Source organism: Panicum virgatum, chromosome 4K (assembly GCF_016808335.1).
Source record: "Panicum virgatum strain AP13 chromosome 4K, P.virgatum_v5, whole genome shotgun sequence".
Taxonomy (NCBI): Eukaryota; Viridiplantae; Streptophyta; class Magnoliopsida; order Poales; family Poaceae; genus Panicum; species Panicum virgatum.
Window position 1 is genome coordinate 6569033 of NC_053139.1, and position 60292 is coordinate 6629324.

The 60292-nt window shown below is 47.7% G+C and overlaps 6 protein-coding genes, 1 long non-coding RNA gene and 1 pseudogene across 9 annotated transcripts; 1 reads left to right on the plus strand and 7 right to left on the minus strand.

Moving 5' to 3' along the window:
• The first annotated feature begins 484 nt into the window (after positions 1-484).
• LOC120701823 lies at positions 485-1649 on the plus strand (annotated as a pseudogene).
• Positions 1650-3426: 1777 nt separating this feature from the next.
• Positions 3427-8994, minus strand: LOC120702825 (exocyst complex component EXO70A1-like). Of its 3 annotated transcripts, none has more exons than XM_039986787.1 (3): positions 7093-8994; positions 5842-6864; positions 3427-3852 (listed from the first exon to the last, which is right to left on the minus strand). In XM_039986787.1, the coding sequence occupies exon 1, from the start codon at positions 8902-8904 to the stop codon at positions 7372-7374; it is 1533 nt and encodes a 510-aa protein (XP_039842721.1). In that variant the 5' UTR covers positions 8905-8994; the 3' UTR covers positions 3427-3852; positions 5842-6864; positions 7093-7371. The 3 variants fall into 3 exon arrangements, with proteins under 3 accessions (XP_039842721.1, XP_039842720.1, XP_039842719.1); XM_039986786.1 differs by having other exon boundaries at positions 3427-3855; XM_039986785.1 differs by lacking the exon at positions 3427-3852 and having other exon boundaries at positions 5476-6864.
• A 2641-nt stretch (positions 8995-11635) lies between these two features.
• On the minus strand, positions 11636-14354 carry LOC120702826. The gene is made up of 3 exons (XR_005686545.1): positions 14329-14354; positions 13844-13967; positions 11636-13376 (listed from the first exon to the last, which is right to left on the minus strand). It is a non-coding gene; the product is annotated as an uncharacterized LOC120702826 (long non-coding RNA).
• Positions 14355-28272: 13918 nt separating this feature from the next.
• LOC120702827 lies at positions 28273-29707 on the minus strand. Its single transcript, XM_039986789.1, has one exon. The coding sequence runs from the start codon at positions 29665-29667 to the stop codon at positions 28720-28722; it is 948 nt and encodes a 315-aa protein (XP_039842723.1). The 5' UTR covers positions 29668-29707; the 3' UTR covers positions 28273-28719.
• Positions 29708-30746: 1039 nt separating this feature from the next.
• On the minus strand, positions 30747-33427 carry LOC120702829. The gene is made up of 8 exons (XM_039986791.1): positions 33084-33427; positions 32165-32248; positions 31996-32030; positions 31791-31902; positions 31575-31663; positions 31331-31439; positions 31112-31252; positions 30747-31018 (listed from the first exon to the last, which is right to left on the minus strand). Exons 1-8 carry the CDS (start codon positions 33354-33356, stop codon positions 30941-30943), a joined length of 921 nt encoding a protein of 306 aa, XP_039842725.1. The 5' UTR covers positions 33357-33427; the 3' UTR covers positions 30747-30940.
• Positions 33428-33712: 285 nt separating this feature from the next.
• Positions 33713-48997, minus strand: LOC120702828 (CHD3-type chromatin-remodeling factor PICKLE-like). The gene is made up of 31 exons (XM_039986790.1): positions 48454-48997; positions 47266-47400; positions 47031-47179; positions 46793-46954; positions 46057-46268; positions 45865-45960; positions 45646-45782; positions 45342-45557; positions 45109-45216; positions 44339-44389; positions 43350-43449; positions 42949-43091; positions 42766-42869; positions 41863-42001; positions 41599-41768; positions 41455-41521; positions 41228-41353; positions 41013-41113; positions 40468-40546; positions 39187-39378; positions 37798-37942; positions 37602-37704; positions 37119-37193; positions 36213-36274; positions 36061-36137; positions 35625-35755; positions 35274-35403; positions 35049-35186; positions 34559-34688; positions 34290-34354; positions 33713-34191 (listed from the first exon to the last, which is right to left on the minus strand). Exons 1-31 carry the CDS (start codon positions 48610-48612, stop codon positions 33961-33963), a joined length of 3933 nt encoding a protein of 1310 aa, XP_039842724.1. The 5' UTR covers positions 48613-48997; the 3' UTR covers positions 33713-33960.
• Positions 48998-53014: 4017 nt separating this feature from the next.
• On the minus strand, positions 53015-55501 carry LOC120702830 (replication termination factor 2-like). The gene is made up of 2 exons (XM_039986792.1): positions 54292-55501; positions 53015-53417 (listed from the first exon to the last, which is right to left on the minus strand). Exon 1 carries the CDS (start codon positions 55369-55371, stop codon positions 54319-54321), a length of 1053 nt encoding a protein of 350 aa, XP_039842726.1. The 5' UTR covers positions 55372-55501; the 3' UTR covers positions 53015-53417; positions 54292-54318.
• A 948-nt stretch (positions 55502-56449) lies between these two features.
• Positions 56450-59390, minus strand: LOC120702831 (bHLH transcription factor RHL1-like). The gene is made up of 7 exons (XM_039986793.1): positions 58896-59390; positions 58709-58780; positions 58447-58617; positions 58078-58143; positions 57369-57434; positions 57156-57224; positions 56450-57056 (listed from the first exon to the last, which is right to left on the minus strand). The coding sequence occupies exons 1-7, from the start codon at positions 59319-59321 to the stop codon at positions 56613-56615; spliced, it is 1314 nt and encodes a 437-aa protein (XP_039842727.1). The 5' UTR covers positions 59322-59390; the 3' UTR covers positions 56450-56612.
• Between the last annotated feature and the right edge of the window lie 902 nt (positions 59391-60292).

The following is a 60292-nucleotide window of genomic DNA, read 5'->3' on the forward strand; positions in this document are numbered from 1 at the left end:
TAATGGTACCCGACAATACTGTAGCATATTTCGTTGTCACTTGACAAATAATGTCCAATCATAGACTAATTAGGCTTAAAAGATTCATCTCGTGCTAATCAGTTAAACTATATAATTAGTTATTTTTTTAAATACATTTAATGCTCCATGCATGTGTCCAAAGATTCGATGTGACGGGAATTTTTTGGAAACTAAACAGGGCCGAAACAGAGTTACATAACTTGTTCTATAGCTTTGCTGCATCAGAAATTCAGAATTCACAAAGCAGAGACGACCAGAGCTCGGATTGTGCAGGATTGCCTGGGTTGAATTCAGAAACATGCAATGCAAGTGTCCAAATATAATACGAGCCATTGTTCATCGTTCGCGTGCTGGTTTCGACACGTCGTGCATATTAATACTGACCGGATTAAATCCTAGGTAACAATCTCCAGGAAAAAAAAGCGAAATTTATTTTGGGTGGAGGATTAGATTTGTTCTCGTGATGGCCTCCGGCGGCTGGTCCTCCCTTCCGGCCGATCTCCTCAGAGAGGTCTCTGGGCTGCTGCCCGCCAACGCCGACCACCTCCGCATCCACCAGGTCTGCACCCACTGGCGAGCTTCCAGCCCTCCTCCACCAGCGTACAGCCCATGGGTCCTTGCCGGCACCGCGTGGTGGTGCGGGCTGGTGCCGATCCGTGACGTCTCCCTCCGCCTCCCTCGCCGCGGCGCGCCGAGGCTGGACGCCGGCGATCCTCCGGCCGGCCTCCCGTACTGCTGCGGCACGTCCTTCGGCTGGCTCGCCCTGGTCGACGACCAAAGGTTCCCGACGCGGCTCGTGCTGTGGGATCCGATCTCCAACGCCCAGATCCCCCTCCCGTGCCAGAGCCCTCTCACCCGGGTCTTCCTCTCCGGCGACCCGCTCACGTCGCCGAGCTGGGCCGCCATTGCTACCCAGCCGAAGGGCCTGCTAGGGCAGACGGCGCTCGTCTGGCGCCCCGGAGACGCCGCCTGGACCATGATGTACGAGGACGGCACCGTACGAGATCGAGGCCATGACATTCCACGACGGGAAAGCCTACTACATCGACCGCGAGATGAACATTATCATCTGCGATCTTGGCACCGGAACCGATGGTGATCTTCCCCCAAAGATCACTCGGATCCACCATGTCCAGCCCGTGGTGAACAGCCTCTGCAGGTGCGACACGGTATTTCACCAAGTGAGTGGCGTCCATCTGGTCACCTGCAATGGTGACCTGTTGCTCGTGGTGCTCCGCAAGCGGGGAAGCAGCCACCTAGCGTGGGCTGAAGTCTACAGGCCGGAGTGGACCTCCTGTGAGAGTGGCTGCCCGGGCGTGTTGCTACGCGAGAGGGTGATGGACCTTGGTGACTACTCGCTGTTCTTGGGCGCCAGTGGTCACACGTTTGCTCTCTCTGCAAAGGAGTTCCCCGCCATCAAGCGGAATTGTATCTACTACACGGGTAGAGCCTATTATGACGACAAATTGTGTTGGATATCCGTGTTCAATTTGAAATTACCCAGAATTTTGGAAAAAGTTTGTTACCCGGAGCCGGGGGAGGTCAAACAAGGCGAAGCCAACTGGTGGAGGTCGTATGCCTGGTTTTGTCCAAGGGCGGCTAGGGCACCCTTCCACAAGCAGCAGTGAGCTTGAAGATTGTCGTTGTTAGTAATAACCTCTCTGTTAGATGCACTTTATGGGCTCACTTAAATTTCCTTATGAAATTATTGTGGTAGCTTTAATGCATGTATTTTTTTTAGTTTATACATAATGCAGGAAGTTTCATATGAAATTTTTTAGTACATTGAAACTTAAAAGATATAATTTAGGGGCCACAACTGCTAAAAGTGCTTATCTTTGGTCTATCTCATCTATTCATATTCTAACTCATATAGATACTATGTATTCTTTATCTTCTCATCTCCCGTTCATAGGTGTTCTTTCCCTTACAACTCAACATGTGTTACATTCCTACATACACGTGGAACGCATGTGACACACATCATACCATATACTTGCATTGAGTTAATGTTTTTCCATGTTAGGTATTGAAGAATGTAAGTAATCTAGAAACATATAATGTCATAGGAGAAAAAGATTAGATGCAGATTTAGGATCACTACTACAGAATAGGCCTTTGTTCCAGGCCATTTGTCCCGGTTGCCTTTGGGCCCGGGACAATAGGTGACTTTTGTCCCGGGTCCAAAGGCTAGCCGGGCCGGCGGGGGAGACAGGGGTCTTTTGTCCCGGTTGGAGGTACCAACCCGGACAAAAGGTCCCCCTTTTGTCCCGGTTGGTGGCTCCACCCGGGACAAAAGGCCCAACCCTTTTATCCCGGTTGGTAACACCAACCCGGACAAAAGGGTGACCTTTTTATCCCGGTTGGTGGTACCAACCCGGACAAAAGGACCCTTTTTGTCCCGGTTGGTGTTACCAACCCGGACAAAAGGCCCCTCCACGTGATAGTTCAAAAGAGAGTTATTCTTTACTGAGTCACATGTACTATTTAGGTGAGTTGGTAAGGAAGCCATGCACTAGGCAATAGGTCTTAGGTTCGAATCCCGCAGGGCGCAAAGATTTTTTAGCGCGAGGGACCTTTTGTCCCGGTTCTACCACCCAGGACAAAAGCCTCCAGGGCTTTTGTCCCGGCGGCCGAATCCCGGTTCCAAAACCGGGACAAATAGCCCTTTGGAACCGGGACAAATGGCCCGATCTGTAGTAGTGGATGTTACTTTAGATAATCTTTGTAGTTGCATAGGTGGGTGGTAATTTGTACTAAGAGTTAAGCTGTTACTTTTAAGTTATTTTCAAAATAGCTAAGGTGTGTAATTTAGATATAGTTTTAGATATTTAGGGGATATCTTCAACTATAACCTCTTTAAAATAAAATACTAGACCAGTAAAAAAATTGATGGCCACATGCATGTTTTGTTCCTCATGATAATTTACATAATTTTTTTTGTAGCGTGTCTTATGATGATCAATGTGGAATCTTCAGAAGAAGCCTCTTACTATTAATTCAAGATGCTTTGCCATTGGACAAGAATCCTATGGTAGCTGAGTATATCTATCAAAATAAGGTAGCTACCCAGAGTCGAGGAGTTCGATTGTGGTGTGGTGGTGAATACTGTAGCAGGATTGCTATATTTTTAGGTGTGGAGACGCTAAAACATTTTTTTTTCTGTGGGTCGACTTGTGGCCAGGGGTGGTAACGGGCCGGGCCCTTTTGCTTCCTTCACAAATTAATTTGAGCCCTAATCAATTTTAGCTCAAAAATGAATATAATTTTAGCCCTGCCCTTATCCAGCCCTATCCTTAAATTTGCTAGGCTAAATTGGAGGGCCCTTTACCACCCCTAGTTGTGGCACGCACGCGCGCTATGGAGTGGTGAGCACCAGCCTCACGGTCAACGTGCCTCAGAGCATCTCCAAGAGCTCTTCTATTATGTTATGTAAATTTGGTGATTATACCCTCTTTGCAAAAAAAGAAAACCATCTAATTCTATGGGGAATCCAAGAGACTAGGTAAAACATGATTTGCTATATTCAAAACTGGTTCCACGTCATCCTATTTCATCCGATCGTTTTCCTTTCCATGCCCAACCCCGTGCCCATCGCAACGCCGCCGCCGCGATCCCGCGACGCTGCCACTGCGATCCCTCCGCGAAGGCACCATCGCATGTCGCCGCCGGCGCCTTCACGTTGAAGCTGCGACGCCCTCATCGCGTCCACGCGAACGGCAACGACGATCGACACCGCACCCATCGCGCCGCCGCAATCCTTCCTGTACGCCGCAAAGGCACCATCCCTGTCGCCGCCTGCACGTGGACGATCGGCGACACAGCGACCACCTGCTGCAGGACGTTCTATCAAATCGAATTCAGGTACGTGATGACTACCATATAGCGCCTTCAATCCATACTGCATTATTGAAGCCGTTTTTTGATGAGCCATGTTTTGAATGCAGACTGAAATCTTGCGTGGTTGATTGGGTATTAGACAACAACATCCTAGACTATGGATTCAGATGATGAATAAGTTTCTGAATTTCTACTATAATAATTCTGAGTAAAGTTGCCTCTCCTTTTGCATTAGAAAACTAAAGGGAATTATCAGTAAGGATCAGACTCTACCATAGTTTAATGCTGCAAATGGTACCTGCTACATGAGAATCAAATTATAAAACTAGGGTGGCCCAAATCTCTCCACCTACATTACCGAATCTGATCTCACTATCCTGACAACTATAAATAAAGGGAAATTGGTCTGGGGCACATCCCCAAATAGTAATTTTGTGCACAGCACACTCCATTCTTTGAAATTGTGCACAGCACATTTCATTCTTTGATTTTTGTCTCCAACAAACCACAGCACATAAAATGTCTTCTTTGCCCTTGCAAAAACCGGACCCACCCGTCAGCTCTCTCCCTCTCCCCGTCAGCAAGGCCGGCGCGCGCTCAAGGCCGGCGGCGGCGCCTCCAAGGCCGATGTGGCTGCAGCAGGCCGTCGGGGCAGGCACGGGCGGCATGGCGGCACGGGCGCCTGAGCTCCGGCGTCACGGTCCAGCGCGTGCTTAGCGGCGCGCGGCGAGGCAGGCGAGGTGCTCGACGAGGCAGCCCCCGACGGACTCCGGCAAGCTGCAGGGCCGCGCCGCCCTTCCTCTGCTCCCTCTCCCCGTGAGGCGCGCCGGCCTTGGAGCTCGCCGGGGTAGCGGGTGGGGCGGGGGCAGCAGGTGGACCGACAGCGCCCCCCTCCATCCTCTCCCTCGCCGGCGGCGGACGGCCGCTCGGGGCGTCGGCAGAGCTCGGCGCGGCGTGCAGGGGCCCCGCGAGCTCCTCGCCCTCCCCGGCCTGCAGGCCCCCTGTCCGCGGCGCCGGCGAGCGCATGGCCACGAGCGCCTCGCCCCTCCGCTCCCTCGCGCGCTGGCCACCGGAGCTGCAGCTTGCGCGCAGTGGCCGGTGGCGTGGATCCGCCTCCTCCCGGTCCTTCCCCTTCCCATGGCGGATCCGCGGGCGGCGGCAGTGGACGGAGCCGCCTCGGCTGCTCCGCCGCGCCCGGAGCAGGGGCAGCCCGGTGGCGCGGGCAGCAGCAGCTCCGCCCCGCCGGCGGCTCCTTCGGCGCCGAGCTCGGCGCGGATCCGCCCCGGGCTCGAGCTCCCCGGCGATGCGTCGCGGCTCGGATCCGGTGGCCAGAGATCAGGGAGTGTGTTGACGGGGAGAGGGAGAGAGATGACGGGTGGGCCCGGTTTTTGCAAGGGGAAAGAAGACCTTTTATATGCTGCGGTGTGTTAGAGACAAAAATCAAAGAATGGAGTGTGCTGTGCACAAAATCACCATTTGGGGATGTGCCACAGACCAATTTCCCATAAATAAATGGTTCAATAAGGAAAAAAAACCTATGATATGCCTACAATCTTTTGTTATGCAGCAAACATGAGATTGACCGACCATGATTCTAATTATAAGCTGTCTAGATGAACTTAAACAATATGATTTTTATTTCAAACCAACAGAATTCAATCACCCTATTCCTATGCACCTGCACTCGAACCTTGCTGTTCAAAACTTGAAGTCTGAACCAGAGCCAAGAAAAATTGCTACTCATCTAGACCAATCACCACCTAGTAAACCCAGGGGCATCAACAATTCCTCATCTCAGGAAACCATAGGACTACTGAATTTTAAGCCTAAGCTACCAGATTCTAAATCGAAGTACATAAATACCAGATTCATCCTGGCGGAATACAGCAAAAGGAACATCAACAATTCCTCATCTCATTGAATCGTAGCATCAGAAATTTGACATCTAGGTGAACCATACCACCAGAAATCGAATCTTACCAAGGTTCATGTCGTCCGCGAACTCCGTTCCGTCACCACCTCTGGCCTCCGGATCCTCAAATCCTTGCACGACCTGTCGGCCAGGAAATGACCACGCAGCGAGGCGGAAGCCAGCTTCTCCGGTCGGCAAGGCACGGGGACGCAGCGGCAGGGACATGGCGAGGCCGGCGGCTCCAAGACTGGGGAACAAGGCGATGCCGATTTGGTCTTGTTTGGTCGCTCGGCACAGCAGCGGAAGAGGTCAAGAGGAGCCGCAAGGTTCGGATGGCGCCGTAGGAAGAGGGTAGGGGGGCGCAGGGCTGGGAAGGCGCCGACGGCAGAGGGCAGGGGGGCGCAGGGCTGGGAAGGCGCCGGCGGCAGAGGGCAGAGATCACCGCAGGCTCGGATGGATGGAGCGCGCAGAGAAGAAGGCACCAGGCGCAGGGGCGGGCAAATCCGCGCGGGAACAAGGGTAGCGCGCGCGCGCGGAAGGGGGCAGCGCGCGGGAGCGGCCAAATCCGCGCGAGAATGGCGCGGGAGAGCTGCAGCGGCGGAGCGGGATCCAGAGCAGAGGTAGGGGCTCTCCTTTCCTTCTTCCTTCTCCCTCCTCTCATTTCTTCTTCTTCCTCAAAATTTTATCTTTCCTTCTCCTTCCTCCACAAAATTTGTAGACGGGGTTTGGGGGGCTTCCATGGGAGCAAGGTGGTGGGGGGGGGGGGGTTTGAGCACCCCTGCACCCCCTGGCTCCGCCACTGGAGAGCTGGATGGCGAGCGCTCGGCGCAGTCCATCTTTGCCCAGCGGTGCCTGCAGGATTCAAGATGAGATAGAAAATGACAGTCCATCTTTGCCCAGCGGTGCCTGCAGGATTCAAGATGAGATAGAAAATGAGGAAGATACAATTTCTGTTGGATATGGACTTTTGTCTCTCTTTTGTTTTTTTAGCCAATTTACTCAAAATAGAAGAGTTGTTGGAGATGCTAGCCGTGAGTCTGAAACTGCAGAGGACGCACGTTCATACGCCCTAGCTGGGTGCCTGATCCTGGCTGTACATGACATGACATGCTCAAATATGTATCGGGTTAATCTTAAATCTTATTAAAAATCGGTAATCAATAATTGATCTAGTATGTTCAAAACATTAAAGTAGGATTTAAGTATGTCAAATAAATTATTTTATTATGTTGAAAAACACAAAATCACATAATTAGTTGTACTACCGTAGTTAGTACACGACGATTGATCCGAAAGATTTTAAGAAAAAAAAGATGTACCTAGTGCCGTAGGCTTCCCGCACTACGCGGGGTCTGGGGAAGGGTTGTCCGCCGCCTTGCCGATCGAAAGGCCTGCCTTTTCTCCGCAGATTGAAGAAAATGATGTAGCACTGTCTTTGTTTCTGAAAAGACTGAGAGGTCATTCTGCTTCGTGAGTCCGGTCACTATGGGTGCTCAAAATCTTACATGCAGTGCTCTTGGTGCTTTTAAAAAAAAATTCTGCTTCGCTGTACGCCTCAGTGTTGACGCGACTTCAGCTGCAGAAAACTCCATCGTCTTCTATCCTTCAAACAAGTCGGAGAGCTGCTGCTCCAGCTCCTCCGCGTTGCGTCCGGGAGCCGCTTTAACCTCCGGGTGCTCCTCCAAATACCGGCGGTACGCCGGCACGACGAGCTCCGACACGGCTTCCCGGAGGACGCCCCGGAGCGCCGGGTCGGGCACCTTCCAGCACCTCTGCGCGCTGCACGCGTTCTCAAACGCCGCGTAGAAAGCGCTCAACGGGCTCCGGCTCCGGCGCCGGGCGGGCTGCTTGGTGAAGAGGCCACCGCCGCCGCCGCCGTCCAGCCGCGACACGACGGGCGCCCAGGACTCGTCCATGTAGCCCTTGATGTGGCCCTCCATGCGCTCCTCTCGGACGCGGAGCCACTCGGGGGGCAGGAAGTCCCGGAGGCCGGAGCCTGCGGCGCGGCGCGCGACGGCGTGCGTGTTGTTGAGCATGAACACCTGGCGCAGTCCCGGGAACGCCAGCGCCGCGGCGTTCTCCTCGAGCGCGGTTTCCAGGCACGAGACCAGCTCCGCGACCAGCCCGCGGCTGCCCTCGCCGGCGCCTGGCGCCGGCGACTCGCCGCCGTCTCCGCCGAGGACGACGAGGTGGAGACAGGCGCGGCTGCGCAGCATGCAGCGGAAGTAGCCCATCCAGAACCCCACGCACGGGAGCACCTCGCCGCCCTGCGGCATCCGCCACGGGTAGCGGGAGCGCACGAACGCCCTGAGGTCGCGCCCGCAGCGCCGCGCCGCGCCCGCCAGCCCCGCGAGCGCGGCCTCGGCGGCCGCCGGGACAGGGTGGTCGGGGCCCCAGGAGAAGAGCCTCGCGAGGACGGTGTACGTCTCCGAGAGCGGGGCGTACATGTCGAGCGCCGCGAGCAGCGTCGACGGGGAGCTCCCGAGCGCGGCCACGGCGCCGACCAGCCTCAGCATCGCGCCGGCGCTCGCGGCCGCGAGCTCCCCCAGAGCGGCCGCTTGCGCGGGCACGAGCTCCCGGTGCCCGAGGCGGAAGACGCGCTCCATGCCGCCCAGCGCCTGCGCCCACGCGCCGACCCTCCTCCTGAGCTCCCGCCGCGGGAGGGCGCCTTCGCCTCCGCCGGACGCACCGCCCGTGTCCAGCACCCAGGCGACGTCGAACCCGGAGAGCCAGTGCGACAGCGCCTCGGCGCGCGCAGCGGCGTCGGTGGGGGAGGCGAAGGCCGGGAGGAGGAGGAGGAGCACGCGCTGCTGGCGCCCGTGGATGTCGTCGAGGGCGCGTGGCGACGACAGGGAGACTTGGCGGATACAGTCGCGGTCGTCGAAGTCGAGCTCGTCGCCGCGGGCGGAGGAGGAGAGCGGGGAGGCGTGGCGCCGGAACTCGCCCTGCTCGTGGGGGCAGAACTCGTCGGCGCTGCTGGAGCCGTCGCTCGAGGCGACAGGCGAGGCCGGGCTGCTACCATCGCCGCTGCTGCTGTTGTCGTAGCCGCCGGAGTCCAGCCGGGCCTCGGCAATGATAGTCCTGATGCGCGCGTACATGGCGCTCGGCGGCGGCCCGGAAGATGTGGCCATGTCGTGCGCAGCTAGAGTCGATCGCTTGCTAGAGTGAAAACACGCTGCTTTATAGCAAGTAGTTATATTATATTATTATAAGAGATTGAAAGTAGGCCCAAGAAGTTGAAATCGGGCTCAAAGCTGAGGTAGAAGAGAATATAGACAAAAATTGGACTATAAACTTGTAGTCGGTTTCAACACAAGAAATAAAAATTTTATGAAAAAAATAATTGAGTTATATATTAATGATGAGGAGCGCTGCTCACACTAGTTCCCTGTATACCGGAGGAAGTGCGTCTGTAAAATTGTACAATGGGATAATATAAACGTTACGTTACAATTCAGTAAGCTCGCGTTTCCTCAGGCCATGTTTAGATGCCAAAATATTTTGGCAAAAAATATCTCATCACATATTTGGACACATGCATAGAATACTAAATGAAGTCTATTTATAAAATCTTTTATATAGATGGATTGTAAATCGCGAAACGAATCTAATGAGCCTACTTAATCCATGATTTGCAATAGTGATGCTGCAGTAACCATCCGCTAATCATAAATTAATTAGAATTGTTAGATTCATCTCGCGATTCACAACCCATCTATATAAAAAAATTTATAAATAAACTTTATTTGGTACTTCAAATAATAAGATTCCTTTTCAAAAAATTTTACCCCTAAACATCTAAACACAACCTTCAGAGGGTTCCCGTATCCTCCTCCGGCCGCTATCACAACCAGGGTTCCCCTTACCGGTGGGAACCGGTCCGGTTTGACCGGTTACCGGTCAAACCGGTCCGGTCCGGTTCCGGTTTGGGCCGGTACCAAACCGGCCCAAATTCAAAATTCAAATTTGAATTCAAAAAATGAAAAATTCCTAAAAATACTTCAAGGTGCGACGAATTTAATGGTGTCAAATTTTCTCAAAAATTCATTCGTTTAACATACTTTTCAGGCATTTAAAGTTAAAACAAAAAAGAAAAAGAAAAAAATGAGACGGCCCATTAAGGCCCACTTGATAAACCGGTCAAACCGGCTGGTAAACCGGTCAAACCGGCCGGTATACCGGTCCAAACCGGTTACACATGCGATTTTAAATTTGGATTTGAATTCAAACCGATCAAACCGCTCGGTAAACCGATCAAATCGACCGGTAAACCGGTCTAACCGACCGGTATACCGGTACGAACCGGTTGAACTGAGTTTTTTGAATTCAAATTTGAATTTGACCGGTTTCTACCGGTAACCGGTCAAACCGGTCCGGTTTACCGGAACCGGAGTGCTCCGGTTTGGGGTTACCGGTTGGGAAAAAAAAACCCTGATCACAACTGCCTGCTTCGCCCGCAGAACCGGCGTCCAGGCCGCAACCCCCCCACCCCGTGCCCCCATCATCTACTGCCGAAGTTGTCCCCCCAGTCCGGAGTTGTCGCTGGAGGTCGAGGGAGAGGGTGGAGCGTAGCCTAGGGGAGGAAGGAGAACCTCACCAGGCGTCGGCGCGGCCTGGGCATCTGGAGAAGGTGTCCGTGCGCACCCCTGGGCGCAAGTAGCCTTGCCAAACCCGAGCTCGCGCTCCGCCTCCTCCGAAGTGGGTCACACACATCGCGTGGGGCACCGCTTCCGCCGCCACCCGTCGCTGGCACCGGCCTCCACCTCCGCCTGACACGCTCATGCGCCTCCGAGGCCGCCCCCGGCCCTCGCTCCACCTCCTCCGACGCGGGTAGCACGTGCCGCGCAGAGCTCCGCGTCTGCCTCCGCCCCGCGCAATGCTCCGCCTCCGACGCCGCCCAGGGCCCCACTCCACCTCCGCCACCGCCCATCGCTGGCGCCGGCGCTCCAGCCCGGTGCCAGATAGCAGAGGCTGGGGACGGACGGTGAGCTACGTGAGAAAAAACGAAAAAATAAAATTAACTTGTGAGCCCTATCTCTTGGTAGTTGGTATAGAGTAGAAATTTAGAGGATAAACGGGTGCGGAGAAAAATGATATAGAGAAGAGAATCTTAATCACTAAGATACAATATTTTTTTTAGAGAATAAAAATATAAGAACATGAATCGAGCAGCCTAAACTGAGTGGGGTGAGAAATGACCTGCTAACCTCCTGCAACTGGCAACCGTTCCACGGCACGGGGACAAGGGACACGGCCACTTGCCCACTTTTTTTTTTTTTTTGAGGGCGCCACTTGCCCACTTTTTTTTTTTTTGAGGGCGCCACTTGCCCACTTTCGAGTGAGCCGTCTAATCGTGCCAAAGCCAAAAGCACCGGGGCACTTGCCCAGAAGCAGGTCGCGTGGACTTGAGCGAGCTGGTCGTCGTCGACGCTTATTGGTCTCCCAGAAAAGTACCGTAGATTTGAAGATGGGTGCGCCGCAATAATTTTTTATATGTAATTTGGTATAATTTGTATATTTTATTTGGTAATGAGCTCTTGTATGGCTAATAATTTTGGATTAGAATTTTAGGTATATCTTGACATATATGGCAACCCACTAGGAATGTCACTGTCCAGAAATCGGATTTCTTGCTACAGCCAAATTGTGAAGAAGGTAGAAGAACCTCTGTGCTATGATCTTTGTGTTTTCCATGTTTCTTATACCAGTCTCGATAGAGAATTTCATAGCATTGCTTCCATTGTAATTTGCAGAAAGTATATATATCCAATCCTACTAATATGTAACATTTTCAAGTGAGTCTGAAAAGAAGCTGAAAACAAAATGGAGTGGCATCTCCAATTCAAATTACAGGCATAACCTATTAGTGGCATAAAAAAAGTACAATACATAAGCGGGCAGGCTGCCAAGCATAATAAAGGGGTCATACTGGAATACTGGGATCCAAAGTTTCTCCCACCATTAATTGTAATTAAATAGTAACTTAGTAAGTATTCTGTAATCTAATATCTTGTCTTGGCAGTAGCTCCAAACCTTGTCTCTATTGTACACGTTCTTGACCCTCTGGTAGTCCTAAGGAAACACATAACTGGGTACAGAAATAAAAAAACATAGACTACAGATACTGATTGCTTTAGGAAAGGTAACTAATCTAGTCAACTCGGTATTTTTAAAGTGCCATATCCTTTGTAACCTGACATCCTTTAAGAGTCCCATGGCGTCCTAATTCGAGGGAGATCAATCAGGAAGACAAATTGGGCATTCTCTTTTGCTAGAATCCTATACATTGCTTATATCACTTTTTCATCTATGCAGCACCGATGCAGGATACGAATATTAGTATCGGCACAGATCAAGTAAAACTTACCATTATCTAAGTGTTTACATTGCAGAAAATAAATGTTGTTTACTCAATAATTATGGCAATCTAATAAGTCTAAAATAACCCATCATGCAATCTATTGAACCAACTTGTTCAACTATAGAGGCATGAGCTCTCCATAGAGGATTCAATACTTGAAATACTTAAAACAGAGAAGTTTTAGATGTTGTATGACTGACAAAAAATATATCAAAAAGACTTTCTCAATAGGCTACTAAAAGAATCCAATATACAGAAATTTCCAATAATCTAAGGCCTCAAGTCCGATAGTCTCCGGTTTCCACCAGACCACATTTCAGTAAAAAGTACCAAACAATGCCTTTTCTGTCTAGCCTTTGAAGGAAACAAAATTAAACTGGTTAAATTTATTGATTGGCCTAGGAATGTGCATTGGACAGTAATAACAAATTAATTGTAACCATCATTTGAACTGTTTAGGTGCTACAATAGAATACACCACACTATTTTTTATTCGAGCACCATTGTTTCAGAAAAAATATAGAAATCACATTATATCCTGTGCTGTTACATTCCATGAAGGCATTAAAGCCGGTAAAGTTTACAACAAACTATATTCTGCAACCCTACATCACTGGAAAATGCTTAACAAATAAGTTTATAAAAGAATGCTTCAGCAATCTTTCATGTACTGCTTGAGCAATCTTTCAATAAAGTTCATATAATTTATAAAAAGAATGCTACTCAAATCTTATGGCAACAGGAATAGATTCCTTGATAAGCAGGATGAAAACAGAGAAAAAATAGTGATGAACTCAGGAAAGTGAAGCCTCTTTCCTCCAGAAAAGCTAGTGAAATGCTTTAAGTACAATGTAATGGTTATAGCTTATACTTACTGAATAGCAGCAGCTTTTTAGATGAGCTAGAGATTCAGGCCCTGTTTGGGACCGTGGGTGAGAATCGTGCGTCGCTTATACACGTAAGCGGCTCGGAGCACGCGTTCGCGATTTTCCCTCGCTTAGTTCATTTTTCCGCGTTTCACGTTGCAGGCGGCCGGCAGACGCGCGTTAGTCGCGAGACGTTTGGCGGGTTTTTTTTGCTTTTCTCGCTCATTCGCGACGCAATCGCGGTCCCAAACAGGGCATCAGTTGCTCAGATTTCAGACATGCTTGTACTATCCCAATTAAATATATCCATAGTAAAATATTTTGAAATTCAGTTTCTGGAGGAAAAATACCAAATTGATGGTTCAGATTGTACACCCTGCAAGGAACAAGAAAGGATGTAAGTAAATAAGAGCGGGGATTTATTGCTGCAAAAAATGATCCAATACTAAAACGAAAACGATATCAGTGATTACAATGAACAGAGCATACCTCCTCCCATCTGGTTCAATTCTCATTCGTGTTCTTGCAGCTTGTAAAGTCATACCCCCTTTTCTTCAAAACGTTGGCCAATTCTAGAAAACAGCTAGCATTCAGTGATAGAGGCAACCATTCTTAAATAAGACACAACTTGCTGGTACTTAATAGTTCTTAAGATTTCTATTCCAATAGAAACGAGACACTTCTTTCTAGAATAAATGAGCAAACAAATAAGTTTCATCGCAAAAATCCACCATGTTGTGATAATAGAGCCTAATTTAGTCTAATTAAATGGAATGAAAGCCAAATATGATACTGTCAACTTCTCAAGAGGCCCAGACTGCAAATAAAAAACACTAAACTCACCATTCCAGTAATGTTTTATTGAGTTGCTTGCTATCCTTGTATGGTAGCCCGAATAATTCCTTCTTGATGTTCTCCACTGCTTCGATGGATATCAATAGAACATAATTGTTCCCTTTACAAAGATCTGAAAAACATAGAAAATATGTAATTAGGTACCTAGACATTTTCTTTTCTAAACTGAATCAAGTTTCACGCAAAACAATGCACGATTTAGGGTTAGATAAGAATGCAAAAGCTGAGAGAAAAAACAACTTAAAAGTGAAAGGATCAGACATGATATTTCTAATTTCGCTCCTCAGAATTAAAATAAAATAAGCTAGCCAAGCAGCAGTGGTACCTAGTCTCTGATTACTGATTACGAGAGGTACATAGGCAATTAAATGCTAAGCAGAAGAGTCAAGTAATAAAGAGCCAATCATATGATGGGCTAGGTGGCCCCAACTTCAGAAACAGTGAGTAATGCACAAAGTTGAAGTATTACTTACCTTCACCGCATCAGGTATACCAACGAATGCGAACGGACGGGCGGTTGTGAGTTCAAGTAGCGTCGCCGCCCACAAGGTTGTGAGTTCCAATCCCGGCTGGGACGAATTTTCGCTTGTTGGTAAAAAAAATCCCCCTCGCTGTGCTCGCCGCAAGACTTGGCCCTCACGGATATGGGCCAGGGTTCGGGGGGTTTTTCCACGGCCGGGAGAAACCGAGTTGCTTCCTCTTAATGAAAAACGGTGGGGTCTGTTCACCCCGGCCACGTTTTTTTAGGTATACCAACGAATAACCACGGACATTCACTGATCATAAAGCCAACTTCACGACCCATAGTGAGGCCTTGCATTGCAGGGCAGCGCGAATGGGAAACACAGATCAGACCAGGGCAAGGCGGCGTGGACGGAGAGAGAGGAGAGACCCGCGATTGACTGAATCGGCAACACGAACGCAGCACATTGGCAGGAATGTCACGCGTTGAGAGGACACTTGCAGAAAAAAGAATTCAATATGCATCAGTTCATCCTACGTGCTTGTGCCATTAACCTTACCATAATGCATCAGTTCAAGCCAGAAAAAGAACTACGAACAAATACCTGTGCAAATGAACATCACGTCCATGGCTACTCGAAGAAGTTCTTCGTATCTAAAATAGTGACATCACCAGGAGGAACTCAGCATAGAAGACCCATAAACTTGGAATCAAGATGCAATTTGGACAACTGAGAAATTCATCACCTTCACCATGAGTGGCGCATCCGTCTCCCAGCACCAACCTCATCAGCTTCTTAAAGCTACCCATGCCAATTGCCTCCTTCTCTCCTACCCGAGCACGAACTGGTAATATGCAGCAGTCAGCACAGGTTCAGCTATTCAATGCTTGATAATGTTGAAGAGTGTATGGACAACAGAATAGAGCTGGGGTAGATTGTCAGTAGGTAAACATGCCAAATTGGGTAAAATAGTTTCGTTTCAAAGAAAAACAATCAGCATATTGGCATACCACGGTACTGCTGACATTGTGATAATTAATCAACATTCTTCCGATAAAAAACACTAATCAGAATTGTTCTGCACAAGTGAAAAGCTATGAAACCTCCCTTCTTTATCAATGAAATAGGCACAATCTCGTGCCCATTCTTATAAAAAAAAGAGAGAGAAGTTGGGAAACCATTTTCAGATAAATACGAAAATGTCTGTCTGATTGGGTTAGTGCAGGAAAAGTCAATCTAATTGAGAATGATATGTTTTCCCTGGTGCCCTAGCCTAAAGGTTGTTAGCCCGTTTGGTCGGGAGGCAACCGGCGGCACCCGCAGGTGGGGGGTTCGAACCCCCACCGGGGCGGATTTTCCCCGCCTGCGGAAAAAACCCCCCTCGCTGCACTCCCGAAGTGCTTGGGATGGCTGGCACGGCTCTGGGCTACGATGCAACCGCAAGTGCGGCTCCGACCCAGTTGCAATGAGTCGCCAGGCCCAAGCCCGGAAAGAGCCGGGGTTCGGGGGGTTTCTCGGTCGGGTCAAACTGGCCTCTTCTTAATTGAATGCCGCGGGGGCGGTCTTTCCCCTGCCGACCGAGTTTTTGAGTATCCTTTCTTGTTTATTGTAGTTACAAAATTACTATGTGAAATGCTGAAAAACAGCGATGTGGTGTGGAACAGAGTCATCAAATCTCTGCATTCTGAAAGCCAGTACTGGTATTTTTCACAAACCAAACTCAGGATCCCAACTTACACCCCCTGGTCCTAAAGGTATTTGAAATCTTGATATAGAAACACAAATCTGGGAGTGAATAAGCAATTGAGTGCCATGCATACCTTCTTCCTATCAAGCTGAAGGCATCTTGCCACAGAATCATAAGCAAGATCATCAACGCTTCCGCAGTTCCGCTCCTGCACTGAGTGATCAGCGATGGACGCCTACCAGCTTCCCAGGCCGCCAGGCCACCCAGAGTCCAGGCCACCGAAGACATAGTCACGTAGGGGGCTGTGCGGCGGCAAACAAGGGCGGCAGGCCAGCGGCGCGGCGAGGATTGCTGGACGGCGGCGCGGAGGCGTCTCGCGATTCCGCCAAAATCAGCCAGTCCATCGCCACAAACTGCGAGATCTGGCGGTCCACCCAAATTGGCCAGTCCTGTTGGCCTTGCCCTCACTCACACTCTCGCGATCAGCTCGCCGGAGTTGGAGACAACACACAAGACATGCCGGCGACAAACGCCGCGGAGCACAAGCTCCTGTATCTTGGCTTGTATTGATAAAAAACGGACTCTGGCAAAGCTACTGAACTAGGAGTACATGGTGTATTTAACCACCAGGGACGCGCCATGGAGGTCTCCTCCACTCACCCGGCCTTCACGCCATGATCAGCACGACGCGCTCAACAAACACCGTGAGAGCCATCCGCTCATCTCGGACTATGCGGCTTCTTCCGTGCTGACCGGCTCCATGTACACATGCACTCCACAAACTTCTAACTGCCTACGACCCTATCCACACGGCAACCTGGGCACAAACATGTGCACGTACTGCACCTAGACTCCAACACGATCAACAGCCCTAAACAGCCGTGATCCAAACTGCAACACGCACGCACACATGATCCTCGACTCCACAACGTGTCGCACCCGCGCGGCGCGCCCGACCTCGCCGCAGCCTCCCTGCTGGCGCCCACGCGCACGAACACAACGCGACACGTAACACACACGGACTCACGCACGCCCGGAACAGACATGGCGTGATTATTCCTAACAAACTCCCCCTAAACACGACATGATAAACTCCGGTCTTCACAGCAGCGCCGCCTTTTCCTCGATGTCGGCGAGCAGCGCTCGCTCCTTCTTCTTCTTCGGACAGTCCCTCGCCTTGTGTCCGCGTACGCCGCAGTCGAAGCATTTGCCTCGGTAGTGGCTCCTACCACGCCCCGAGCTTGTGCTGCTGCTGCCGTCGTCGTCGTCACGATCGCTTCCATGGCCGTCGCGGCAGCCGCGCACCTGCTCCTTGCCGGTGTGCCGCCGCCGACGCACCTCCCACTGCTCCTCAGTGAGGAGCAGCTGCCCGGCGTTGCCCCCATGGACAGCCTCATGTTCTTCGGCGTCGGCGTCTTCCACAACCTGAAGCCGGCCGACGAGCTCCTCGATCGACATGTTGTTGAGATCGCCGAACATCTCGATCGCCACCGCGCACTGCTTCAGCCTCCTGGGGACGACGCACAGCATCTTCTTCACGACGTGACTGTCCTCAAGCTTCTCGCCAGGCTCGCACAGGCTGGTGATGAGCCCATTGATGCGCATGGCGAAGTCGCCGACGCTCTCGCCGTCGCGGAACGTCAAGTTGTCGAACTGCTTCATGAGGCGTTGGATGCTCGCGTCCTTCATACGGTCGTCGCCGGCGTGCATCTTCTACACCGCGTCCCACGCCTCCTTGACGCTCTTCTTTGCTGCGAGCCCGGACTTCATCTCCGGTGGCACCCCTCGGAGGATGACGACCAGCGCCCGTCGATCCTTGCTGCGGTCGGCACAGCCCATCTCCACAGCATCCCAAACCTCCATGCCCTCCAAGTGGACCTGCATCTCCAGCGCCCACTCCTGGTAATTTACCTTCGACAGCTTCGGAACCTCCCCCGTGAAGGCGGCGACGCGCTCCACCATGACCGCACGCGGTGAGCTGCTGCCATCACCCTTTGGGGAGTCGCCGATCTTCATCTCCGGCTCTGGTACCAAGTCCATGGGCGTCACCGGTGGCCTGGCTCCCGCGGCCGACAGCGCGGTCGCAGCCACCGCGGGAGGTAGGGGCAGCGGCGGGGACGCGGGCATCTAGTGCTCTCACTCGTAGGAGATGAGCTTGGGCTCCGCGCCGGCATCCCCGCGACAGAGGAGCTGGAGGCGCCCTCGCCCGCGGTGTCCGGGGTATGCGGGCCGCGGCGGGGCGCTTAGTCCTCTCCGTCGTAGGAGAGCGCGAGATGCCGCCGACACATATCGGCTTTGGCGGCGGCAGCTGCGCTGGGAGGGAACTGTTGGCGGCATGGATCTCGAGGCGGCGCTGCAGCTCGGCGGGAGCTCCGCCAGCGCCTCTGCGAGCCACGCTCGCGCCGCCGCCACGATATGTGTGGGCGCCCGCCGTGTCCCGTTCCCCCTTTGTGGGCGTGCGCCGCCACTCATCCTCCCCTCGCCATGAGGCGACGTCGAAATTGAGGAAGGCCGCGTGCTGATCTTTCGAGGGAGGGGCATGCGAACGGAGAGGAGAGGGAGGGCGCGCCAGCCTTCGGGCGGAGCGAGAGGACGGAGATTGGGGAGATTGGGGGGAGGGTGCGACGGCGAGGATCAGGGGGCGACAAGGGCCCGGCGCCGCGGTATGGAAGGCAATTACGCTGATTTGGGTTTGTGACGACCAATGAGCGGCCGGGTACGCGGAGGTGGGTAAACAGTACCGCGGTGTCAAAAATTTGGGCTGTTGGACGGAATTGTACGACGGGGTGGACGAAAATCCGTCAGCCCCTGGCTTTCGTCAAACATTTTTCTTACATGTGGGCCCAAAAATAATGGTTTGTGAGATGGGTATGGAGGCTAATCTTGATGAAAAGAGTTTTAATTTTCATGGATCCTTATAGTATAGATATCCGTGCACCACGGCTGCAGCTCGAGAAAATGCAGGCGCCACCACCGCCGCCGCCGCCGCCGAAGGAGATGATTATGATCAACCCGCGGCAACACGAACCACCAAGGTTCCGCCCAAAGTTCGTGCCGGTCGAAGAGATCTCTGACCATTCCAAGTCAGACGGCGAAGAGCACTACCGTAGAAGGCATCAAAGAATATCACCACTGTCCGAAGAGCTGGAGGAGGTGCAGTGGCCTCATCGCCTCAACCCAACAATATTGCCGCAGTTCGATGGGGAGTCAGATCCCGAAGAGTTCCTCCTCAAATACGAAGCCACCATAGAAGCATCAGGAGGAGGTACCGCGTGTAAAGCGAAGGAGTGGCTAACAAGCGTTGTTATGGTGCCGAAGAAGAACGGGAAGTGGAGAATGTGCATTGACTTCACCATCTTGAACAAGGCATGCCCGAAGGACAAATACCCACTACCACTGATTGACACCCTGGTCGATGCAGCAGCTTGCTCGGAGATGCTCAGTATGTTGGACTGTTTCTCAGGTTATCACCAGATATTCATGAACAAAGCAGACGAAGAGAAGACCAGTTTCACCACCCCCTTCGGGACATATTGCTACGTAAGAATGCCAGAAGGCCTTCGCAATGCTAGATGCACTTTTAACAGAATGATCAAAAAAGTACTGGGAGATCAACTGGGAAGGAACATCTCCGCATATGTCGACGACATTGTTGTTCGAAGCAAGAAGAAGGAAGATCATATCCAGGACCTTCGCGAAACATTCGCGAACCTTCGCCGTCATGGTCTGAAGTTGAACCCGGAGAAATGCGTTTTTGGAGTCCAAAGAGGCAAATTATTGGGATGCATGATCACCGAAAGAGGAATTGAGGCAAATCCGGAGAAGATAGAAGCCATCAGGCGGATGAAGCCGCCAACTACAAGAAAGGGGGTGCAAAAGTTGACAGGCAAGTTGGCTTCGCTTAACCGATTCATATCAAAGTCTGCGGAGAAGTGCCTTCCATTTTTTAAGGCGCTGAAAGGCTCAGGCAACTTGGAATGGGGCGAAGAGCAAACGAAGGCTTTCGAAGACCTAAAGCAATATATTGAAAAATTGGCAGTCATGTCTAGTGCATCAGAGAAAGCGGAGTTGCTATTATACATCTCCACATCAGGTGCAGCCGTAAGTGCTGCTCTCGTCGAAGAGCACACGATCGAAGGGGCATTGACACAGGTGCCTATATACTTCGTTTCTGAAGCCCTAAACGGGTCAAAATTGCTATACTCAGAAATGGAGAAGATGGCATATGCGGTGGTCATGGCAGCACGCAAGCTTCGTTACTACTAGAGCCACAAAATCAAGGTTCCAACCTCTTTCCCACTTCGGGACATGTTTGAAAACAGAGAAGCCTCCGGCAGGATAGGCAAATGGGCTACACAATTAGCCAAGCACACCATTGACTTCGTCTCCAGATCAGCAATCAAGTCACAGGTCTTGGCAGACTTCATCGCAGACTGGACCCCAGTTGCACCTTCGCAAGAGCAGCCGAAGATAGAAGCAATATGGAAACTTGAGTGTGATGGGGCTTACCAGAGAGACGGAGCATGAGCTTCAGTAGTCCTGACAGCACCTTCGGGTACGCAACTAAAGTACGCAGTCAGACTTGACTTCAATGGGTGCACCAACAATATCGCAGAATACAAAGGCCTTCTCTTGGGTCTTCGCAAAGCAAGAGCGCTGGGCGCGCGAAGATTAACGATCAGGTCTGATTCAGAGTTGATCACAGGCCAAATAAACAAGTCAAACAGGGCTCTCAAGCCAGAATTGGCGAAGTACCTAGCAGCAGTGCGAAGCATGGAGGAATACTTCCTCGGGTTTAGCATCCGCAGTTTCTCCAAAACGAAGAATAAGCAAGCCGATCAACTGGCGAAGGCAGCAGCACAGTTCGATCCATTACCGCCAGATGTGTTCTTCGAAACTTTAAAGTAGGCCTCCGTCAATTGTGCCGAAGAACCAGCCAAATTCATCAACGCCATAACAAGCGAAGACCGGAGGGCCGGCATAATGGCCTACCTTCGCGGACACTTCGTCCCGGAGGATGAGAAGGAAGAAAAGAGAATGACACTTCGGGCCAGGAATTACAGAATCATAGGCGAATAGTTATACCGAGGGGGAGTCTGCGCACCACTCCTAAAGTGCATCTCACGCGAAGAGGGCAAACAGCTGCTTGAAGAGATACATGCAGGAATGTGTTCTTCGCACATCGCAACAAGGGCCCTAGTCGGCAAAGCTTTCTGCGAAGGATTTTATTGGCCCTCGGCTGTGGCGGACACTCACGATGTGGTTCGCACATGTCCAAATTGCCAAAGGCATGTCCCATACAGCAAATTCTCACCCGATGAGGTGCAGCCACTGCCTCCGGTATGGCCCCTCGCGTAATGGGGCATTGATATTGTTGGACCATTGCCTACAGCTCCAAAAAACTACAAGTACGCCGCTGTGGCGGTAGAGTACTTCTCCAAATGGGTCGAGGCCAAAGCACTCAGGGACATCACAGCAGGAGCCCTGCAAAAATTCTTCTGGCAGAACATCGTCTGCCGCTTCGGGGTCCCGAAGGAGGTTACAGTGGACAATGGCAAGCAGTTTGACTGCGCAACTTTCAGGGAGTTCACCACTCAACTTGGCACCAACTTATGCTTCGCGTCGGTCTACCACCCACAATCCAATAGCGCGGTGGAAAGGGCCAACGGCATCATCTTCGCAGGCATCAAGAAAAACATCATTGAGCTGCCGAAGGGGAAATGGGCGGATGAGCTGTCGAGGGTCATATGGTCTCATAACACAATAGAGTCCAGGACCACAAAGTTCACCCCCTTCAAGCTTCTATATGGTGAAGAAGCCGTAACACCCGAGGAAATCAAACTCAAATCCTGGAGAACAGCCGAAGGGGCAGAAAACATCGAAGAAGACATCAAGCCCTCAATTGACACAATCGAAGCTGGCAAGATACAAGCAGCAATCAACTTGGGAAAATATCAAGAAGAAACACGAAGGTGGAAGAATAAGAAAGTGAAGCCCAGAGATATCAAAGAGGGCGACTTGGTGCTTCGAAGAATACCGAAGGCCAAGCAAAAGAGCAAGATGCACAGCAAGTGGGAAGGCCCATTTATCGTCGCATCTATGGCAAGGCCAGAGGCCTGCAGGCTCCACACGCTAGAAGGCACCGAAGACCCTTATTCATGGAACAAGGAATTGCTACAGAAGTACTATATGTAGGAAATGTGTAAAAACCACCGGAGGGAAATAATCGAAGGGGCTTGTAGGGCAAATTTTTTCTTTTTGCATCTTTCCTTTTTCTCATGTGTAAATCCGCACAATGTACCGAAGGGCCCGTACTCTTTTCCTCACAGGGGAAGCTTTCGAGTGTCAACTCGGGCGCCGAAGGTGTGAGGTTTTTAACGAGGTGGAACCCTATGTAACCCCTAGTGAAATATAAACAAGGCCCCCACAAAAGAGTCTCAAAGGAACAGGCACGCCGCAAAGGCGCCGAAGTGTCTATCCCTCTTCGTCAAAGCGAAGTGGGGAGTCATCGGCGCGAAGTACAAGCCATAACGCTTGAAATAAGTAAGCAAGAGGCGCAATCCCGATTAGGGGCTTCGTTCCTCTTAGCTTCACTTCCAAAGAAATTAACAAAATCCCGTCGCATGAAAGCGAAGGGTGGAAAGTCCTGTCGTGCGAAAGCCGAAGGCTAGGCGCGAACCTCTCAGGCTAAAGAGCTGATGGTCCCCTAACAAAGTCCTTACGCGCGAAAGCCTAAGGCGGAAAGTCCTGTCGCGCGAAAGCCGAAAGCTAGGCGCGAACCTCTCCGGCTAAAGAGCCGAAGGTCCCCTAACAAAGTCCTTACGCGCGAAAGCCTAAGGCGGAAAGTCCTGTCGTGTGAAAGCCGAAGGCTAGGCGCGAACATCTCTGGCTAAAGAGCCGAAGGTTCCCTAACAAAGTCCTTACGCGCGAAAGCCTAAGGCGGAAAGTCCTGTTGTGCGAAAGCCGAAGGCCAGGCGCGAACCTCTCCGGCTAAAGAGCCGAAGGTCCCCCAACAAAGTCCTTACGCGCGAAAGCCTATGGCGGAAAGTCCTGTCGCGCGAAAGCCGAAGGCACGGCGAGACCTCCCCGGCAAAAGAGCCGAAGAACCCTGTGAAAGTCCTCACGAGCAAAGGCGTGCATAATTAAAACAAGAGGCCGGAGGGGCTAAAACACGCTTCACAGTCATCATCCCCGCCAGTCGAGCAAAGGGGGGGTGGCGCTTCGCAAAACAGATACACGCACGACGCCGGTGAAGATGAACGAACCAAAAGGCGTTTGTAACCTCGCCCGCTCAAAGGGGGGGTGGCGCTTCGCAGAATATATTTGTGCACAATCGAAGGATAAACGCCAAAAAATTACATAATTTATTACACAAAAAGTACAGATTTATTACACCGCGAAGATACACTTCGCGCGAAGGCACGAGGAAATAAATTACATAGTTACATCCGAGGCCTCATCCTCGAAGACTAGGCGGTCCCCGACCGCCACATCTATTATTTCTTCGGTTGTCCGTCGAAGAAATGCTTCGAAGTCGTCCCCTGAAACCGAGGGCAACGCAAATTAACTAGAGCTCTCGTCAAAGATGCATTTGCGTCGGTACATAAATTCATGAGGCGACAGGGCTCTTTGTCCACCGGCTCCGGCTTCGGCTCACGGAGACCGGCGGGAGCACTATACGGTCTATCAGTATCGAGAATCCGTTTTATTTCGCGACGAAGCGAGCGGTCAGCAAGGATCTTCGCTTGTTTCACTGGATCACGCTGAAACTCGGCAAAAAAGCGCTTCGTATCGGCATTCCGAAGCTCGTAAACGCGCACCCTACCCGCCCAAAACTCTTCAAATGAAACTGAAGGATAACGAGCATGGAGCTTTGCCCAGGACACACCAGAGACATAGAAATTCCCTCGCTTCATAATGCGAAGAAGCACGCCTTCGGTCACCTACGCAGGGGCCAACGCAGGGTCCTGCGCAGACACCGAAGGTGTTAGTTACCAAACAATGTTAGTTACAACACAAAAGTGGACAGTCACACGACCACGACCCTCACACCTCGCCAGCTGCAGGATGAGAAGAGCCCCCCGTGGGTTGGTCTTCGGGCGCCGGGGCTCGGTCGGTGGCTCCACGACCGCCATCAACATTTCCTCCATCGCCATCTCCCTCGCCGCCAGGTCCCTTTTCGGCAGTCGCAACTTCCTTGAGGATTGGCTCCACAATGGCATCGGCCTTGGCCTGAAGCTGAAAGACACCAACCAGAAGTCATCAGCATATTTCCGTAGCAAAGAAGGTTGACAACAAAAAAGAAAATCACCTGGAGCTTCATGCGCTCGACCTCGCGACGCACAATAGCATGGCCTTCACCCTTAAAGAAGTGGTCCATGAAGTTCTTCGCAATATTTTTCGCCAAGGGGGCCAGCATCTCCGGACGGACCGCTTCTTCGCCTGGCCAGCGGAAGTTTGCGTCGCGGAGGGAGCGGAGCTGGGCCTTCGTCACTCCGCCCGTGGCACCGGCCTAGGCGGGAAAAAGCCCATATACTGCGGCGCTTAAGGTACGGACGGCGACAACAGCACTGATGTCCTCGTGGAAGTGCGCCCCGGCTTCGACCATGGCAACGCAGGCGCGAAGCCACTGGAAAAATGATTCTAGACCAACAGTATCGGTGCCCTCCGGGAAGATGTCCGGAGCCACAAGCCCATATTTGGCAAGGAGTTTCGGAAGCTCTTCTTGAAGCTTCTCCGACCCGGTCTTGATCGCTTCTTTGAAAGTGCGAAGCCGAGTATGCATCACCTCACGGGAGGATTCTGCGTCCTCGGCTAGCTTCTTCGCAGCCTTCGCCTCATCTTCGGCCTTAACTGCCTGCTCCGCTGATGCCAGGAGCTCCGAAGCAAGGGTATCCCTCTCTGCGGCGGATTTTGCGAGTCGCTGCTGCAGGGCAGTTTTTCCTGCTCGAGAATGGCCACCTTCGCCTCGACATCTGCCATGGCAGACTTCGAGCTGCTCCCGGCCGCCAGCTGCCGGGAAGCACACTGTAACGTCCCGCCTCCCCGAGGCCGGGCCCGCTTACATCTGGCTGCTTTCTAGGACATAGACTGTCCTCACAGATCAACACCAGTCTTTTCTTCACACTTTGTCCTCACTCGTGTGCACCCGGGAAGAACTTCCCGGTCGGTCACCCATCCCCAAATTTCTCCGGGCCAAGCACGCTTGACCTCGGAGTTCTTTGGAGATCGGCTTCCGAAAAAGAAGTTGCAACTTATTGGTATGAGTATCCTATTAATCCTATTAAGCCCTGGGCCAGGGTGTCACATGCTCACCCCCTTAAGAAACCGACGTCCTCGTCGGTCAATCCCAAGCCAGGAACGTCCTCTCTTGGCCACGTCCCGTACGTCCAGTGCCAGCAGTCCATGTGTCACGTCCGTGCGTCCAGTGCCAACGGTCCCTGTGCCACGTCCGTGCGTCCAGTGCCAACGGCGCATCCCAGATGCCAGTGCACTGACCCGCCACGCGCCCGTGCACATGCCGGTGGCATCTGCGCCCCACGCGCCCGTGCTCATGCCTCCGCACTTACGCCCGTACGTGCCCGTGAAACCGCGAGAGTCGGCTCTGATACCATTCTGTAACGTCCCGCCTCCCCGAGGCCGGGCCCGCTTACATCTGGCTGCTTTCTAGGACATAGGTTGTCCTCACAGACCAACACCAGTCTTTTCTGCACACTTTGTCCTCACTCGTGCGCACCCGGGAAGAACTTCCCGGTCAGTCACCCATTCCCAAATTTCTCTGGGCCAAGCACGCTTAACCTCGGAGTTCTTTGGAGATCGGCTTCCGGAAAAAAAGTTGCAACTTGTTGGTATGAGTATCCTATTAATCCTATTAAGCCCTGAGCCGGGGTGTCACACACACCGCACGGCCACGAAGGCCTTGAGGGATAGGTCCTGAGCGCTCTCAAGAAAGTTCTTCAACCCGGTGTCCATCAGGTCCTTCTCCATTAGCGGAAAGCAGAATGATTCCCTAGCTGCGGCCAGTAGATTGTGCTCGCGGTCCCGGCTTTCGAAGCGGAGAGACTTCACGATGTTGCCGCCGAGACGCACGGCTGTAGGCTTCGCACCTAGCTCAGTAGCCACGGCCTCCGGATCAGCATTCCGAACGAAGTAACTGTTGCTATGCGAAGAGCTGCTGCAGTTGTCGCCGCCGTTGCCTCCGTTCCGGGAACCGGAGGAAGACGTGTCGTGCTGGGATGGCGCTTTGGTGTCATGGCCAAGCGTATCAGTTTCACGGGCGACAGGAGAGCGGCGCGGGGAGTCGACTTCAATTTGATCTTCGTCGCCACGCCCATCATCATCATCACTTTCCTAGGCGGTGCTGAACTCGAGGTCCAGGTTCGGGGGGACCGCCCTCAGAGGTGGCACCTTCTCAACAGCGAATGGAGGGGCTTCTGCGGAGGGATGGTTACTGTCTTCGCTCAGATCATCTTCGGAGTCACCTTTGCTTCGCAGTGGAGACCGTAAGATGTCGTCCAGAATCGGACTTTTCATCTTCGGTGCCGCCGTCGAAGACACCCGCTTCCTCTTCGATTTCTCCAAGGCACTCGTGGGGGCGGCGCCCTTACCTTCGTCGAGCTTCGCCTCGGCTGCCCACCGAGGAGCGGAGAGGCCCAAAGCGTGGAACACCCGGTTCCGCCGAACTCTGCTGAAGTGACTCACCAAAGCTTTGTATTCGTCCCTCGAGACCGGTCCAACCATTTCGTCGGCCCGGCTCTCAATCACAATAGGGTCAACTCCTACAGGGTCGAAGAAGCACAAGATGTAAGCAACAAAGCGGGGAGGTAGGTTCAGCAGAGAAGGAAGTGAGGAACAAAAACTCACAATCGGCCCGAAGGTTGAAGGAGGACACAAAATCAGGTAGGGGAATACCCTCTATCCATCGATCCTCGGTTAACCAGCTGGAGATCGTCCAGCCAGTCCTGACTGGGAAGCAGCTGCATGCGACGAACTCCTCGATGAGATCCCGGGTGCCGAAGGTCTTCAACAGCTTCCGGAGTAGTGCAAACAGCGCCTCATCTTCGGCTCGAGCGTGGGAAGCTACCTTCGGCACATTGCCAAGAGCGGCTATGTGGTCGATGACGAGGGAATGGGTCTTCGTCTCTGGATCCAACGCCACTTTGTGATAGAACCAGTGGGACGACCAGTCATAGGCCCACTTGTTCTTGCTTGCAGTGACTGGACTTGGCAGGTTCTTGTGGAAGGCGAAGGTATAACAGCCATACTGGGGAACGGCCGATATTTCCGCGCCTCCCGTCGTCTGTACGAAAATCTTCTTCGGTTGATAATGCACCCTGAAGGCACGAGCGAAGCCTTCGGCGCTTGGAGAAAGGCGGTAGGTCTTCGCCAGCCACATGTACAGGTTGAGCCGCACGATCGAAGTGGGAGTCATTTGATGCAGAAACACCTTGAACAGCCGAAAGATGTCAACCATCACAGGGTCGAGTGGCATCCGAAGACCGGCAGTGAATAGATCACGGAAGACAACCACTTCGTCAGCGCGGGGATGAGCGACAGTTTCGCCCGTCGGAGGCGAACGAACGTCGTCTGCGGAGATGAAGCCACGACGAGCCAGGTCATCAAGCAGGGATGGCGTCATCTTCGACAGGCCGAGTACGGTGGTCGTTGGCCCCTTTGACTGGTCCTTCTTCCGAGCCATCTCCGAAGATGCAACTTGTTCTGCGGTCGCCACTCTTGAAGTGTTGCGCGAAAGGAATTCGACGAAGAACGACTTCAGAGAGAATCCTCGCGACGGGGAAGCGAGGAGGCTGTAAAGCAGAATGTGACGGGAGGTAATACACACACAGCTCGCGGCGCCGCTATTTAAAGGAGGGGGCAACCGAGAGAAGCCCAGCACCGGCGGCGCCGCGAGGTGGAAAGACAACCGTGCCCCGCGCTGCATGTCCAAGATTAAGAGACCGGGGGGTAACTCTGTCCTTTCGAAGTCCTCGAACCAGCACAGAAATTCCCGCCGAATTTTGAATCGGATAGTTTTAACGCGAACTAACAGTTTAACCCTGAAAATTTTTCCTTCCTCGACGATACTACAATTTTGCAGGTTGACACGGACTGTGCTTCGTCAGCTACCATCGCGGCGCCCAACCTGAAGGGTGGCGCTTCGGGACGCCGACGGCGTCCACGGGATCGAAGCCGCGCCCCTCTCGAGGATCGGACCGAGGCTCCGAGGGGCTACTGTTGGGGACGCCACCTTCGGTCCGTTCGCCGAAGGTTCGCGAAGACAGGGTGCAAGAATATTGAAGCCGACATCGGGAGTGAACACAGGAGATTCCCGCCTTCGCTCATCTTCGGGTAGGAAGACGAAGATGCGCGAGGACCTCGGGAGTGTACACAGGACGTTTCCGCCTTCGCTTGTCTTCGGATCGTAAGACGAAGACTCGCGAGGACCGGTGGACGGGAGCGTCACGGCGGAGTGAGCAACGAGCCACGTAGCCCTCGCCCGTTTTCGGGTCGGAAGCCGAAGACGAGCGAAGACCGGACGATGCAAGAATCGGCGAGGAGTAAGCGACAGGCCACGTGGTCATCGTCGAGAAGGCCGAAGAGGATTAGCTGGAGTTGTGGGCCTGTCTGAGCTGTGGCGCACTCAACTTGTATTAGGAAATATTACTGTTGTAAGGGTGTAGAAGAGTAATTGTACATGGGAGGTGTAACGCCACCTATAAATACCCCATGTAATGTTCATTGATGGGGACATTGAATAGAGAGAGAATATTTACTACTTGAATTGTGTGCTTGTCCCTTACTGTTATAGTGTCCGTCCGTCCCGGAGACACTCTCCACCAACAGTTTGGCGTCCAAACTGGTCTGTAGACTTCAGCCGGCCACGGATGGCTTCCCCAGTACAACACCACAAGCAGCAGCTCGCCATTGCACACAGCCAGGTGTACCCCGCACGCGGGGTGAAGCCTGTGGCACCTGCAGAGCTTGTTCACTGCAAAGGAAGCATAGAAGATTGGAGTACACTTGGGAGAAGGATCAGATCCAGTGTTCAGATCACAGATAACAATGTTTCTCTGAATGTCAATGTAGTATGCTTTTCCATCATGGAACGCGATGGTGTCGATCGCGCTTGTACCTCGCTCGTTCATCACGGTCCAGGTAGCATCTCCGGGGCGCCAGATGAGAGTCTTCTGCCCTATCGAACCTTTTATCTGAGCGGCGATAGCAATCCAGTCCGACGATGCGAGTGGATCGTCGGAGACGAAGATGCGGGTGAGGGGACTCAGACACGGGAGGGGGGTCTCGGTGCCGGAGAGAGGCTCCAACAGCACGAGCCGCGTTGGGGATAGATCATCGTCCACCAGGGCCAGCCAACCCCGAGACGTGCCGCAGCAGTAGGGGAGGCCGGACGGAGGAGCGCCGACTTCCAATCGCCGTGCGTCGCCACGAGGGAGGCGGAGGAAGTACTCGCCGATTGGTTCCAGTCCTGTCCGACCCCCGCGGCCGGCGAGGATCCATGGGCGGCAGGCGGCTAGGAGAGAGGTGAAAGCTCGCCAGTGGGCGCATACCTGGTGGATGTGGAGGTGGTCGGCGTCCGAGGACAGCCGGGCGAAGACCTCTTTGAGGAGATCGCCGGGGAAGGAGGACCAGCCGCCGCCGGCCATATCAACAGGTGTCGGCGTGAGGGCTAGTATACCCTTTTTCTTTTAATTATTTTTCTGAGAGAGAGAAAACTACGGACTGTGTATATATTTTCTCCTCCACTAGCGGCGGGGGCATCTCCACAGAAATGCTACTCTAAAATATAAAAAATGATGAATGTTCATTATAAGAACGTATTTAACGAATTTTAGATAGCGTGAAACTTTCGCCAGATGTAAATGCATCCATATTCTGTGTGCGTGGAAACTCTCAAGGTTGAATTCTGTGTTGCACTGAGAAAAAAAAAGCTTGAATTTTGTGTTAATCGTTGCTTTTGTATATTTTCAAAGCTGATTAGATTTGGACTTAAGCTTATCCCACACTCTAAAACAGGTTCATGTACTTCCAAAATATTTAGAAATTTTTTTTACGAATTGTTTCAAACTTTAGAATTTCAATCAAGTTCCAATCTCACTAAAATTGATAAAAAAATCATAAGACAATCATCTTGGATACAATGTTTGATGATTTTTAGAGTGGTTATTTTAATACATTTATTTAATAGTTAATTTTATTTTAGATACAATATTTGATGATTTTTAGGGTGGTTATTTTAATACATTTATTTAATAGTTAATTTTATTTTAGAGACTAAATAATATTAAAATTATTTATCCTTTGCTGTAAAAAAATCCTAAGAAAATCACAAAAAAATAATTCATATCTTAAATTTAGAGATTTTGATATTTCATATTCAATTCATGATAATTATTTATAACTTTTGGAACTTTGTGTGGGAATGGAACTTGATTTGAAAACCAAAAAGTTGAAACAATTCACAAAAAAAATTGTAAATAAATAATGCATTTTAGAAGCATATCGCTGGATAAGTTTATAGGCCATCATATGAATTTTAAGAGTATGAAGACCACGATGAGAACTTGAACAAGTTTAAGGACTATTATGTGCATTTCAAAAGTACCGGAACTAAGATGAGAACTCGGGACAATTTTAAGGATGACTGATGAAACTTATTCTTTAGAGATATTCTGTTTATCGATTTATGCAATATCGAACCTATGTAACTTTGAACTGCTTCTCCTTTCTTAAATACATTGGTAGTGCTTCCGCTTTCTTAAAAAAATGCGCTCGAAATTCCTTAAAAACAAATTTATGTTGGAACAGGCAAACAAAGAAATGTGTCAATGTACAAATTTTAAAGCTGAATGGGTCCAATACATTTTATGTGCCCTGCACTATGACATGTCGGAACAGAGAAACTGAAAGTCATAAGATTCACATGGCTCCCGTTCCACGCTGGTGAACAACAGATCTCTGAATCACCTCTCCTTGTACACTTATCAACATTGACTCCTGCCACAGTTGCCAAATGAAGTTAGATGGAAATCCAAAGGTCTCTCATTATATTGGGGGCAATTGTCAGCATAGAACCATAAATAAGCTCACCATCTCTAGGGGTTTAACTCTGTGCAGGAAGAAACCATCTACACCTATTTGGTCACCACCAGGGCTGGGATGTCCAATGTACAAGATTGAATTGTCACGGTGGAAGTATCCACAAAGTCCACCCGTGCTTACATATGCGTTCTGTATCATATACCGTGAAGTTATAGCGATCATTAATTTGGGAAAAAAATTCTCATCAACAAAGAGAGCAGAACTTACCACTTCATATTTTGTGAAAATACGCTGAAATGGTGTGTAGAACTTCATTATCTCTGGTGCTTCTGCCTCATTGCAAACAACTAATGGATTATATCCAACAACTATTTTCCTGCCTTAACAAAAAAGAGTACGAGACATTATGCTCACAAAAAATAGTCCTAAGGACTGAAATATTTGCTTCTGCGATAATTATACAAACAAGGAAATGCATAATGAACAGGGACAACTGGTAGTAAACGCGTACCAATTACCACTGGTGAGTGCCAATGATCGCTCCAACCATTTAGTTTGTTCCCTATATGAAGTGCTTATTTTTCCATCTTGTAGAGGTTCCTTGTAAAAATTTTGACAAATCAATGGCTAAGAATCTATCAAAGTTAGCATACCTAACGTGATGTACTGCTGATTATCATATAGGCATGATTCGAAAAGAAACTCAAAGTTGCTCAAGGTGTAATACCTGCAGAGCCCCAGTGTCCAGACCAATGATATCTAGAACCTGATCGTACGACATATTCACTTTCTTCACAAAGTTACTGAGTATCCGACCATGTGATGATGTGGTGGAATACCTGACCGAAAAGCAATGGTGCTGGTCCCATAATGTACACTATAGAGCTAAATTGTATTAAAAGTGGCTGTAAATGTAGGAACAACTAGCTTACCAGGGTATATTCAGATCTTGGAAGTACATGGAACCCTGAAAGGGAAAAAGGAAACAGCTTAACATTATGTTCAATTACAAAAAAGATTCCTTAAGTACGATACTGGTAATGGACAATGAGATACATTTAGACATCACCTAGATCTCATTAGCGCAAGTTAGTTACTTACAGTTTGCCAAAGTGGATCATTCTCTCCAGACCGAGCAACATCCAGCACGAACTTGACTTCATAAACCTTTGCAATAGCCTCCATCTTCATAAAAGAAAAAATAATCAGAATAGCAAATCTAGATCAGATATGCATACTTCTTCTGTGCAATTTCTTCAAACAAACAAAAAAGGCATAATTGACAATCAATATAATCGCAGGTAGTCAGATATTTCGAAGCCACACAAAGCACACAACAGAAGTTTCACGCCGCTTAATTTGACATCAACAGCAAAATATGCCTAGACAGGTGAGCAGAAAAGCAGACCGAACCACTCACTAAGTTCACTCAACTATATGAACACATACTGCACTGTGTTATTAACCACTCCATAAGGTGGAGTAAGAATAGAATACAACACAATTCAGGGAAGAAGTCAGGAGGCACATTGGCACATGTGCCTCATCAGAAAAGTGGCATGCTGCATGTGCCGTCATCCCAGGTAGCTCCCACGCCAAGACTCGAGAGTAATAGCAGTCTTAGATCTGTGCAAGTCATCACCACTCATTGTGTGAATCAGCATCAAAGCATCGCCGCTTATACAGGAGCACGAGAGTATGCGCAGGCAACTAAATGAGCAAATCAAATCAACCATGGCATCTTCACTCCGAATGACTTCTATTGGTCCAGCAAACCACGAATCAACAATCCCTAATGTTTCGAACTTGAATTACCATGCGCACTGCAACATTAGGTGGGCGATTTACTCGGCGGCGATCCAATTTACCGTGATAAAAAGAATGCAGCGCAGCGCTAAACGAGGCAATGCCAATTTGCCACAAGGCGGAAGCAACACGACCACGAAGAACACAGAGAGCCCAAACAACACGCCAGGGCCCAGGGGGGCGGATCATGGAGAGGGAGTAGAACCGCGCGCACCTGTCTCAGTAGCTTGGCCTGCTCGGCGGGCGCCCGCGATCCGCCGGCGACGCTGAGGAAGGCGACGCCTCCGCCGCGCACGCCCCGGCCGAGCGCGTCCACCCCGCCGCCCCGCGGGAAGAGCTGCGGCTCGCCGAGGCTGAAGGCCACGTAGAGCGCGAGGCACAGCGCAGCCTGCACGGCCACCGTGCCGCGCCACGGCAGCTGGCGCCTGCGCTCCGCTGCCGCTGGCTCTTCCTCTTCCATTGCCGTAGCAGCCGCTGGCTCTTCCATTGCCGTAGCAGCCTCGCGCGCGCTCCTGTGGCGCCTTATCTCAGCTAGCAGAGCAGCCGTGCCGAAGTCGACAGAGACTAGTTGCGGTTTCGTGGATATCGTGGCGAATGACGAACAAACCAACAAAGTGCCAATGATGAGCCATAAAAAAATGCCCAATTTTTTTTTCCTTCGGATCCTGGCGTCCTGTCCTGTGCCCACCCAACATGGCCGGGTGTCGAACGGTGACATGTTCACTGATTTCTCGATGTTGATCTCATGGCACCATCTGAATATCCCAATAGGCTTCCTCGTCACGAAATGACAAACGTGCGTGGGTAAAAGTGAACAAAATTACCACAAAGGAAAACGAAACCTGATAGTAGTAGTTTTTTTTCTTTTAACCAGATAACTTAGTACTTAGCAGAACGGTTCGTTGGTAAGCATTAGCAGTAACAGGCATAAGGTTTACTTTGATGTTACAATATAGGGTAGATTCTGATCACCAGTAAAAAAAAAAAGTAAATTAACGGGAGTTCCCTTTCCTATCACTCTGCAACCTACACGTCAACCGTCGATTTCCATCATGTCCGGCTTGGCACTCGAAGACTCGCCATTCGCTGCCTCAGGGCCTGGATCTTGCGAAGGTGCGGCAGCTTTTATTAGAGGTCGCATCTAACGCTTCCTCTTTGATGGCACTGGCTGTGCCATTCTGTTGGGGTTGCAGGGCCTCAACGACACCCTCGCACAAAGTTTCAAACTGATGAAGGCTATTCGCCAAACTGGAAGACGCGGACTTGACACCAAAGAACGAATTGAGCGCAGAAGCACCGCTGTCTTCAAGCACGCCACACATCTGCAGAGCATACACAGAGATAGGTTAAACCGAGGAAAAGAAACCATGTGTTCTCACTAATGGGTCGTGACTAATGTAAACTCAGGTCCAAAACGCACCTTATTATAAAGATGGGGAACTTGTGACTGACCGCCAGTGCCATCAGGAGTCACTTCATTGGTAGCTGGAAGCGAGGATCCCAGTTATCACAACAAAAATAGGAAAATCTCAAAGTACATGTCGACAACATCACATTTTTAGTGGAGGCAGAGTACAAAGGACAACAGCCATGCTTGGCACATGATTAAAATGATGACAAACATGTTATCTGTCTCTTTCTGCACTGATGAAGAGAGAAGGAATATGTAGGGAATAGGATGTCACTTACAAATTGGCTCAAGATTTTGCAGTTCTTGCAATTCCACCAATAATTCATTGATATCTCGAACAGCTGGAGCATGTCCAGCTGGAATACCTTGTTCGGCAATATCATCAGGAACAGGAGTATTTGACTTTATCTGCCAACAAACAGAAGTACACCTTAACAAATGTCCCGCAACAATGATAGTAAAGGAACAGCTAGTGTGTGCTCCCAAGACAGTTTAGGTGCATGTGCATAGGGGTGGTAATGGGCCATGGCCCTAGAGGTCTCTTCCCAATCCAAGTTGGCCCTTATATTTTTTAGTTCAAAATTGTACTCCCTCCGCTCCAAATTATAGGTCGTTTGACTTTTTTAACCCCAAGTTATAGGAGTATAAGATTATAGCCCGGTCCTCAGATTCTCTAGGCCAAATGCTAAGGCCCTTTACCACCCCTACATGTGCGTTGAAAGAAAAGAAAAGAAAAGAAAAGAAAAGAAAAAAGCCCCAGCACCGTACCACAGCATATTCCAGATCCAAGCATCTCTCCAGAATATGGTATCTCTTTCTCAAGAACTCAACTATCTTTCTCTGGATCTCCTTGTAATGGGCACCTGCTGCATTCACCTGACCTTCCTGTGCGCCTTCCAGATTTCCCTGGAAAAAGAATTGAAAAGTTATAAGAAACACAATGAATCGCGTCACTTGGAAATTAGGAAGAAAAGACAGTGAGCACATACTAACATTTTCCACATTGTTTAACTGAGCACCTATTATTTCATTAATGGAAGGGAGATTCAGCTCTCGTCGCGCAGTCTCAAAAAGCCCATTATCCCTGTCATCTGATATGTACTGCCACCTCGCGTATCCATGCCTAATGAAGGGAAAACAAATCAATTATGTTAATACCTTAAATAGTAACTTTGTTATTACAGCATAAAGACAAACAAAAATTGGATAAATGATGTACTAGCCATGAGGGGAAAAACGCATGCAAAGTGATCTTAATATATCAAAGCAACTAAAGGCATTCAACGTGCAGATAATATATTGTAAAACTTGTTGTAACAAAGTGAAATGTTAACAGATACATACTTTAGTATCCCTTTCAGTAACAGTAAATCATGTTCCGTTTTCCATATTCTTCCACCAGATAAGCCTTGGAACTCATAGAGCAAGTAATTAGGAAAGAGGTTTGTATTTTTTCCTTGCCCCATGGCAGCCACCTGGAACCACAGAAACATGACAATATTAGACAATACAAAGGTTGTCTCATTGATAACAGAATTGCACATCAAAGGACCGTTATTAGTGAAATTCTATAAGGTCCAAAGATCCATGAAATTGTACTACTAATATGCTTCCAGATTATGATAGAGAACAGTCTGAGTTCTTCAAAAGAAAACACAAGGTATAATATGGAAGTTCAGTTCAGCATCAGTTGCACTTTACATACGGAAGTATGCAGTGCCCATACTTTTACGTTTTAAGTCATGGTAAAATGCCAATACCAACTGAAAGCCACATGTACCTTCTCCTCAATAAGGGATATGTTTGCTATCCTGACCAACACATCATCAACACGCATCCCTTCCTTTGGCACGCCATCTGCATTCATGCATATAGACGATAAGAATGTAGATGGCGTAGAAATGATAGCAGCCAGCACTAAGCTCAACTTACCTGAAAAATAATCTGAATCGTTAATGTCTTCAACAAGATGGGCCATGACAAGTTCAGCATATCTGCAAGAACATTTATTAAATAAGTAAATAAACTGTATGAAAGAAATTGCAAGAAATCAGTTTCAGGACGAAAAGGATTGCCTTAGTGCTTGCAAAATTTGCTTATTTGGTGTTTCACTTGGGAAGCCATTTAGTAATAACAGAAGAGACTTCCTGACTAGTAGGGACTATACAGACCTACCCTATACATAAGTGGGTGAACAAAATTAGGTGCATGCTCAAGTATAACATATTCTTGTGGGTTCTTCTCTACAAGGAAAAGGCAATGCCAGAGCTACGTGAGAGGGCAGCATCCCGACACCTGTTCCGTGTTCATATGAGTTACTTCAGCTTCAAACTTACTCGAATTGCATCTGAGTAACCTTATCAGTTGTCGTCAGTATATCATTGGCATTAATGTGCCACTAGCAGACATAGTCCGGCTTTGGTGGCTCAGTTGGTTTAACTTGGCATCATGATATCACGACTTTTCTCATAGATAAGGATGCTAGCTATCCAGAATTGCAATATAACTAATAATACATGAACCCAACCAAGCATATCGGTGTGTAAGTGCTTTCACTACCAGCAGCTGACTTCGTCTCAATGTGTACCTGCCTACTCTAATTACCAATAGGCCTCTGCCGTCGCAACATGTGTACTCTCAGATGTCAGAACTTCAAGTTACTGATTTCTTCACCAAGGGACAAATTCTAGTTCATTATCTATATACCTAGATGCTAATCAATAAGTATAAAATGGTTTAGATAATGTCCAACTTACAAAAATATGCCTTATCCTTCCTACTTGGTGCACAACTCAAAATATTTGGGATCCAATAATATGGAGAGCACATTTCACATACCTCTGAATTTCCTCGACACTTTTTCCTTTCAGACGAGGAAGATACTCTTTCCAGTCATAGTTCTGAAAACCGTATCTGCAATGTGGTGTGGGGTAAATTGCTGACCATGAAAAACTACATGGTACACATTCATTTTGGTCTCGGTACAACTAGAGAATACCAAAGCATACAACAGCAGTCCCAGGGCAAATATTTTAGATGCTTAAATTGGATATGAAATAACTACTTGGTGATAAAGATACAGGTCAGCACACAACTATAGAAGAGAATAATAAAAATATCAACAATAACCAACCAATAGCAGAAATAGAAACCTGTTAATGAAAATGCACCAATGGGCAAGAGATACAGATAAAACAGAAATTTGTGTGTGCTTGTTCTATCACTCTATGCAAATAACATGTCGACATTTGGACATAAACTATAAATTCACGGTATTCACTCACCCAGAAGACAGGTTTCAGAGGTATATCAGTTACTAACCTATTAAGTGTCTGTAGGAACAATGAACGTTGAGCATGGTTGAATCCAAGAATTCTCAAGGTACGTCCTTCGCCCTCCATCAATGGAATCGAATCAACATTACCTAATGAAGATGTATTGACATAGTGTATAAAATACATAATATTTATCGCGTAGCAATAACACAGTGACAGCATACTCAATATAACTGTCTTACGTGATTTTCTCTTAGAATATTGGCCCCTCCTCCCAGAAACATTTCCTTGCAAATTCGTGTCATTATCTGACACATCATCCTCAAATGAGTAATCCTCATCCTCAGAGCTTAAGTCATGAATGTCGTCCTCATCAGCAGCAGCCATCTAGAGATGATGCAGTAAAGAAACAGGGCTCATCAGTCTTTTCCATTACTAAAAAAATGCATATAGTCACTCTAAAGTTTAATCAAATTAAAAGAATTGCATTTGCAAACAGAACATAACAGTACATTCACAGATCTCCTGATTGATTAAGAGGTAATGAACTGATGATACTGTGCAGTTACAGCAAGAAAGATATAACATGGACCATATTCTGCCTTATTATCATGAAAAACTAAATTAAAAGATTACCTTGGCAAATAGAAGATAATAGTACAGTAAGGAGGTTAGACCTCATGACTAATAACTGAGGTCCCATTAAACCAAGAAAGGTTGAAGAAAATAGAATGGCTGTACTTTTGCCTTATTTTCATGCAAAATTATTACGCCTCCTATCATAAATGTCTTATTAACAAAAATTCTCATATTTTAGACAGAATAATTTATAAGTGGAGCATTAAATATTGGGGGGGAGGGGGATTATTATAATCTACAATCATAGTATAGATGTTCTTCCACTAAACCATACAGGGTTTTTTTCTCAAAGCACACTATGTCACTATCTTTTTCTTAGTCCCCTTAACGTAAGGAAATACAAAAGATGGGCTTAGACAAAAGAACCTCCGTGTTTATTCTGGTTTCTGTGTGTTGTGAAGAAAAAATAATTCTGAGGATTATGATGCGATTTAATTAGAAGCAGCTGCGAAATATTGGTGTTCATTGGGATCTCTGTACAAATTATACAAAGATTAAAAGCTGCAAGAGTTCTTGCCTTCAACTTTACTTTCTGGTGCTTGCACATTTGGTTGCATAGAAATATCAGAGTTCTGGAGGTCAGCCAAGCCAACCAAGACCATTTTGGGGGGGGCACACATGAGGTAGCAGCCATACAAAGGGCCACAGGATGCAACGAGAAAGCAGCTTGTGTGCATATCTTTATGGTTGGATTATATTATGGCTTTGATACGTATCAATATGATTACTTGCATCAGTTATCCTAGTTAGGCATATAAGCACAGTGCTATCATCTCTTTGAGGCACACTATTCCTAATATTAATTGCAACTACAGCTGTTCTGCATGGAATCTAAAAGATCTGCTCCATGAATACTGTAAACTATAACAATTTTGAATACCTCTTGATAAAATTGCATCTGTTCCCAACCTCAAAACAAAGAATGCAGATCATAAACCAACAGAAAAGAAAAGAGGGACAAGGTTAATAATGATAACACTTAGAGGTGACACCTGTTTGCGGCTTCTTTTCCCTTTTCCCATAGCGGTATGTTCTTCAACTTTCTGTACATCGTATCTATCCTTCAATAGTTCATCCCAATAGTTTGCTCTTTCAGAGTTTGCAGCTTCAGCTGCAGCCTTTCTCCGTGCCTCCTCCTTTTCTGCCAGAGCCTTCGCCTCATCAATATATTCAAAGTTCGCAACCTGGCATGGGTAACACATGAAGTGAGAACTGTGTTGCTTGCTAGAATATGCCAAATAATCATAATGCAAGAGGAAAGAATGATTTGTCATATCAAGTTGTATTACGGGGCATTTTCAAGAATAGACAAACACAAATAGTATGACTATTAGTAGTATACCATGTTTGTCAAGGAGGAATATTAGAATAAGCATGCTGCTTATTCCATTCCAAATTATGGGTCGTTTGACTTTTTTGACACCAAGTTTGACCACTCGTCTTATTCAAAAAATTTGTGCAAACATAGTCAAATTTAAATCATTCTTGAAGAACTTGTATTGATAAAGCAAGCCACAATAAAGAAGTGATATTTCACACAAATTTTTGAATAAGACGAGTGGTCAAACTTGGGGTCGAAAACGTCAAACGACCTATAATTCAGAATGGAGGGAGTAGTATACATCTGGGAGAAGATGGTTAAACTATCAATTCAAATGTGAATGCATGCAATGCACATGCACATGCTAGAATACCTCATTCATTAACAAAAAATATAACACATAGGTTAACCCGATCAAATATTAATAGAGGCTTTGTTAGCAATTAAAAATGCATTAAGGTAAAATATACCAACAACATTGTACTCAGACCTCACTAGCTCACAGACAAACGTACTTATGCAAAAAAGAGAGAGAGAGAGAGAGAGAGAGGTGCGTTGCGCTTCATCCATCCAATATCATGTGCACATAAGCGATGCCCAGATAACACACACTTGGGGTAAAGGCCGGAGGTCAGCTTGACCATGAGGCCGCTTGATTGAATTGCAAAACTGAATTCGGGTTACAAGAGTTCCTGGTGGTTGCTGTGCTATATAGCAGCAGCACACCAACTAAAGTGCTAAAGCAAAAGTAGGCCAAGGACCTTCAACTTGGAAGCCAAGGCAAGTCTAAAGCAAGAAAGTAAATTGCATAAAGTAAGATACAAACACTAGGCTTATATGGCTATCAAAAAGCATTTCTTAGGCAATGTAAACCGCAGTGAATATCAAGAGCATATAAAAAACGAAGAACCTCCTCAGGCATTATGCCAGTGATAAAAGAAGACCTCAGTACCTTGAATCCTTTTAAGAATTCATCGTCTTCATCATCTTCCACAGATTCTTCATCATCAACTTGCTTACGATCTAACAACCTGTGAGGCCAGTGCAGAAACATAAACAAATTGTTTCATGTAGCATTGAACACTACAGTTTTATACTTTAAAGAAGCTAAAAGTTGGGGCAGAAATCATTCAAAAAAAGTTGGGGAGAAAAACTAGGGAATAGTGTTTCATAATTCATAAACTCTGCACATAAATAGAATCCATAGTTCCATACTATACTCTAAAAGGAGAAGAAAAAGAAGTCCATAATAAAATGAAATTAAACAAACCAAATTGATCACTCTGCTCCAATTGTTCTTATGTATAGGGTGATCTAGAGTATAAACTGCCCCTTTGCTGAAATAATTAGAATATTTCTTGGTTTGCAAACATAATCAAAATAATCTCTGGGCTCCAGTATGTTTTGTAAACCGATTTATAAATTTGGGAAAACTATAAATTACATCACAAAGGCTTTGCACGAAATATCTTCCCAAGGTGAAGTTAAGAAGTTTACTTCTCAATTGCAGCGTCATCATAATGAATTTGGCGAGATTCATCATTCTCATCCTCAAAAAGCTCCTTTGATCCATAGCGTATAATATCATCTAGCTCCTCCTGAGAAAGGTCAAGATGCATATTTATTGTTTAGTACTAAAAATCGATATGAAAATATAAAAAGATGGTTTACAAACTTCCTACCAACCATTAAATTGTAGTCACCACGATTACCTGATTGACATTATTAGCTTTTGTGAGTCGACCAACAATTAAGTGCTCCAATATCATCTTTTTCTTTGTAAGCTGCATCATTCGCTCCTCAATTGTACCTCGGCTAACAAGCCTATATATCATGACCTGAAAAGAAAAACCGATGAAAGGAATATAAATAAGAATCACCATGAAAACTATTGAAGAATATGCATTTCAATTCAACATAACACTATAAGGTAAAATACCTTGCTAGTCTGTCCTAAGCGATGAGCTCGCGCCATAGCTTGTAAATCCGCGTGAGGATTCCAATCGCTGCACATACATAGGTGACAAGTTAAAGCAAACTCATTATATTGACTGCTTTTGTCTAAACACAGAGATTGATTTACCTGTCGTAGATAATTACAGTATCTGCAGTTGCCAAATTTATTCCCAGACCACCAGCTCTGGTAGAAAGAAGAAAGCAAAACCTAGTTGACGTCTTAGCATTGAAGCGGTCTATTCGTATCTGCCTTTCAGCACCACCTATCTTGCCATCAATACGCTCATAGCTCCATTTCTGAAACATGTTCCGTTCATAGCACAATGAATGAGATCCATTAGCCCGCACCAATCAAAGCTAACACTAGTCACAGTGGGAAGATAGTAAGTACCCTGTAACTTAAATAATCCTCCAGTAAGTCCAACATATGCTGGAACTGTGAATAAATTAGAACTCTATGGCCCTGCTCTTTCAGTTTCACCATCATCTTGTCCAGAAGCTGCATCTTACCTGACGAATCTAAAAGCCTCCTACAAATTCAAAGAAACAAGATAATCTTAACACCACAGAAAAGAAGTATGGAGTGCACATACCAATCAATAGATTTACTCAAGCTTGAAAGATGACTAAACCCAAATCAGTTAATCCAGTTCAACATCATAAGAACGAATTCAAATGATATTACTCAGAGATATACTACATATTAGGAAATAAGTGGCATCATATAAGCATTCTATCAGATGGGTACAGAAGTTACACTCGAATGAAAATGGCAACTGTATTAACAAGATGTTTATCCTAGCCAAATCACAAATAAAACAATTGTCGACAATCTCGCTTACATTTCTCATTGACAACTAGTGCACATTCAATGAAAAGACAGAGAAAGAGGCAATGGATAACTCCAATACAGCATGGTGTCTTCAGAGTCAAGCAAGCTTAAAAGGTTATCGATATCAAGTATTCCTATGCATGCACTGGCAGTTCCCAGTAATCATAATTCCCAATGCACCAGCAAGAACATTATGTAAAAGAACAGGAGCAAGGCCCTATGATCAAATTAAGAAGAAAAAGAATATGATGAAAACCAACATGAAACTACACGGGCGAAACAAATACAACCTCCGGTCAGTAAAACTTGTCGTTTCAGACAAGTATGACTGTTTTGTGCTAATTATTCTTGTCTGAACATCATCTTTTTTTGACCGGAGGTATAGTACAGCTATAGAAAATATAAACTAAATATATAGAGAGAAATAAAATATAAGACAGTTAATAAAGGAGCTTTGTGCACCTTAGACCTTCTTCTGGATTGGCAGGTTCAGAATCAGGTTCATCAATCATGAATCCATGGCAACAGAGTTTACGCAGCTCCATTACAACGTTTATTAAGGAGATCTGTAACAAGACAATAAAGAATTGCGAATTCGGAAAGGCAGATTCAATTAACTACACGAAAATCAAAGCAAGCTATTACTTGTCCACCGTTACGACGGGCTAACACTTCATAATTCTTGGTGAGAATCGCCTTATAGTACTCCTTTTGTTTGCTCGTCAGTTCAACTCGTAAAATCAATTCCTTTTTTGGAGGAAGCTCTTTCATAACATCTTTCTTGAATCCTATTTGTACCAGAGACAAGGTTGCAAATGAGTGTGGTGATAAGCATTATTTAGAACCTTTTGTGGCAAAGCAAACCAATAGATGAAAGTTTTAACTACAGCATTCGGGAATAATAATAATACGACTTTCACACTCAATAATTTTGACATCCTTCAAACAGGGGCAGCCAATTAAACAATCATTTGATTCATTATCAGCAGCACCATGTGCATGTTATGTTAAAAAGAAAAGAAAAGTGAATTGAAGTAGATTCGCACTTCGAAGAAGATGTGGCTTCAACATTCCGTGAAGCTTCTCAATTTGCTTGTCTTGGTTTATATCCTTGAATTCTTCTTGGAGCTCAGCTATACTCCCAAACTGCAGAGTACATACATAAGCATGTCACATCAGGCTATAGATAGTTTCAGGAGGAGAAAAACTGTTCTGGTCGTAGAGTTAAACATTTAATGTGACGCGGACTGAGGGGAGGGGAATGCTGCACGAGAGGACCAAGTAAGTGCAGTGTATTGTGCATATATGGCACGTTATGCATCACAATATTTCCTTTACAAGCAGAAAGGGTTTGGGGACCAACAAACTCAGTGATTCAATCAAAATTGTGCCAGTAAGAATTAAAGAAAGCGGGGCATAGTCAAACTTGAACCTTATCTAATCCTCCTGCGCCTGCAGAAAAATGGCTTCACAACTACTCCGTTCCAAATTGTAGGTCGTTTTGGCAAATCTAGATACATAGGTTTTGCCAGGTATCTAGACACAACGTACCTCTAGATGCATAGCAAAAGTTATGTATCTAGAAAAGCCAAAATAACCTATAATTTGCAATGGAGGGAGTACTCCAGTAATATAATTGTGAAAAACAATGACTGCAAAAACTTCAATTTATGAGGGGTTTCTTTCACAAAACTAATTAATAGTATTTACACAGTCATCTGCAGTTAAGAACATAGTCAAGCAATTATCATAACAACAACAGCTCCCTGTGTGACAGTCCATCAGAACAGGCAATCATGGTGTGGTTTAAACAGACAACCATTGCCATCCTAGACCTTATTGAAGCAATTTCAATAATAGTCTATCGGAATATGCTAAACTGCCTGCAAATGACGACAGTGCTACTGAGGCATTACTTCAAAAAAATTAAACGACCGCAGAGGCCCCAGAAGGAAGATCGCCGCTAACGAACTAAAGAGTGCCATGAACTAAATAAAAATGAGACATTTAGCATCCGAGAAGCAGGAAATCTTACACTTTCGCCCTCAAGGAAGTGCATAAGCATGAAAAGCTCATCAAGGTTATTCTGAAAAGGAGAAAAACATAACATCAAATTAAACACTTACGACAAAATGGTCAGGATCAACAGACAACAGTGCAGCCAGAAGGAACTGCATATATGCCAAAAAGAAATCAAGAAGAAAATAAACAAATGAATTGAATGGCTGACAAGTAGGAACTGAAATAAATGAAGTGACTTAGTATAGGATCAAGGTTCACGCAAAGCTGCTATCTAACTCTCAATACGTCATTTGCAGTGCACAGACATGATATCAATAGCATCCCAAATTGCACATGTGCAAAAAAGTACTCCATTTCTTATTTCACATAGGCAGTTCATTGTGGATTCAATAAAAATACACTATTAGATAGGTGTGTCCTTATATGTTTCATGAAGCAGATAGTACAATCATTACTTGAATACCCCCTCATTTGGAATCAGCAGGTAAAAATACAAATTTAGCTACCAACAAATTGCCAGCAAAGAGAGCTAGAAGGTACAAAACTCTGTCGAATTTCTACAGAAAAAGTAGGAATACTTCGAAATGAGAAAGGAAGGTATAAGCAAATTGCGAACGGGCTTGCAGCCTGTAATGCTTTAGTAGCAACGTTGAGCAATTCTTTTTAAACAAAAGCCATGGGGACGGTCTTACCCCACCGGTCGAGTTTTTTGGCATAGAAAAACTTTAAAATGTGAAAGTTTCCACTATAGCTTAGGCGTGATAATGTACATGAAATAGTAACCTGAACCGGGGTCCCTGTTAATAGCACACGATGTCTGGTGTTATATTCTTTAAGTTGACCAAACAGCTTGGAATCTTTGTTTTTCAACCGATGCCCCTCATCCACAACCTGACACAATATACAGATTGGAAATGAGTTAACTAAACCTTAAAACATGTTATGTATGAACATAGCTAGAAAAAAATTCTGCCAGATAAATGATGCTGAGAGAGGACGTGCAAAAATAGAAGTACCAAGCATTCCCATTCTATGTTTTTTAGAAAAGCCGAGTCCATGTTGATCATCTCATAAGATGTCAATAAGACATCAAACTTTATCCTTGACTGCTTCTTTTCTTCATTAGATGGAGATGATTTCTTTTTCTTAAGCTTCTTTGGTTTCTCTTTGGGGTAGTAAAACTCATACTTCTTAATGATTTCCCGAGAAGCAGCAGCTCCAAAATACATTACCTGTCCACAACAAGGGAAAATTTTATTGAGATATAAGTCTGTCTGAATTACAGACAATATGGACCTCAAATTGGTTCGATCTACATACAACATTCATTTGAGGTGCCCAAGTTGCAAATTCACGCTCCCAATTTCGTAGGGTTGAGAGGGGGGCAACAACCAGATGAGGACCCCACTTGTCTTCAAATAGGGAGGCCAGAAAAGCAATACTTTGTATCGTTTTCCCTGCAATTTGGATAATTTTATCTATATCCCAAAACAGCATTTGAACAAAAAACTTTGTCCGCATTAGTAAAGCATCCCTTACCGAGACCCATCTCATCACCAAGGATTACTCGTTTGTTATGATACCATGAATAGCGTAAGAAGTTTAACCCTTCAAGCTGATAAGGATGTAGTGTGCCTTCAATAACCACCAAAAATTAGCATTCACGGGAAAAAAATATCCGCTAATAGTTTGTTAATTAATCGCAGTATATTGTTTATTCATAACACATACCACCAGAAAGAAACGTAGGGCTCTCCAAGAAATGGCGTGGCTCGCGAGTGGCACTCTTGCCACCAGATTTCTTACGCCTGGACTGGATGTCATTAAAGCGTTCGATCTGAGGTTGGAATGCCGAGATGTCAGACTCATTTTCCCAAGTACATTCCTCGTATGTAAGTTCCTTCCATTTCACATAGTACTCCCGCTCGCCAGTGGAGCTTTTTCTGTTTATAGAACAATGTAGAAAATCTCAATCAGACAACTTCTGCTTAATGGAAATTAATGTGTGCGTGTAAGGAAGATGGTAAGTGGGTATATAAATGGACAAGACCATCATGACATGGAAAAATAGCACTGTGAAGCTAAAGTGGAAACAATGGTTTTAGCATGAGTAATTGGGTACAATCACTTCATTCTAGATCATGGAATAAATTTCAAAGTGTCACATGAGTTTCATTATTGACTGATTCACGGAACCAGTAGGTAATAACAGCCCTACAAATGGAGTGTGCATTGACAATAACAACATGTATGCCCATTACCTGAAATCTACATGCAATCATGCATACACTATTCAATAATTCACCAAAGAAAAGCTGGAGCACCAGGACATAGCATCACTAGCAACATAAGTCACTACAAATCTAAAACAAAATTGTATCTGTGTTTTTAGTACCACCAATCCACAATACAACATAAAAATAGACCCGTGTATGTAATTTGTCTGTTGATAAATTATCATGCATACCTGCTAGAAAGGATCCTGTCAACAGTTGTCCACTCCGGTCTAATTGCAATAAAGTCATCAGCAGATTTCTCCACGGAATCCATTTGCTTACGGAAGTTATTCAATCTGGTTTTCAACCGAGGGTGTATCTTGGCAGCTTCTAAATATTCTTTTTCCGAAACCCTGGGTTTTAAAGAGAGACGATAATTAATAGTTAAGGAGTACAGAGAAAAACAGTTATGCAGAAGCAAGTAACTACCAAGAGCAGTGAATGTGTGATAATCCTTTCCACTTTATAAGGTATTGCTTGATCTTCTTTGGTTCAGGCTCTGAGGAACTGGTATCTTCACGAGGCGCATCCCGCATTTCACAATCTAGAATCTTCTCCATCTCTGTCAATGGACTTACCTGAATACAACAAACAAGGTGAATTGTTACACCAACAGTATCATGCACGAATTGAAAGGGAGGTGTATGATGAAGCAAAGACATACACATTCCGGGCAGCTCCATTTATCAGATGCAACGTTTAAGCAAGGAACCAAGCATTTCCTGTGAAATGCATACGTGCATGTTGAACAAGAGACAAGGTTATCACTTTTTCCGCATCGCTGGCAAGCTTCTTCTTTCTGCACTTATACAATAAGGATGAACCAACTAAAAACTACAGGACCATGTAGAATGAAATGAAACGAAACAAGATAAATACACAAAACCACATGAACTAGAGGGGATCAGGAATTGAAGATGGTGCGTAATAAACATTTAGACCTCCAGTGTATAGACACAACAAGGTTCGGTTATCGAACAACATATCTCAGAATTCAAAATGATAAGATCGTTGCCTTATTTTTGGATTTGATGTAAACTGACAATAAAGTAATAACAAATATGTCCTCTCTTATGATGATTTCATATGGACAGTCCTTACTGAAGCTTGAGTTTATGGAACACCAAGGCCACATATTGTATAGCAAACTACTAGGTACTAACACCCCCGCGTGACATGGAAGAATTTACCCAGTTACACCAAGACAGTTAAGGAATGCATGTTGTGTGTCACCTCTGAACTTCCATTTGAGTTTGAATTCGGGTAGCACAGTACCAACCAAATTCAACAACATTTAGACCGCAGAACCATAATTCCTATTCAGAAAGCACAAATTTCAATCAGTTAACTTATGCTGACCCAGACACGGAGTTGTTTTATTACATCTAGAGCTGAGTTCAAGTGTCTAAGCCTACAATTGTCTGAAGTTGTCTTCAAATTTAATAAAGTTTTATAGATCTGTCAAGCTACACCTGGGCCCATAGGTTCAACCCCGCCACTGTGTGGACCTAATCTCGAGTACTAAGTATCCAACTCATTGCATCGGATAGCTAAACTCAGGGGGAAAAATAGAGAGGAAGCCCAATATCACGTTTCAACCCCCAGAAGGCATAAAGCAACCATTCAATCCAAGCAAATAATGCTAGAAACATTCCAGCACCAGTCAGGCTACCTCAATTCTGTATTCCTCTGTCTTTGCAATAGTTGAGCCATCTAGCAACCTAATCCCAAATCTCCAACCAGAAACCCTAGCAAGTAGCAATAACAGCCCCAATTCCCCCAAAAGGCACTAGCTAGCTACCAGACAGGCTCAGCAAAATTGCACAGAGAAGCAAGCCTCAATCAGCCATACCGCATCCTCGCGCTCGATCCGTTCGGCAGGTGCGTCGTCCTGCCGATCCTTCCCCTTCCCGGCCCCGCCCCGCGGCGGGAGGTCGTCGTCGGACTCGTCAAGCGTGTACAGCGGCCGCCTCTCCGACCGCACGCGCAGCCGCTCCACGAGACTGCTCATCGCGCCGCCTCCTCAGCTCGCCACGCGACGGGATCAAAACCCAGCGAGCGAGCTGGCAGCGCCACTCCCTCTCTGCCTCCGCCAAGCTCTCCCTCCACCCCTAGCGCCGCCGCCTCCGAGTGGGCTAGGGTTTGGTGGGTTTGGGGAGCGGCGAAGAGTGGCGGGGGGTATTTGTAACCGCCGCGGGCGGGTCAGGTGCCGCGTGGGGGAAGTGCGGCGAGAATGGAAGGTAGTATCGACGAGGTGACGCTCGGCATGAGCTGTGGGCGGAGGCGCGAGGGCGGCGAGGGGGAGCCTCTCTCTCTCTCTCCTCTCTGACGAGAGAGGGGGAGGGGTGGCCGTAGTAACGGCCACTGCCTAGGAAGGAAGACTGGAAGAGCAGGGACTAGGGCGGTTTTCCGATCTGGACCTTCTACATCACTCAAATTATATGTCACTCGTTTGGGAGAGTTAAATTCAGCGCAAAAAACTCATGCGTCGTGGACTTGTTTGGAAACAAAAAGAAAATGAACTTTGTTGTAAAATACTAAATTTTCTGGGATTGACCTGATTATTGTGTGGGATACACTATGCTGGGGTGATGTAATCATTTATGTGATATCCATACGCGTATCTATTTTGGCTCTGCATTTATATCTTCTTTTTGGGGTGTACTAAATGTTGGCTAGAATTTGAATTTCAGATTATATTTCAAAAACAAGAAATGTTTATTGCATAGAGAAATCATCTCTGATTTTGAAAATTTGTGTATATTTAGCCACGTTTGATCTTTTTCCCCTAGTTTATCGTTGGCATGGGCATCTAAGTTATACTTATCCACAACAATATCATTTGGTTCTACCATCAAGTGTGCCTGTCATCTTTACTTATTTCCTACTAGCCTATCAGCGTTATTATTATACACACATCTTATCCCGCTACATAGATATACAATTCATCGTGTGATACAATCATCCAGTTTGAAAAGTCCATAACAAGATCTATAAGCGATATTTTTGCATGTTTAAAATAAAAGACCAAATATGGTATGTATCTCTTGTATACTTATTATATGAACTCGTTTGTAATTAAACGAGCTCTAAAAACTTGCACATAGACCTTTCTAGAAGTGAAAAATGGAGGTATTTATTCCAAGGAGCAATTTAGTTATATTCGGAAAAAATAGAACCATGAGAGTGGATGTGACAAATAGAGCAAATCAGTAGTTGTTTTCTATTTTAGAGCTTCATAACCAGAAAGAGTGTTGTTTTCAAAAAAAACAAGAAGAAGAAGAGGGAGGTGTGGAAAACGCTCTAATGAATCTCGTGGGGAGTGAGGGAATTCAATCGAGGATGAAAGAGTTGTGGGCATTTAAGGTTTGTATGGTTCTAGATCCAACTCCAACTTCGAAGGACCAAGTTGAATCTACATTTTGCACATAAGATTAGAAAAGGTTTAACCTCTCTCTTTAGCTTAAACTATATCCAAAATTTCCTAGAGCCACCACTCCAAGAAATCTTTGATCTAAATCCACGCCAAACACCCATTAAGTCGTGAGGTCATTTGTGTTGCAAAAACAAGTATTTTAGACCAATGATTTAATGGGTTGATTTCTATACCAATATTCGATTCACCTCATACCAATATTTGAAGATTGATCACCTCATGATCAATCTTCAAATATGCTACCCGTAAATATTCTGTTGTTTACTATAGCTAGAAAAGTCATGAGGGTGGCGAGTTGATATAGAAAGTATTGGTAGGCGGATTTTGTTTTCCTTGGTCAAGGGAGAATAAAGTTGGCAAGTTGATACAGAAAGTAGTGGCAAACGGATGTTTTATGATTTCTATGCTAAGGGAGTCGTAATGGCAGTCAAGAGAGTACTAGATTAATATAAAAAGGATCAGCAATTGAATATTTGTTGATTATTATCATGCCTAATTGAGTCACAAGGATGGCGAGTTGGCATAGAAGGTGGTAGCAGAACAAATTCAAATTCAAATTCACTATGGATAAGAGTCACAAGAACAGAAATTGATACATAGAGCACTAGCAAGTGAACATCTTTCTATCCCACTATATAGATCTTTTGATACTCATCATCGTCAAATATCAAAGTAGCGCGTGTATGTGTGAGTGCACACAAGTGCATGTGCACGCTTATGCGTGCCTCCATCAAGCTGTCACTCCATCTCTAACGTCGATGCATCCCTGTGTGCTAGGGTTTGGTAGGATTAGGGTCGGCAAAACGAGGAGGAGGATATTCATACTGCGGAAGACACAAGGGTCACAAGTTGATATAAATAGTAGTACTGAAAGGAATATGTTATGTTTTTCTATATAGACTTGATACTTATCATTGTCAAATATCATTTTGTGTGTGCAGAGTTGTATGTGTACGAGTACGAGTACGAGTATGTGTATATGTATATGTATGTGCGTGTGGATGTGTTGTGTGTGTGTGAGCACACATGCCTCCATCAAGCCCTTGATATCGCTGCCTTTGAGTGGCCTAGGGTTTGGTGTGTTTAGAGTGGCGAGGAGAGGAGGGATGGTTATTTATACCAACATATGAAGTGAGCATGCCATGGGCGATACGTGCATAAAAGAATTGAAGGTAGTGACAAAGTGACACTCTATGGGAACCCATAGGTAGAGGAGGTGCGAGACCTATAAGTGGGAGTTTCTATCTCATCAGGAAGGGAAGAGATTGTAGTAATGGATGATACATAAGAAGAACATGGAACAAAGTAGCTTCAATATTTGGACTTTGTTTTGTGCTCAAATTATGTAAGCGTTGTCCAGAATAATGAAATTCAATATTAACAATGTAAAAAAAACATACTTTGTTCTAGCTTCAAAAAAACTTATTTCCAAATTATAAATTTTGAGGTATGGACTGCTTATAATGTTGGATACATTATATTGGGTATAGACATGTCATTGTTTATGTTATTTTTCATACTGTATTTAATTGCTACTAAACTAATCTAGTCTTTTTATGTATTCTATGTTTGCAAGGATTTTGATTCCTGAGTATATACGAAGAATGACCCAAGTCAATCAAATTAAATCAAGCTATTGACCAACATCTTAACTTATTTAACATCATTAATCATTGATAGCTGCCACATAAAGATCTTGCTCCATCTCTAGCGTTGATGCCTCCATGTTGCCTTGGATCGGGGGCATATGCTCTCTCCATCTCTAGTGGTGATGCCTCCATGTGGGCTAGGTTTGCTGGGATTGGGGGCAGCAAGAAGATGAGGGGCGTTATTTATACTAGAGTTACAAGAAAGACAATTGAAATAGTAGCAAGCTGATATTTTTCAATTTTTATAGCTAGGAGAATCAAGAGGGTAATGAACTAGTATAGAAAAAGGAATACCAAATGAACATCTATGTATTATTATGGTGCCTATTGCGCCACAAGCACGGCGAGTTGACATAGAAAGCCTACATTTATATGGGCGGGAGTTATAAAGGTGGTGAGTTAATACATGAAGCATAAGCAAGTAGATATTTATCTTATTATGGCCAAGGGAATTAGCAGGAAAGGGGTAGAGGTTGATATAGAAAGCATTAGCAAAAAGACATTTTTCATTTCACTATATAAGTATTAATACCCATCATTGTGAAAAATCATTGCGTGTGCTTGTTTGAGTGAGTATGCTTTGCGTGTGTGACTGATGTGTGCGCACACAGGCTCCATCAACCTTTCGATATGCACGCGCACGGCCTCCGTCAACCTTCGTATCAAAGTGGGCTAGAGTTTGGTGGGTTTGTAGTGACGAGGAGAGGAGGAATAGCTATTTATATTGTCCGAGGTGTGAGTGCGCTGTGGATGAGAAGTGCATCAAGAATGGAAGAGCAGGAGCAAAGGTCTAAGTGTGAGAGTTTCTATCTAGTTTACATTAGGGAGGGAAAGAGATAATAGTAATAAAAATAGTAATGGATAGTATCTAGGAAGACCATAGACTAGACTACCTTTGCTATTTGAACCTTCTATTGTACTCAAATTATATAAGGGTTATTCAGAATGGTTAAATCTAACGTCAACCATGCAAAAAAAAACTTTGTTCGCTAGTTTTTTCTAAAAAAATATACATTCCAAAATGTACTGGCTGCTTACAGTGTTGGATACATATGTTGGGTGTAGATATGTTGTTGTTTACGTCATTTTCTTAATATATTTACTTGTTACTAGATTTGTCTCTTCTTTTTATGTATTCACTTTTTGCTAAGATTTGATTCAAGAGTATATGCGAGGAACTAACCAAGTCAAACAAGCTAAATTGAACTATTAACCAGGGGCTAACCTATTTATCAGTCCTTGGTAGATGCCACATGCATGCCTCATAAAAGTATGAGTTTATTGAGTTGTAGATCACAAACAAACATCCACAAACACAGATAAAAGTGTACAAAACACACACACTAAGAGTTTGCTAACTCATCATGTCGTGTCAATGTTTTTAATGATATTGAAATCCTATAAAACTTGAACAGAAAATGGCCTGTGCAGAAGACAACAATACAATGGCCCGCTTGGTAAATATGAGAGACATGTTAGTGTGTTACATATGCGGCACTGAAACACAGAAACAGAGTGCAATACAGTATATACAGCTCGCCGAATCATGAGCACATGGCAGTACAATGTGTTTCCGTTTATACCGTGAAGCAATAGTACGACAGGTGTCAATTTCAAACAAGAAACAACAAGGCACATAAGCATCCCTTCATTACAAGGCGTCTTTTGCTGTCTCAAAGTCTGAGGAAAATTCTGCATCCTGAAACAACGCTTCTCTCGGCCATTTCCTGTCTGATCAGCATAAACGATGTATCAGTTAAGCACTCATGAGGCTGATTTTTTTCAAATATATTTAACCAACCACCCAGAAATGCAATGTGTCTTAGGAATTCAGTGGTAATTTCAATTCATCAAATGGATGGAAACATAAGTGTAACGAAGATTATGTCTGAAACTATTTTTGACGCATATACAGATCAAAAGAAAAAAAAAATCAAGCCATCAGAAGCTAGGTAAAATAGGAATCCTCAAAGATACGCCCATTTCAACTTCAAACAAAATACACGGCTTTAACAAGGTACTAGCATGCCATGAACTTTGGCAGGATTTACTTAATATGTGTACATTTTAAAAACTAGTGTTATTCTAGGCAGTGCTTCCAATAGTTTACAAGAGGTGCATTTCACAAGCCTGCCACAAAATTTGCACATTGTAACACATTAATATTGGTTTTACTGCTCTGCGTTGTTATTGGGTATTTGGAAAGAAGAGCGATGAAAACTGACTTCGCTTTGCAATATTCATGTCACAATGACACTAATTGTTTGCATTTTCCATGGATTACATTCTTTGTGGATGATGTATGACAATCAAAATAAGTACAATGCGAAGATTACATTTAACTATTTGTTTTAATTGTATGCAGAGGTTACAACCATGAAGGCTCCTCTGCAAGCAAGTTTTAGGAACAAAGCTTAGCACTTTATTCAAGCAAGTTGCTACACAAGATTAAGTATTGCATATTTCACACATCATTCATGTGAACTTAGTGCTGTTCTATCATTGCTCCATCAAAGATCAGACATACATAACACCAGCAGCTGAAACAACCCCTGGAATTTGTGGGTGAGCCATAATAAGGAGTGATCGGTAGAAAAAGGGTCACCTCCATGCATCCTCTCCCACCAAGACATCAATTCCTTCCCAGAGGAAGCGACCGGCACGAGTATGTCTCCTGGAAATCTGACTTCCTGGAGGATGTGAAAATCGACGCATACACTTCCTTATTCGCATGAGCTGGCGCATGGTCCGCAGCCTTGAAGCGCTTTGCCGTGGCAGCCTCCCCCTTCTTGCCGTTCTCCAACTTCTCAACCCCTGCCACCGCCATAGCAGTGGCAGCATGCTTACTGCCGCTCAGCCCATTGCCCACCTTCTTGTCCTTCTTCTCCTTCACCTTCCCCCTCTCCTCCTCCATCCTCTTCCTCAGCACGGCCACCTCCTCCTCAGTCCCGTTAATGGGCATCTTGTCCGCCTCCTCAAACTCCTTGTGGCAGACAAGGCACGCGGACGTCTTGACCTCCTTGAGCGCCTTCACGCTGAGCACGTGGCCGCACCCGCGGAGCGCCAGGAACTGGTACTTCCCGTTGAACTCTAGCCCCGTGACGGGGCACTGGAACCGCACCTCCCCGGCAGCCTCGGCGTCCGGCCTCGGGTGCAGGTGGATGGGGATCATGTCGCGGAGCCCCCGGATGTGGGAGAGCGCCTTGGGCAGGCGCTTGTGGAGCAGCGCCTCGACGAGCGCCTCCTTGTTGTAGAGATTCCCGAGGCGGTCGGCGACGGCGGGCGCCGCCAGGGGCTCCCCGGAGAGCGCGCAGCAGGTGAAGCGCGAGAGGCGGGTCTCGTTGGGGTCCACCTTGTCGGGCTTCTTGGCGAGGTACATGGAGAGGTAGCAGTCGCGGGATTCGGCGCCCGTGGCGCCGCCGTCGCCGCCCCCGCCGCGGAGCGCGCGGAGGCGGAGCTGGACGGAGGCGGAGGGCGGGAGCGCGGCGACACGGGAGGCGGCGGGGAGCGGGCGGCCGCCCGAGGTGAGGTAGTAGGAGGAGGGGGGGAGCGGGAGGGAGGCGAGGAGGTCGGAGACCCGGAGGTGGGAGGGGACAGTGAGGTACCGCGGGGGCAGGGAGAGGTCGTCGAGGCGGAGGACGACCGCCCTGGCGGCGCCGGAGGAGGGTGCCGCGGGGCCGGCCATGGCGGGCTAGGATTAGGGTTCCGGCGACCGCGAGGCTGGCGACGGATCGGGAAGCGGAGGAAGGGGGAGCTCGGAGACTCGGAGTCGGACGGAGACGATGCGAGAGAAAGGGAAGATGGTTTGGTCCGGTCCGGTGTGGGGCGGCTTCGGCTGGAAAAGCTGACGCGAGTCGGCGGGCCGCGTGGTGAAATCGACGTTGTTGCTTGGCCGAGTGGGCTGGGCCGGAAACGGGGAAGAAGGACCAACCGCGCGGGGTGAAACGAACGTTCGTTGGGCCGGCCTTCGAGAAGCCAGCCAGTGTCTTGTCGTCGTCGTCGGTCCTGCAGCTCATGGCGAAATCAGCGGGGCTCGGTCAGATCAGATGAAAAACTCATCATCATCAGATGCCACAGACACGGTATCGGAGATGCGATTCCCGCATGTCTAATTTTTTTTAGGGGAGAAGCCACAAGTTCTTTGTTCCAGCGACTCGCACGCCGGGGGGGGGGGGGGGGGGGGGGGGGGGGGGGGGGGGTAGGATTCTGCGATCGATTCCAATCCATCCATCGCCTCCTTTGCCTAACCATCAGAGTTGACAGACACAAATCTTTAAGCACGGTCGAATTACGGGAGGCCAACTGTACACACTTAACCATCCATCGCCAACGTGCGCGCGCGCACCGGCCTCGGCTCACCGCGCGCGCACGTCGCCCTTTGTTGGTAGTCGTATCTCCGAGATGATCACGCTCGCCCTTATTCTTCAACCTTTCACCATTAGTTTTTAGTTTCTCCACCCAACAATCACGACGACTTGCGCGCGATCGGACCACCCAGTTCTTTGTTGTCCATCACGCTTAGTAGTAGTAGCCTGCACACATCAGACGAACTCGATCGTCGTCGTCGTCGTCCTGCCCGGCATCTCGATCATTGAAAGAACACCGCACCTCAGTTCTCGATCGAGAGGGGAATAGAAGATACGGCGTTCCTCCTTTCTCGCCAATCGCCTAGTTGCGCACATGGTACGGTATCGCTGTTCCACGAAACGTGCAATAAAGAACCATCCCACGAAACATGAAGAGAAGGTCAAAGGGCAGCAATGGAGAAAAGGGCAATGGGAAATATATTGGAGGAAAACGAAGGTACATGATGTCATGACAGGATGTACGACGTCACATGATCCTAGTTACACACCCTTTGTTTGATACAGCAGCACAGTTGTCGGCTTGTCGCCCGGCCATCCTCCGACGATCCCCCCACAGTCACTACTGCTTATTACCGCCGCCACAGACGACGTCCTTGGTGGGTCGGGGATCCTCGCCGCCGCCTCCGGCGCTGCTAGCGGACGCCGGGGACGTCGCCGCGTTGGCGGTGGCGCCACCGTTGCTGGCATCGTGCAGCTGGCCGGGAGGAGGGGCGGGGCTGGCGGCGGCGGGGTGGCGGAGGACCGGCGGCGGGCGGGAGAGGAGCGACGCGGAGGAGGTGGCGGAGGAGATGGCGGACGCCAGGGAGATGGGCATCAGGCACAGGCCCTTGCCCTGCAGGTACTGCATGGCCGTGCCCATGTCCTCCTCCATCATCTTCGCCACCTGGTTCTCCGCCACACGCAACCCGCCGCCGTTCTCGCCGCCGCCACTGCCATTGGCCTTGGTGGCAGCGCTGCCCTTTGCGCCGCCGCCGCTGTTGCTGCCGCTTCCGTTGCTATTGCCCTGCGGAAACAAGTAGTAACCCGACGCTTCTCAGAATTGATCGAAACTACAAGCAACTGATCTCTGAACTGCAGCCAATGGCATCGAGCGTTCCAATACCTCCGAGGACATGCTTGCAACCAGGGGCGCCCTGCCGGCCGCGCCGCCCAGCCGGCTCATGCTCAGAACCTGCAACACAGTGCGCATCAATGCAAGCTCAGTCAGCACTGGCACTGGCGGCTAGCCTAGCCGGGATCAAAGACACCTGAACTATCAATCACTTGGCAGGCAGTGATTCAGCAATGTTCAGAAAATCAGAAGTAGCATCGTCACCTTGACTTGGAGCTGCAGGAACTTGACGTAGTCGATGATCTCGTCCAGCATCGACGCCTTGTCCGTCTGCAAAAGCAAAACCACAACCGAACGTTGCCATTTCAGTGTCCACAGCCACACATTTTCCCCCCGTTTCTTCATGTTATGTTAACGTGCGTTACTAGATTATTGCTATGCTACCAGACTGATCGATTTGATCGATCGATCGATCGGCATGCCGCAATTTATCACCTCTTCAGAAATTCAGGGACAAATTGAGCAAAACAAGGCATCCAATGCTCCCCGCCACATGCCCATTTACTGCGCTCCAGAGTCCACATATAGTACCTGGCGCAAGACTAATCTCCCAGTTCATTCAAAGTTTTCAGGGCGTTGCAGACTTGCAATACAAAGTATCCAGCACATCGATCACATCACATCGAATGAGCTCGACAAAACAGGAGCAGCGCGCTACCCTCACCTACCTGCCGGCCCCGTTTCTGCTGCTAGCTTAGCTAGCCTATCGCTGCCACCCGATCGCGTAATCAGGCAAGTATCCACGCGCGCCTGGGTCGGGAAAGATTCCCGCTTTTCCGCCGGAGAGCGAAACGACGAGATCGAGGGCGCAAAAGCGGTAAAGCAGCGGCGGCGGCGACGGCGACGGCGACGTTGAAGACGCGAGAAAAAGGGGAAAGGACGTGGAGAGGGGAGATCGAGGTTGCCGATCGACCTTGTTGGCGTTCGGAACCAGCTCCTGCAGCGACTTCATCCGCTCCGCGATCCTCTCCCTCCGGAGCTGCGAAATGGACAGTGAGAAGTTCAGAAATTCTGCTTCTAGAAGTGTAGGATCAAACAGATATATGTGTTCAGATTGTCGTTATTAGTTACAGGTCCATCAACGGCATAAAACATGTATCATCCAAGTTAAATAGTGGCTTTCAAGGATGTGAATTGCATTGCAGCGAGGTTGAGGCTTTGCAATATTATTTCTTGCTTCCGTGATTGGGCAAGTTGAATTTTATTCTCTTGGAAAAAAAAGAAGAACAATTCAGAGAACGGAAATTAAAGGCGGTGGGCGGAGAGTGGCGATGTGGCATACACGTTCCGCTATGCTGTGGGGGTCGGTGGCTTGCCCTCTCCTCGCCCGCTGCCGCACCTGCCGCGGCGGTGCCGCGCCGCCGCCGGCCGACGAAGCTGCGCCGCCAGCGGGTGTTGTCGCGCCGCCGCTCACCGCCGGTCCTCCCAGGCTCTGAGGCGACACCGATCCTCCCTGCTCCAGCCGACGGCAAGGATACATGAAATCAAAGGGAAGGTTCTTGGCATATTGGATTACATGTCGTGAGTGCGGTGACCTTTCTTACCTGGCCAAATTGTGGCTGCACGGCGGCCGTGCCGTGCATCCCGAACCCGTTGAACAGGGAGTGGTCACCTCCCTGCTGGACGCGCTCGCGCAAGCGGGATCCATGGCAACGAAACGCTCACAAGGTTAAGGGAAGATCTAGACGAGGAGAACGGAAGCATAATTGGGACCAAGGCAACGGGTCTTACGGCGGGGTTGGGCGACTTGAAGCCGCCCTCCATCTCCTCCCGCGCCGGCGCCGACCGGTCCGTGAACAGCGGCAGCGGGGAGAACCCGGCGCTCTCCTCGGCCCCGGCGCCCGCCAGGCCGCCGCCGTGGCGGTGCAGGTCGCTGAGCTGCAGCATGACCGGGGAGGAGGACGACGGCGACTTGACGTCCCCGCCGATCTGGTGCTGCCGGAGGCGCGACACGAGCAGCGCCGACGAATCGTCGCCGAAGGCGGCCTGCACGGCGGCGTCCTCGGCGCCCGCGGGGAGCTCCCAGGGCGACTTGGTGCCCCCGCCACCCAGGTCCGCCCACGCCGACGGCAGCGTCGAGAGCATCTGGTCGAAGAAGTCGTCGGCCTGCTGCGGCCCGCCCTCGCCGCCGGCCATCTCGCGGCCGCTCGGCTGCATGGCGCTGATTGAAGCCGCTGCGTGATCTAGGTGACGGAGTTGAGTAAAGGCACTTCTCGGAAAATGCAGGGTAGGGGGGGGGGGGGGGGGGGGGATGGGGAACTCGCGGCTCGCTCGGTTTTATAACAGGTCTGCCTGAGCAAAGTTCGTGCATTGTGCAACACATTGGCATTTTAGATTTAATTTGTTAGGAGAGCCGAAACTGGAATGCAGCCACGTAAACTTGTGAGAGACCAGAAGAATATTCAAATATTGGAAGCGAGGTCGAGCAAGCTGGTCGTGTGGGACAATCTTGGCACACCTTCGTTCTCTCCGCAGCCAACCTGACGATCTCTACCATTTTCTAAAATTTACAGAAACTCTGCAACAATAGATGCAATTCCAACAAAAAATTGAAGAAAAAAAACCAGCGTTCTAGAGCGAGCCTTTAAGAAACCAGGCATTACAATTTAAACATCTTCTGTTCTGTTCTGCGTGATCTTGACTTTTATGCTCGCGTTCTGCATAACGCCACAGCTGAACGGTGATTGTTCAGGGCTCATGCAGTTGTACCTCTCCAGGTTCAGGCTGCAGTTCTGGGCTGCACACGTGCGGCAACATACGCATTGGAGACTGGACAAGGCAAGAAGTTACGACACGCACGTGCTCTCAGCACCGTGTGCGCGTGCGGACTGCGGAGAGTAAACGACCCATATGACAAAATGGCATCCAATGAGAGATTGACAGGTAAATGCAGTTATCAGTAGGACAAAAGATTCAGAGTCAGGATTAGACTTATAGACTAATTAAGAAAACGTCAAGGAAGAACAGGGTCATTAACCACCGGGATTATTCTGACGCCCCCACTACGAGCCATGTCTGATGTTCTTTCAACTAAAATAAACAGCACAAAGTGCGGGTTTTCTATCTGGTAATGCGATATGATTATTTACTGCCAGCTTACTAATAATGAGAAGGATCCAATGACTTTG

What these genes read in the sequence shown, in the direction of transcription:
- LOC120702825 (XM_039986787.1), bottom strand. Translation starts at nt 8,904, where the DNA reads ATGGCCACATCTTCCGGGCCGCCGCCGAGCGCCATGTACGCGCGCATC.
- LOC120702827 (XM_039986789.1), bottom strand. Translation starts at nt 29,667, where the DNA reads ATGGCCGGCGGCGGCTGGTCCTCCTTCCCCGGCGATCTCCTCAAAGAG.
- LOC120702829 (XM_039986791.1), bottom strand. Translation starts at nt 33,356, where the DNA reads ATGGAAGAGCCAGCGGCTGCTACGGCAATGGAAGAGGAAGAGCCAGCG. An exon ending in TGGACACTGGGGCTCTGCAG is followed by an intron (nt 31,664 to 31,790) that starts GTATTACACCTT and finishes AATTTTTACAAG; the next exon opens with GAACCTCTACAAGATGGAAA. An exon ending in TTTTCACAAAATATGAAGTG is followed by an intron (nt 31,253 to 31,330) that starts GTAAGTTCTGCT and finishes TATATGATACAG; the next exon opens with AACGCATATGTAAGCACGGG.
- LOC120702828 (XM_039986790.1), bottom strand. Translation starts at nt 48,612, where the DNA reads ATGAGCAGTCTCGTGGAGCGGCTGCGCGTGCGGTCGGAGAGGCGGCCG. An exon ending in TAACAGGGACCCCGGTTCAG is followed by an intron (nt 44,390 to 45,108) that starts GTTACTATTTCA and finishes TCTCCTTTTCAG; the next exon opens with AATAACCTTGATGAGCTTTT. An exon ending in ACTTCCTTGAGGGCGAAAGT is followed by an intron (nt 43,450 to 44,338) that starts GTAAGATTTCCT and finishes TGTACTCTGCAG; the next exon opens with TTTGGGAGTATAGCTGAGCT.
- LOC120702830 (XM_039986792.1), bottom strand. Translation starts at nt 55,371, where the DNA reads ATGGCCGGCCCCGCGGCACCCTCCTCCGGCGCCGCCAGGGCGGTCGTC.
- LOC120702831 (XM_039986793.1), bottom strand. Translation starts at nt 59,321, where the DNA reads ATGCAGCCGAGCGGCCGCGAGATGGCCGGCGGCGAGGGCGGGCCGCAG. An exon ending in CCCACAGCATAGCGGAACGT is followed by an intron (nt 58,144 to 58,446) that starts GTATGCCACATC and finishes TCCATTTCGCAG; the next exon opens with CTCCGGAGGGAGAGGATCGC. An exon ending in TGGTTCCGAACGCCAACAAG is followed by an intron (nt 57,435 to 58,077) that starts GTCGATCGGCAA and finishes TTGCTTTTGCAG; the next exon opens with ACGGACAAGGCGTCGATGCT.